Source organism: Pezoporus flaviventris, unplaced genomic scaffold (assembly GCF_033815535.1).
Source record: "Pezoporus flaviventris isolate CSIRO_AGI_PZ_B2104156 unplaced genomic scaffold, CSIRO_AGI_Pfla_v1 ptg000121l, whole genome shotgun sequence".
Taxonomy (NCBI): Eukaryota; Metazoa; Chordata; class Aves; order Psittaciformes; family Psittacidae; genus Pezoporus; species Pezoporus flaviventris.
Window position 1 is genome coordinate 1,230,883 of NW_026892669.1, and position 72,089 is coordinate 1,302,971.

The following is a 72,089-nucleotide window of genomic DNA, read 5'->3' on the forward strand; positions in this document are numbered from 1 at the left end:
TGGGGAATTTTCTGCAATGGGCATCTTTGCATATCCCGTGTTTACTACACAGCAGGGGGCTAAAGAGTGGGAAGCTCTTGATCTCAAAATAGTTAAGGAGGCCTGACAAACAGTGACCACGTATGCGTTAAAATCCTCTTATACTCAAGCTGTATATATTATGATTTTTTTCTTGCAATTGACAGGGGGAGCCCATACAGTTTCTCTGTATGTCCATGTTTCTATCAACCCTTGGAGACCTCTGTAGATACTGCTGGCCACTTCTTCCAGCACAGGCTGGCCACCTGTGTCGGAATGAGTGTGCATTTTGGTCAGTATAAAAGCCCAAGCCTCATACGATGTGGGGGGAGGCAGAGTCTCTGTAGGGACGCCCGCTAAGGTTGAGCCTGCCACCTCGCACTGCAATGATGCTTCTCGGAGCTGGTTTGCTGTTAGTCTCCACAGGGTCCTTGTGCCACGTTCTGCACGTGGGACTGTAGTGGGAGTAATGATGGCTTTTGCAGGGACTAAAAAAAAAAAACGGGGGGGAGAGAGAGAGTAATGATGTTACATTTAACTTTAAACTGTCTAACCTGTCTACTCAAGAACTGAAGAACTGATAACCTGGGGGAGGGGGTATATTTGTGTCCTCCTGCCTACAGGTCCATGGTGACTGCAAAGTTTGTCAAGCCTTCCCATGAGCTGGACAGACGAATGGATAAACCTGATGCCTCAGCTACAGGAGCTGACCATGAATACCCCAAGCAGAATGAGATGGAGGAAGAGAAAGAACAAATAACTGCAAAACATCACTTGGGGGCAACTGAAAAGTAACATCCTGAATATGTGTGCTTGTGAAGTAGCTATTGTTAGAGGTTGTGATTTTGTGTATAAAACCACCTGTATTTACTAGCTAGTTGCTAATAAGAAACTGCACCTTGTATTGTATAGATTTGTCACTTGTAAAAGAGATGTTAGAGTATGGAAATTTGCAGTAGCTGCTAGAAAATGCTAAGGCAAAAGCTAGAAAAATTTTAATACAATGGTAGTGTTATAAAGCAGGTGATGGAACAAATTAAGAGGGGGGGGAGAATTCCACTGGTAAGAAATTTCTTTGGCTAGTCCTTCACTGCCATCAGCATCTTCAACATGCTGCTGCACCCTGTAATAGTTACTCCGCTGATGTAAATGTGTGTGTGCCTTGCTGTAGTAGCAACTTTTTACTGGATAAAACAAAAGGGGGGAGATGTGGAGACAGTGTTCTCACAGGAGAATGCATAATTGGTACATAAACTTTGAATAGTCCTGAAAGATACAGCAAGGCCATGAGAGGCCTGAAGAAGCTTAAGCAAGCAAGATAAGAGGCTGGAATTCACCAAGTTAATGAGAACTGTGGACTGTTGGCAAGCTTTCAAGGTTGAGTTCTCACACCTGTGTTTAACCAATTGTATTTTAGTCACTAAGGGTCTTCAAAACATGTATCCAATCATAATATGCCAGATCACTGTAAGTGCTTCAGCCAGGGCCTTGGCTCAACTAAGCAGACTGTGTTGCTGAGTTGCTAAGCAGACAATTCTACATCGAAGGCAATTCCCGATTTGTTTTAATGTTGACTCTGTAAGACATGCTAACACTGCAGAACCTTTTGTTGTTGGAACAGGGACATGGATGTGAAGAGTTTGATGGAATGTGTTGTATGAGTCTCTCTGATTATGCTAATTCGATGCACGCACAGCTGAGAACCCTGGCTCAGCTTACCCAGCAATAGTAAATGAGCAATATCCTAAGAATAACTAGATGGTTGTCTTCACAGGGCATTACAGGTTGAGTCAAACACTGTTGTTTGAAATATTGCACTTATGTATCATTGTTAGGTTAATCATCGTAGCTATTAGACTTGCTTATAGTTGTGTGATAAAACAGGTGAACAGATTAACCCATAATGCCTTGCATGCACAAAGAAAAAGGGGGGAATTGTTGCAGAATGACTCTAAGAGCAGAACCATAGAGTTCTGGAGGACTGTGCAAGCAAGGCAGGGGGTGACCCCCACAGGTGGCCGGAGACTGGACATGGGAGGAGAATGTGGAGGAAGCTGTGTGGGGCTAACCAATACTGTTGTGCCAAGAAGGAGTGGCTGAATACCACTCCTATATATGTGTGAACTGCGTCACAAATAAGGTAGAAGTTGCTTATCACCCATATTGGGTTGGCCTGTCTGCTTCTCCTCGCTGCTTACACTTCAGGAGTGAAAAATCTCCCAAACCCAGGTAATAAAACCGATGGCCAAGTTTAGTGCAGCGTTAATACATTCTGCATGTCAAATGATTAGCAGGTTCCTAACATGGACTAAGGTCAAGCTGCCACAAGTTTATCTTCCTAATTAAAATGTTATTCAGGTCAAACACTACATTTAACTTTGCATTTTGTCTGTTTCAATAGTGTTTCACTGTATGCAAGGACAGCTGGAAATTCATCTACTGCTCTGAGATTAACACAAAGGTCAGGAGGTCTCTCCTCCTGAAAGATATTTTCATTAAATATATCCAAAAAGGATTTCGCTTTTGGTGACCTACAACTGCCTCTTGCCATCCCCTCCTCTGGGATGCCAGGCAACACACAGGGAAAATAGATCTGGGAAACATTTGCTTGGGTTGAGTTTTTTCCAAGTTGAGGACACAAAATGGAAGCGCAGATCTAATTTGGACTCTGACGAGTGCTATTTCTCTGTCTGCCAGAAATGGCTACCTGGAGCCTGCTAAAAGCACTTTGCCAGCATGAGAGAAATACAACTTCTATCCAGGCTCTGGATACAGCCAAGGTGTTTGCTATTAAGTTTGGTGTGAAGCTCCATACCTGCCTGGACAGTCAATTAACCCCATTTATTAATGCAGCCCAGAAGTTGGCCACTGGAAGGTGGACAATAATCATAATGCAAAAAAAGCCCACAAACAACCAAACCCTCTCCCTCAAAAAATAAAAGGGACAGCAGTCACTTCCTGCCAGCTTCTCTCAGTGGATCCCCATCAGCTGCCACCTATGCAAGACTGGTAGCACCGGATCTCACCGACATCGACCCAGTACATTCCCTTTCGGGAGATGGTTGAAGACTCCTGTACTGCTCTGCTAGAGTGCATGGGGAGGAAGCTATGGTACACAAGGAAAGAAAACAAAGCTAAAAATTAAGACTTGTGATGGCAAACAACTTCCCAGACTGCCTTGGGGTGGGAGAGTGGGATGCAGAATTGAGCTGGGAGTCACTTTGGTGCAACTGACTCTGATGCTCATCACTAGTGCATGGGGGGGGAGGGGGAGGAGATGATAGATGCTTTGAGAAAGAGGAGTGAAAGGAGGATGTGTGCAATAAAGCATGGCTTGCAGTTCTAGAACTAGCCACTAGACATGAAAACCAAAGTTTACCCATGACAACTAGCTATCCTTCTACTGTTGCTGCTGCTTTCTCCCCTTCCCGGTATGATTATTCTTCAGTTTGGGAAGCTGTGGCTGTTTGACATGACTGTCAGTTCTGACTCTCCCATCCAAGTCCCTACAGCACACATGGTGACTCACCTAAAGGATGTACAATGAGGTCTGGAAGTCACATGTTAGGCACAGACTAGCTCTGCATTCAAGTGGTGCCTGCTCATCATGACCTTTTGGTGGCCTTTTCTTTTCCTGGTGCCTACTGTGCTGGTTTTCAGTAACACACCTGAGACAATCACATTTTAATGAGGCTTCTTTTGTACCTTCCATTCCCTGATGCAATCTTACCACCTGTATCGCCAATTGTTACTATGGAATGGCTCCACAGGCTACACACAACCAGCAAGATGGGCTCCTTCCAGGAGCAAATTCATCTTTTGCTGGAGCAGCTTTTTACAGAAAGAGAAAGGCTTGGAGCCACCACCAGTTTCTGCTGTCATCTGGGTCTCAGAAACAACAGGAAGAGTTACTTTCTGCAGGCACCAGGGAAAGATGCAGCCTGTCCTGCTGCTGTCCATGCCAATCTGTGATGTGGCTTGCTGCACGGTTGTGTGGGCCATGGTGCTCTGTTCCATGTAATCTCAACTAGTCCTCAGCCTTTGCCTTCTCAGCAAGCTGTCAGAGGAGTGCTCAGCCAGGCAGCATTTAACTGCTGTGATCCTAGAATTGCAACCAGTGTCAAGGGGGTTAAAGGAAGGATGTAGCTGTAGTTTTTTTGGAAGCAATGCAGCAGCTCAGCTGCAAAATACAGGGACCTAAAATACAGATGTCAGCCTCTGTGAGAAACCTGCACCTGGTTAGTTCAGCATTAATCTTCTGTAGGTAATCCCAGGTCACAAAACCCTATGCTAAGTTGCTGGCCCTTCTGCTTCAGGATTTGTGTGGCTCTGTAACAGAGGGGCTTGTCTGATGAGATGTGGCTTGGAGTAATCCCTCACACAGGAAAACCATGAAAGGAAGTGACAAGGGTGCCATGTTCTCCTACGAGATGAAAAGCACCTTAAAATGAACATTTTTCCATGCCTTCCCCTTAGGCTCAACGTTGTCCAGCTTGACCTGATGCGCGGATAGACTCCACAACTCGTTAAAGTTGTAAAGTAGGTATGCTTTATTCAGCGCTGAGGCACAAGGGGGATAGCTCCTCCAAAGGCATGCTCACCTCAGCCTCGTTTCCCCTTTGCATTTATCCACTAAAGTTATACATATGCATGAGGTTGCACAACACGCCTATACATATTCATGTCCTATCCCCACACTAGTGCCTCCTAGTGGTCGTGGGTGAGGGTCTCAAGATGAAGTAAACGAGTCTTCCTCGAGCCTGAACTTTTCACCTCTAGTTGTTACGTATGCTCCCTGGAGGCTTGGTCATTGTCCAAAGCGCAGAGCCAATTTCAGCCAGCTTAGGCGTCCAAAGGACGGGAATCAAGTCACAGTCCCTACCTCTTAACAATAGCCGCGTCCTTATATCTTGTTCTAGCATATATGGTGAGTACGATAAGCATGAACGAGTAGTAACATTGTTAAGCAAGTGGCTTGATCTACCCCCTTGTACATTGTAAGTATGATAAGCATAAGCAAGCAGTAACACTTAAGCAAGCAGCTTGACCTACCCCCCATACATTGGTTAACCCTTCGCATGAGTCCTGTGGCACTGTACATGTATGCAGATGTTTCTTTTGAGACATGAGAAGTAGAAATAGGAGAGTGATGTGAAGAGTCAGCTCTGAAGGGTGATAGAGGTCAAAGCCAGGGTATATTTACAGTGGCATATGCAGCCTGGTGACAAAGCCTGATTCATTCTAGGTAAGAGTGGCCATACTTTGTGTGAGTTTTAAGGGAGAATGGTAAAGGAAGAGCCTAGGCAAAAGTGCCAGTTTATACCCTCAGATCTTTACATGGATGCTAAAAGTAAGAGCACGAAACTGCCATGGGAATATCCCAGAGGAGCCTTTCAATGCTCTCTTCCCTCCCATTAGCACTCGCTATCCCAGTTGCACTCTTAGGTTCCTTAACTCCACTAGCAGGGGATGGTGCTGTTGGGCCACTAAACCTTCTTACACATTCTCTGTGGCAGCATGAAGATTGAGAAGCTAGTTATGCAAGAGCCAGCTGCCAAATAACTGGGAAAGACAACCTTGACAAACATCTGCCCCAAGGCTGTTTAATCTCTACTAACCTCCACCCTGAAGCCTTCTGGCACATGCAAACAACATCAGAAGATGGAAAACAGAGGGAAAGAAGAATTGTGATGCTGTTCTTTGTATACTTTGAAAATACACATAAAACTTCTATAGCATGCTTCTTGCATCTTCCTTGCAGAGCTATCCTATCAATGGTGTCCACCACACACTTGGCAACATCCATGCAGGGTGGTGGTAGCATCTTGGGAAGACAGCTTTCTCCCCTGTGCTGCAGAAGGGAATGGACATCAAGAGGGGATGTGACTTGTCTGAGGTTACAGCAAACACGTAGTATGTGCCAACAGCAGAAAGGGACTCTAGATCTCATTTCTGTGCTCTAACAGTCCAGCAGACTCTCTGCAGTAGTATTTGGCTGCAGTGCCAGCTCAGGGACACAGTGTTTTTGGTGTGTGCATCTGAAAGTGAGCTTTGCTCCTTGCTGGTATTAGCACTGGACTGACATAGATTAACTTGGACAACTGGGATCTGCCCTAGGCTAAGACAGCACTTGACAACCATTCTAGTTACTGATTGTTTTCCTTTTTCTGTCATTCCATGTGGTGCCCAGCTGGGTGCTTCCTTTCTTCAAAAGTATCTCCATGTTTCTGTTGAGTCACATACAGGGTGCTGTACTTTTCAAGCCTCCTGTATGCCATTGTACAGCTTCCAGGCCAGCCCGAGGACAGACTCTGGATGGAGAGGAAAGGATTCTGCTCAGGATAGCAGACCAACGTGGCAGCCACCACACAGCTGAGCAGAGCAGGTTCCTCCTTTTGAGAAAGGAGACAGAGCCAAACCAAAAGTAGCTGAGTCCATCCTGTCCATCGGGGAGCACAGTGTCCTGAAGTCCTTTTCAAAGTCTGTGCAGCAGGCTTGGCCGCCTGCTTTTGGAGTTGCAAGGTATCTGCAGGCAAGACAGCCAGAACAGGATAGCAGACACAGTGGCCAAGTGTACGTGTTGGGGATAAACATGCAGCAATGTCAGATATGAGAGGGGAGGCTGCAGTGCAAAGCTCGGGGTGTAGAGACTGCCTGCACTGGTCTTGTGAGGGAATGGTGCACAATGGGCAGGGCTGCACTCGGTGCTTCCTGGGGGAGGTCCTCCTGCAGCAGGGGCTGAGCTGCGGGATGCTGTTAATAGACTGCGAGATGTCAGGGAAGCTGAGAGCTTGCTCCAGGCCCAAACTGTTCAGGGGCCTCAATCTTCACCTCTACCTCATGAAGGAAAGAAGGAGGCCGTTAACCTGGGAAGCTGGGAATTAGTGACAAAAAAAAAAAAAAAAATCAAAAAAAAGAAGGAAAAGGACAGCCAAGCAAGGGGTTTCCTTCTAAATCTGTTGTCCCTATGCAGAACCACTTTGCTGTCCTGTGGGGGGCTAATAAGGAAACGCACTCGAGCCAGAAACAGCCGGCTGATGCACTGCTAAAGAATATCTCTACTGGTGCTGCTAGGAAAAAGGGTTGGAACTTGATGTTCTTAAGGTCCTTTCCAACCCTAATTATTCTATGATTCTATATGATCTAGTGACCCTTCCAAGGGTTGGTTTCAAGATATGTCTGCTAAGACATCAAATGAGCCTCTGGGATGGTTGCCTGGACATCAGGCTTCTTTCAGCTAAACATTATTATACAACAACCAGAAAAAAGGACTAGATCATCCTATCTAGAGACCTTTCTCAACAATAGGAGGATGCTCCCTCTCACACAGACATGTGGAATTAGTGAGTTTGCAGACTGACTGCAGAGATAGTTGAGTGCTCAGACCCTGGAGTCCAAAATCAGCTCACATTAAAGGGCAAAATTAACAACTGATAAAAGGAAAGGATTTGCTTAAACTCAGGCAATTTAGTGGTGAAAATTGTATAAAATCCTAACAAAAAGCCAGTTTGGCTTTAGGAAGCATCAAATGCAAATTCCTCTGTGGAGGCATCAATATAAGGAAACTATACTATTTGCATGGTGATTTAGATGGACAGCAGTGCAGCCTTTCATACTCCATGGCACTCCTCCCCCTGTATGACTTTCAACTGAAAATAGGGGTTAAGAAGATCATCTGTTTGGTGCAAAGACTGTAACAAGGAACAATTTGCTTTATTGAAAGCAATCTGCAGTTAGGAGAGTCCCCAGCAGCTCTGCAGATTTTAGGGCTTTGTAATGCTGTAACAGAGCGTCAGGGTCTCTGTTCTTTGCTTTTGCCTTCTCTGGGCCATGGCAGCAGAGACAGGATTAAGGAGAGCAGTGCCAGAACAGCCATGCATTTATACACCTTTCTGGCAAGTCACCACAGCATAACGTTCAATGAGGACATGAGGAAAACCTTCTGGCTGAAGCAAAGGTCTGAAAACAAGACCAGGTAGGAAGACCCAGCACAATCTGCAGTTGATGCATACTGCCAGACCATCCATGATATTCCATAACAAGCCAACAAACATGCCCCATGGTTATAACCCGCTTAAGGGACTATGATTCAGAAGGGTTAATGTTCAATTTTCTGATAGCCACATGTGCATTGTCTTAATCATAGAATAGAATCATAGAATAGTTAGGGTTGGAAAGGACCTTAAGATCATCTAGTTCCACCCCCCCTGCCAAGGGCAGAGACACCACACACTAAACCATCTCACCCACGGCTCTATCCAACCTGGCCTTCAACACTGCCAGGGATGGAGCATTTACAACTTCCTTGGCCAACCCATTCCAGTGCCTCACCACCCTCACAGTAAAGAACTTCCTCCTTATATCCAATCTAAACTTCCCCTGTTTAAGTTTGAGCCTGTTACCCCTTGTCCTGTCACTACAGTCCCTAATGAAGAGCCCCTCCCCAGCATCCCTGTAGGCCCCCTTCAGATACTGGAAGGCTGCTATGAGGTCTCCACACAGCCTTCTCTTCTCCAGGCTGAACAGCCCCAACTTTCTCAGCCTATCTTCATATGGGAGGGGCTCCAGGACTTGCTATATCAGCTCCATGTCCTTATGTTGAGGACACCAGAACCACACACCGTACTCCAAGTGAGGTCTCACAAGATCAGAGTAGAGGGGCAGGATCACCTCCTTCGACCTGCTGGTCACCCTCCTTTTGATGCAGCCCAGGATACAGTTGGCTTTCTGGGCTGCAAGAGCACACTGCCGGCTCACGTTCATTTTCTCATCAACCAACACCCCCAAGTCCTTCTCCGCAGGGCTGCTCTGAATCTCTTCTCCACCCAACTTGAAGCTGTGCCTGGGATTGCTCCGACCCAGGTATAGGACCTTGCACTTGTCATGGTTAAACTTCATAAGGCTGTCATCAGCTCACTTCACAAGCCTGTCAGGTTTCCTCTGGATGGCATTCCTTCCCTCCAGCGCATCAACCGAACCGCACAGTTTGGTGTCATCGGCAAACTTGCTGAGGGCGCACTCAATCCCACTGTCCATGTCACCAAAAAAGATGTTGAACAAGACTGGTCCCAACACTGATCTCTGAGGGACACCACTTGTTACTGGTCTCCAAACGGACATTGAACCATTGACCACAAATAATTGCGTGCAGCCATCCAGCCAGTTCTTTATCCACCGAGTGGTCCATCCATCAAATTGATGTCTCTCCAATTTTGAGACAAGGACGTCATGCCAGACAGTGTCAAATGCTTTGCATAGGTCCGTGAAGATGATGTCAACTGCTCTACCCTTGTCCATCTGTTCTGTAGCCCCATCATAGAACGCCACCAAATTGGTCAGGCAGGATTTCCCCTTAGTGAAGCCATGCTGGCTGTCACCAAGCCCCTTGTTGTTTTTCATGTGCCTTAGCATGTCTTCCAGGAGAATCTGCTCCAAGATTTTGCCAGGCACAGAGGTGAGACTGACTGGTCTGTAGTTCCCTGGGTCATCCATTTTCCCCGTCTTGAAAATGGGGGTTATATTTCCCTTTTTCCAGTCATCAGGAACTTCACCTTATGGCCAGGATTTTTCAATTATGATAGATGATATGAAGCTTATCAGCTTCATTTGTCAGCTCATCAGCTTCATTTGCCAGCTCCTTCAGGACCCGCGGATGGATCTCATCAGGACCCCATGGACTTGTGCACATTCAGATTTTTAAGATGGCCTCGAACCAGTTCCTCTCCTGCAGTGGGTGCAAGGACTTCATTCTCACAGTCCCTGTATCTGCCTTCCAAGACTTGGGTGGTGTGCTCAGAGCCTTTGCCATTGAAGACTGAGGCAAAGTCATTAAGACCCTCAGCCTTCTTCAAATCGAGGATAGCCTTTTCTCCCATTTCCTTCTAGAGAGAGCCCACATAAACCCTAGTCTGTCTTTTTTTTTTTTTGCTACATACCTATAGAAGCCCTTCCTGTTATCTTGCACATCACTTGACATACTCAATTCTGACTGGGTCATAGCTTTCCTGACCTGGTCCCTAGCTTCACAAACACTGTCCCTGTATTCTTTTCAGGCTGCCTGTCCTCGTTTCCGCCTTATATAAGCTTCTTTTTTCCCTCTCAAGTTTTCTTTTTTCTTTTTTTGCAGCTCCTCATCCATCCATGGAGGTCTCCTGGCCCTCAGGCTGCACTTCCTTCTAGTCAGGGTACAACACTCCTGAGCTTGTAGCAGGTGATCCTTGAATATCAACCAACAGCCTTGGGCCCCCCTGCCCTCTAGGGCTTTATCACGTAGAACCTTACTAAGCAGGTTCCTGAAGAGGCCAAAGTCTGCTCTCTTGTAGTCCAGGGCAGTGAGCTTGCTGCACACTCTTCTCACTGTCCTGAGGATCTCATGATCACTGCATCCAAGGCTGCCCTGGAGCGTCACATTTCCAACGAGCCCTTCCCTGTTGGTGAGCACGAGGTCAATCATGGCACCTCTCCTTGTCGGCTCCTCTATTAGTTGCAGAAGGAAGTTGCCTTCCACACAATCAAGGACCCTCCTGGATTGCTTGTGCCGGGCCGTACCCTCCTTCCAACAGATGTCAGGGTGGTTGAAGTCCCCCATGAGAACAAGGGCCTGTGAACCTGAAGCTGTTCCTATCTGTCTGTAGAGTGCTTCATCCGCAGATTCTTCTTGATCTGGCAGTCTGTAACAGATCCCCACAGTAATGTCTCCCATCACTGTTTGCCCTTTAACCCTGTTATTTGAGATTTATTTGCTCTTTTAGTTGTTGCGCTTGGTCTCAGAGTTTCATCATGTCATACCTTACTTGCAGCCAGTATTTGCTGGTTTAGTGTTTATCCCTGTAATCTTCCCAGGCTGCCCATCCTTGCAAACTGTCCTTCTCAAACTCAACCATGTCATGGTCACTACAGCTAAGGCTGCCTTGGAGCTTCACGTTTCCAACCAGCCCCTCCCTGTTGGTGAGCACGAGGTCAAGCATGGCACCTCTCCTTGTCAGCTTCTCTATTACTTGCAAACAGAAGTTGTCTTCCACACAATCGAGGAACCTCCTGGATTACTTGTGCCAGGCTTTACCCTTCCATGTGTCTTCCTTTTATAAAACTGGGGGTTATATTTCCCCTTTTCCAGTCAGGAGAAACCTCACCAGACTGCCATTACTTCTCAATTATGATGGATAATGGCTTGGCACAGGACTTAATTTTTTCTGCAACAGACAGAAATTATGACAATGTCTTTGACCCTGATCTAAACCATTCCTTTGCATCCTGATTCGCCTCACTTTTGCTTCCCCCTTTTCCTGGTTTTGTCTGGGATAGAGGTACTTTTCTTCCCAGTAGCTGGTACAGTGCTGTGTTTTGGCTGTAGTCTGAGAACAATGCTGATAACACATTGATGTTTTAGTAACGCTTACCCTGATCAAGGACTTTTCAGTCTCTTATGCTCTTTCAGTGAGGAGGATAACAGGAAGCCGGGAGGAAGCAGAGACAGGACACCTGACCCAATATAGCCAAATATGTTTTCTATACCACAGCATGTCATTCCCAGTATATAAACGGGGGGGGAGCTACCTAGCAGGGCAGATCACTGCTTGGGTTGGGCTGGCTATTGGTCAGTGGTGGTGAGCAATTGGATTGTGCATCACTTGTGTTTTCTGAATTTTCATTTCTCCCTTTTTTGTTGTTCCCTATTATTATAAGTATTGCTATTGTTGGTATTGTTTGTACTTTATTTTAGTTATTAAACTGTTCTTATCTCAACCTGCAGGTTTTACATTCTTTCTATTCTCCTCCCCATCCTACTGGGAGCAGGGGGGATGAAGGTGGGGAGTGAGCGAGTGGATGCATGGTGTTGAGTTTAAACCATGACAGTCCTTCTTGGCACTCAATGTGGGGCACAAAGGGTTGAGATAATGACAGATTTGACCAGAGAGTGTCAAAAAAAATTTGTTATAAGCATTCATTGTTTTGGTTTAATAGTCATGAGTCACGATGTTGATTCATTTTCTCTCAGAGTTGCTGTGCTTGGTTTCAGAGTGGCATTATGTTACATCTTGATTGCAGCCAGCATTCCCTATTTTGGTATTTATTGCCTTTGGGGCCTGGGCTGATGTTCTCATTTTGTTGTACTTTATAATAGTTGCTTGTGATACAATAGAATTACTGGTCACGAAACTGATTTGGTATGTTTTCTCAGCATTGCCATTACCCCTATATTTTGGGAGCCATCTAATGGGAACTGCTAATATTCATACCTTCTGCCTTTTCTCCTCAGAGAGCCAACCAATGTAGAGCCATCCCCTGTTGTGGTTTAAGCCCAGCCAGCAACTCAGAACCGTGCAGCTGCTCGCTCACTCACCCTCTTCTTCCCTTACCCCCCCTCCCGGAGGGATGAGGAGAAGAATCAAAAGAACATAAATCACACGGGTTGAGATAAGAATAGTCCAATAACTAAGGTATAATACAAAACTACTACCACCATAACAAATAATAATAATGATAAGGGAAATAACAATGGGAAAGAATATGAAATTAAAAGGGGAAAAGGAAAAGAAAACAAACACAAGTGATGCACAATATAATTGCTCACCGCCCGCTGACAGATACCCAGACCAACACGAGCACCAATCTGGGCCTTCTGGGTAACTCCCTCCAGTTCTATACTGGCCATGACATGCTGTGACATGGAATACCCGTTTGGCTAGTTTAGGTCACGTGTCCTGTCTCTGCTTCTTCCTGGCTTGCTGTGCCCCTCCTCACTGGCAGAGAATGAGAATGAAAAGTCCTTTATTGGGGTAAGCATTACTTAGCAACAACTAAAACAATCGTTGTGTTATCAATCAGCATTGTCCCCAGGTTGAAAGCCAAAAACACAGCACTGCACCAGCTACTAAGAAGGAGAAAAAGAACTGTTACAGCTGAACCAAGGATATACCCCCACATCTCCCCCACCAGAATATTTACAGCAGCATTTCAGAATTTTAAAAATTTTGAATAGTCTTGGGATGCTGAAACCAGCCTGGCCCTATTTATTTATTGTTATCTATTGTTATTTATTGTTATTCTTTATTTATTTAAACTATTGGAACTTTTGATTGGATATAAGGAGGAAGTTCTTTACTGTAAGGGTGGTGAGGCACTGGAATGGGTTGCCCAGGGAAGTTGTGAATGCTCCATCCCTGGCAGTGTTTAAGGCCAGATTGGACGAAGCCTTGGGTGAGATGGTTTAGTGTGAGGTGTCCCTGTCCATGGCAGAGGGGGTTGGAACTAGATGATCTTAAGGTCCTTTCCAACCCCAACTATTCTATCTATTCTATTGCTGTGAATCAGTATGTTGTTAAATATGGTTCATATCTTGCTTAGGCTTAAACAGCTACATGTGGCTACTCCAACCCGAATAAGAAGCACTGTGGCTTGAAGGAGAAAAAGAGAGACTCAGACTCCAGTGACAAGGATTGCGGATACTTCAACCCCTGTGACACGCACTATAGTTACTGAAACACCAGTGGCAAGAACTATGGCTAATCAAACCCTTGGCAACAAGCATAAGAGCCACCTCAATCTCCACAACAAGCACTGTAGCTACTCCAACTCTGATGACCAGTACCATGCCTACTCTTCCGCTCCATCTTTCAGCTATGGAAAAACTGACCAGGGAATTCCAGAAATTAAGAAATGATAAATCCTGCTCCACATTTGTACAGACCTACAACTCAGCTATGAACAGGAAGTGCTTTGTTGATCAAGAGGGAAGATATAATAGGTACATGTCAAGGGACACCCTATGATTTTACCTGCGGGATCACGGAGAAGACATGACAAAGTGGGATGGAAAACCTAGTTCAGCTATGGAGGAAAGGGTGAGTGAATTGAAGAGGGGAGCAAGGGACAAGACTGATCATCCCATGAGAGCTATGGCTTCAGTCTCTGGTGAGCAGTTTCCCAGATGGAATGGAAGAGCTGATTTTACTCCAGCTCCTGTGATAACGAAGAATAATCCCTTTCAACACGACTTAAGTGTCCAACGTTGTGATGACTATTAGAGGGGCCCTGCCTCCAGCCAGGTGGAGGTAGGGGACAATCGGATTTACTGGACTGTGTGGATCAGATGGCCAAGCACATCAGTCCCAAAGAAGTATAAAGCTCTAGTAGATACTGGTGCACAGTGTAGCATGATGCCATCAAGCTGTCAAGGGGTGGAACCCATCTATATTTCTGGAGTGACAGGAGGACCCCAAGAGTTGACTGTACTGGAGCCTGAAATCAGCCTGACTGGGAGGAAGTGACAAAAGCACCCCTTTGTGACTGGTCCAGAGGCTCCATGCATCCTTGGCATAGACTACCTCAGGAGAGAGCACTTCAAGGATCCAAAAGGGTACCGATGAGTGTTTGGTATTGCTGCTTTGGAGACTGAGGAAATTGAGCAGCTGTCCACCTTGCCTGGTCGCTCAGAGGATCCTAAGATCTAACAGCAGACTATCATGGCCTGAATGAAGTCACACCATCCTTGAGTGCTGCCATACCGGACATGCTAGAACTTCAATATGAACTGAAGTCAAAGACAGCCAAGTGGGATGCCACCGCTGATATTGCCAATGCCGGGAACACTATCCTGGGCCTTGAGAAACAAATCTTGTGGCAACACGGCACCCCAGAGAGAACTGAGTCAGACAATGGGACTCATTTCTGAACAGCTTTATAGACACTTGGGGCAAAGAGCATGGCACTGAATGGGTATATCACATCCCCTACCATGCACCAGCCTCTGGGAAAATCAGACGGTACAATGGGCTGTTGAAAACTACACTGAGAGCAATGGGTGGCGGGACTTTCAAACATTGGTATACACATTTATCGAAAGCCACCTGGTTGGTCAACCCCAGAGGATCTACCAACAGGGCTAGCCCATCCCAGTCAGAACTTTCCCATGCTGTAGAAGGGGATAAAGTACCTGTGGTCCACATAAAGAATTTGCTGGGGAAGTCAGCCTCTGTTATTCCTGCTTCAGGTAAAGGCAAACCCACTTGTGGGATTGCTTTGGCTCAGGGGCCGGGATATACTTGGTGGGTAATGTGGGAAGATGGGGAAGTCCAATGTGTACCTCAAGGGGATTTGATTTTCAGGGAAAACAGCCAATGAACTCTATTGTAGGCTGTTGCCTGCTATGTAGCGCTTTTATAGCCCACCAACTAGATGTCTTCAGGTCACCAGCGACTGGCCCTGACTTCCCTCAGACCATCATGCCAACTAAGAATGAACTTTGATGAAACCAGGTGAGTTCTCCTGTATCATCAGCAGGCAACGATCCAACACTGCACACAGCCTCTCCTGCTCTGAAAGACTGTTACAGGAAATGGAGCCCGACATCATGGACCAGATGAACTCAGCAGCTTTATAGGGATTGCTCCATGCACTAAAGAATGATATCTCTCTCTCTTTGTGTGTGTGTGTATGTATATTTATATATATGAGACAAGAGTGATGGTATATTGAAAAAATGTGGGATCTGAGCATGACGTGAATGGTATGGAATAATGGGTGGATACTGTCCTGTGTTCAGCAGTACCAGTCATTTTTCTCCTTAGTAGCTGGTGCAGTGCTGTGTTTTTGACTTTCAGCCTTGGAACAACGCTGATAACACAGAGGTTTTCAGTTGTTGCTAAGTAATGTTCACTCTGACCAAGGACTTTCAGAGTCTCATGCTCTGCCAGGGAGTGTTCTATGGATTCAGTTAGCATGAGTTAGGCTTCTCAGTTAGCATAAGTAGAGCTTCATTTAGCATAAGTAGAGCTTCAGTTAGCATAAGTAGAGCTTCTCTATAAATGGAAAAATACTAGGCCAGAGGGGAGGTTAGCCAGAGATAGCAGCGTTAGCGATGGAATTGCAACGTTAGCGATGTTAAGAACAGATGTTAAGAAAAAAAACAGGATGTAAAACTGCAGTGTATGGATGTTGAGGTGTCGTGGTTTAAACCCAGTCAGGTAACTCGTTCACTCACTCCCCCCCTTCTTTCCCTCCCCCTACTCCCGGAGGGACGAAGAGGAGAATCGAAAAGAATGCAACTCCCACGGGTTGAGATAAGAACAGTTTAGTAACTAAGGTATAACACAAATCACTACTGCTACCACCAATAATAATAATGATAAAGGAAATAACAAGGGAAGAGAATATGACATCTCACCACCAGCCAACAGATAACTCGCCCGACCAAGCTCTGACCGGTACCTCCTCCAACCCCGCAGTCTACCAGCCCTTCCAGCTAACTCCCAGTTACATCCTGGGCATGACGTGCTGTGGTATGGAATACCTCTTTGGCTAGCTTGGGTCAGGTGTCCTGTCTCTGCTTCCTCCCGGCTTCCCCTCCTCCCTGGCAGAGCATGAGGCTCACAAAGTCCTTGGCCAAACCAAAACATCATTGTTATCAGCTCTGTTCCCAGGCCGAAAGTCAAAACACTGCACTGCACCAGCTACCAAGGAGAAAAATGACTGCTACTGCTGAACCCAGGACATGAGGTTAGTGCTAAACATAGGTAACTGTTGTAACTTGTATTAAGCAACTTTGTGTAAAACCCAATCAGAAGCTTGTTGGCAAGGCATGTTAACCAATCAGCATGTAATCAATGTGTGGATTTGTGTATAAAAGATCATGTCTGATGCTCAATAAATGGGAATCGCTTGATCACATTGATCGTCTCTGAGTTGTCCATGACTCCCACGTCGACAAGTGGCGCCTGAACAGGAACCCTCCGATCGGTACCTTGCCGAGCCGAGGTGGAAGGACCAAGGGGACAAGGGGGGGCGGTGAGCCAGCCGAGAGCAGTGCTGCCCCGGCGCTGGAAGTCAGTCATCTGCAGAACTTCGGGAGTCTCGCCCTGATCAGGTGAGCAGCCGGGGAGGAGATGAGGCACTCGCTATCCAAAGAGGAACAGGCGGTGGTGAAGCTCCTCCAACACATTCTCTCTAAGAGAGGCTTGCAATATGATAGTGCCGCCCTCCAGAGGCTGTTAAAATGGTCCCGCGATCGTGGTTTTCTGCCCTCACTACAAGATGCGTTTGAGGTTCCAGAATGGGACCGGATTGGTCAAACGCTGTGGAACGAAATCATTAAAGGGTCCAAAGAGGCTCAGAAGCACTCCGCATTGTGGAGGTTAGTCATAGACACTCTAAGAGATGTAAAATCAGAAAGGACTGCAGTTGCATCTGTGCTGATGGCTACGGTCCCAGAGGGTGCCTCTGCAATGGCCTTTGCACCTCCTGTCGTACCGCAGAGTGTCCCGAAAAGGACTGTGACTTACTTTTCTAAAAAGGGCAAACGAGCCCGAAAACCACAAAAAACTGATACGAGCATGCAGAATGCCAAAGATACGCAGAACGTTGCTGGTGCAGGAAGCGAGGACAACCCGGAGTCTGAACTGGAACCAGATCCAGACTCACCTGAGGCAGAGCCAGACCTGTATCCTCCTCTTCCCGACTCCAATGACGGCTCAGAGGATGAATACATTTGTTCACTCCATCAACAGGTGTCTGCGGGCCTGAGAGACGCCCAGTTGCAGCAGCTTTTGAGAAAACTCAAAGCTCTTGAGATCCAGGAGGCTGCTGCACCACCTGTGCCACCTTCTTCTTTGGACAGGGGGGGTGTTAATCCAGCCCAGAAGTGGCGAGGGGTGATTGAGAATGCGGTGATAACTGGGGAGTTTTCTGAAGGTCCTTCTCTTTTCCCTGTTTTTGCTAACGTGCAGGGGGGAAAGGACTGGGAAGCCTTTGATTTAAAAATTGTAAAGGAGGCCCGTCACGCAGTAGCAACCTACGGGTTAAAAGCGCCATATACTCAATTGATTATTGCTCATTTTTTCTCTGCATATATCTTAACCCCATATGATGTCAAAATGATTGCTCAAACATTGCTTCCCCCTAACTTGCAACTTTTGTTTTTGAATAAATGGGAGTTGGCTTGTATGGAAGAAGCGAGTCAGCCCCGCCAACAAGGAGACCCACTGTTTGGGACGCCAGTAGATGCGTATTTGGGTCGAGGCCAATTTACCAATCCACAAAATCAAGCGAGGCTTCCTGCTCAGGTCTTGACTCGCTCCCAAGAATTGGATCTGAGAGCCTGGCTTTCGCTTCCAAATGACAAGACAACTCCTGGTTTTTGGTCTCTAAAACAGGGACCTGGAGAATCTTATCCACAGTTTATTGATCGGTTATTTGGTGCGTTGCAAGGCAACCCGGATATGAGTGATGATATGAAGACAAAATTACTGGATATGCTTGCATTTGATGGGTCTAATGATCAGGTGAAACAACTTTTGAATACATTGCCTAGAGGTACTTTGGTAGCTCAGATGCTGGAAGCTGTTGAGTGAATGGGTCATAAACAAAAGGCAGCCTATATGGCGGAGGCTGTAGGGGCTGCAGTTCGTCTGATTGTACAAGGAAAAGGAAAAGGAAAGAGAGAACGAAAATGCTATAACTGTGGGAAATCAGGGCATCTTTGTTTTCAATGTAAGGCACAAAATAGGAATCAATCCGGAAACGGTCTAGATCAACAGCCAGTTAATCAGTGTAGTACTAAATGGTGTGTGCGCTGTAATAAACCAACTCACAACACACAGGAGTGTAAAAGGACGGAAAACGGCAAGGCGAGCGCTTACCCTCGCGCTCCGACACAAAATGAAGGGTGCCTGGACTGCATTGCCTCAGCAACCATCAGCAGTGCAGGAGTGTGTTGCAGAATGACTCTAAGAGCAGGACCATAGAGCCCTGGAGGACTGTGCGAGCAAGGCAGGGGGTGGCCCCCACAGGTAACCGGAAACCGGACATGGGAGGAGAATGTGGAGGAAGCTGTGTGGGGCTAACCAATACTGTTGTGCCAAGGAGGAGTGGCTGAATACCACTCCTATATATATGTGAACTGCGTCACAAATAAAGGAGAAGTTGCTTATCACCCATATTGGGTTGGCTTGTCTGCTTCTCCTTGCCGCTTACAGGAGTGGACGTGGCAACCGCAGTAACTGTTACGTTGAGTGACTATCAAGTGCATATGACAGTGTCACAATTATGGGGACCGTTGGGCCATGGACTTAGTGCCTTATTGATTGGGCAATCCTCTGTCTCCCGTCAGGGTATCTTTGTAGTCCCAGGATTAATTGATGCGGATTTCCAAGGTAATATTAAAATAATGGTTTATACATTAACACCACCAATTTCAATACCAGCAGGGGAGAAAATAGCTCAGCTAATTCCATTTGAAGCAAAGATACCCAGGAGGGGGACACAGGACAGAGGCCATGGAGGCTTTGGATCAACAGGGCAACCGAACATTTTATTTGCTATGGATATTACCAGAGGGAAGCCAACTGAGGTTGTAATACTAGCACACAAAAATGGGCAGACTATTAAAATACCGGAGCAGATGTCACTGTTGTTCCCATGCATCTTTGGCCTCCCTCTTGGCCATTGATACAGGCTCCTACTGGAGTCATGGGAGTGGGAGGCTGTCAACAGACTTTTATGAGTCAAGAAATAGTCAATTATTCTTTTGCAGATGGAGCCCTTGCCACTGTCAAACCTTATGTGCTGCACCTTCCTGTAGCACTGATAGGAAGGGATGTCTTGAGTCAGTTCCATGCAAAATTGATTACTTCACCTTTTTAGGGGCAGTCACTGAAGAGCAGCCACCTATACTGAAACTAACTTGGCTGACCGAAAAACCAGTTTAGGTAGATCAGTGGCAGCTTAAACTAGAAAGGTTGCAAGTAATAGAAGAATTAATACAGGAACAGCTTCAGGCAGGACATATTGTGCCGTCTACAAGCCCATGGAACACTCCAATTTTCACTATCCCAAAAAAGTCAGGAAAATGGAGATTATTGCACGATCTCCGAGCCATAAATGCTGTCATGCAGGAAATGGGGGCGTTGCAGCCAGGGCTACCATCACCTGCAATGCTCCCTGAGAATTGGGAATTATTAATTATCGACTTGAAAGATTGTTTTTCACCATCTGTCTGCATCCAGAGGATTGTGAAAAATTTGCATTTACAGTACCTAGCGTGAACAAGCAGGCTCCTGCAAAACTCTATCATTGGACAGTGTTACCCCAAGGGATGAAAAATTCCCCTACCATTTGTCAGGCATATGTTGCATGGACATTGGAACCGGTCAGACAAAGATATCGAGAGTTGATCATTTATCATTATATGGATTATATCTTAATAGCAGGAAAGAGTATTCCTGGTGACTTACTGGATGACCTGCAAACCACCTTATCTGTCAAAGGGTTATGTATTGCCCCAGAAAAGATCCAGCAAGTTACCCCACGGGACTATTTGGGTTGGGTCATTTCTGGCAGCTGTATTCAACCCCAAAAGGTAACAATCTCTGCAAAAATTAACACACTCACTGATGTACAGAAACTCATGGGAGATATTCAGTGGGTTCGACATGTCTGTGGTATCACAAATGATAATCTTACACCATTGATGCCTCTATTAGGCCAAGAACACAAGGCAGAAACCAAGCGACATCTAACCAGTGAGCAAAGTCAGGCATTGGGTTGCATATCCCAAAAAATTGCTGCTGGTTATGCCTCTAGGTGTTTAGCAGATCAGCAAGTCACCTTGATGATCATAAATTCTGGAGGGGACAGACAGCACCCTTTGGCTTTAATAGTTATATTTCAAGCTGAATCATTGCGAATCCTTGAGTGGATCTTTTTGTCACATCAGCCTCACAAGACAGTAACTACCAGACCAGAGTTATTTGCCCGATTAATCATGAAAGGGAGAAATAGAGCGATCAATATCTCAGGTCATGACCCCTGTGAAATAATTTTACCTGTTGTCTCTAATTATTTGGAGTGGCTTGAACATTTTTCCACAGAATATCAAATTGCTATGACAGATTTTGCAGGAAAGGTGACCAATGTCTTCCCTAAAGCAAAAATCTTGCCGCTATTATCAGGACAACACTGGGAGGAATGTCCTAAAAGGTCTGAGCGACCTGTACAAGGTTGCGCTGTTTTTACTGATGCAGGCAAGAAGTCTAAAACTGCTGTTGCAACCTGACATACTAACAATGGCTGGAAAAAACAATTCATTGAAGGAGAGCCTAGCGATTCCCTTCAGACTTTGGAACTGAAGGCTGTGTCCTGGGTCTTTTTAAACTGGCAAACAGAACCTCTTAATGTTGTATCAGATTCTCTTTATGTTGTGGGAGTTGTTCAACACCTTGAACGGTCAATGATTAAGACACTGAACAATTCTATTTTACAAAAAATCTTGCTACAATTGTTACAGGTCATTAATCAGTGAACCGAGTCGTATTTCATCACACACATCCGTAGTCACCAGAATTGTGGTGGTCTCAGCATAGGAAATAACCATGCCGACAACCTTGTCACTGCTCCTGTATGGACAGGGCCCACACCTAATTTATTTGAACAAGCATGTTTTTCCCATGATTTTTTTCATCAATATCTGCAAAAATGCTTGTTCAACAATTTGGCATTTCTGTAACAGATGCACAGGGCATAGTCCAGTCTTGTCCAACTTGTCAGCGTAGTGGTCTCAGAGTAGGCCTAGGGGTAAACCCTCGAGGTCTTATGGCCCTTCAGTTATGGCAAATGGATGTTACACATGTCCCTGAATTTGGTAGACTCAAATATGTCCATGTCTCTATTGATACCTTTTCACTAGCGCTTTGGGCTACTGTACAAACTGGTGAAACACCTCGTCACGTCATTTGTCACATGCACTCTGCTGTTGCAGCCTTAGGGGTCCCTCTTCAAATTAAAACAGATAACGGGCCTGCATATGTCTCCCGTAAGTATCAGACTTTTTATAATCAATGGGGTATTTGACATGTCACAGGAATCCCTCACTCTCCAACTGATCAGGCTATCGTGGAGCGTGCTCATGCAACTCTTAAGGAGCTTTTGCAAAAACAAAAAGGGGGAGCACCTCTCCCACCAGCTGAACAAATTGCAAAAGCTGTCTATGTTTTAAATTTTTTGCAGTTGACAGGGGATAGGACAGAGCCACCTATCGTGGTACATAGCAATGCCTTAGCCGCAGGATGCATTAAGGTGAATGGTGCTAGAGTGGTTTATAGAGATCTGCAGACAGGGGAATGGAAGGGCCCAGTTGAAGTCATAATGACTGGAAGGGGCTATGTTTGTGTTTCCACAGATTCCGGACCACTATGGGTACCCAGCCGATGGCTCAAGCCAGATCGGCGAGGCTGCTCACTTTAACTGCTTGGATGAGTGCTGTAGCAGCAGGTCTGGAAGACCCACTCTTAGGCATGGCATTGCCTCAAGACAACATATGGGTAACATGGGCGAACAGAACCAACACTTCTAGTTTTTGTGTGTCTTTAGCAGCCGTGTCTGATCCATTTAGCACCTGTCTAATTGGAATACCCTTTTTGGAGCCCAAAAGATTTGTAGGATATATAAGTAACAGTTCATTAGCTAACCGAACCATATTGCAACAGGAAGGAGACAAGGCTAGTGCGTCTGATAGCTGGTGTCACGGAAATCAGACGGCCTGCCAGGCCGACAAACAGATTTGGTGTGGAGGTTGTATCCCTGGTAATATTGCAAACCGGACACTAGCTTGGATGTCCATTATTTTGATTCAGCATTTGAATAAAACTTTACCGTGGGATCCACAGGAAGTGCGGCTGGCAGGATCCATAAATGGAACTAAAGATGGCTTGTGCTTTGGCTTTAGCGCTAATATAATTGATACCCCAACTAAAACAAGGTGTGTAAGCTCTCGTATCAGCATATTGTGTTATCCACTTGATGTGTGGACAAATATATCTGGATCAGATATTTATGGGATACGGGATGCTTCTGAGGCCCGAACCTGGTGTGGGGGAGCTGTAGGTCTAGAGGAGTTTGGCCGGTATGAACTTTTTCCAAGCATGTCGTTAGCTTTGCCTAAGGGAGTTTTTTTGATTTGTGGGGATCGCACCTGGCAAGGTATCCCAAAGCATCCCCTTGGTGGGCCATGTTACTTGGGACGTGTTAGTCTTGTAGCTCCATCGATATCTCTGTTAAACAAAACTACTTTTGTTCGATCTCGTAGATTTCTTACTAAGCTGGAGAGCACCTGTCAGGATTCTGTAAAGCTTTTGGGCAGAGTCAAAAATCTCTTAACAAGTATTATTTTTTGTCCCGGGTGTGCAGCAACTATTGCTAATGCTAATATGCAAAAGCCTGCTTGTTGGGTTGTGAAACAAGCCAATCTAACATCCACAGTTTTAACAGACCTTATGAATGATATAGACAGTAGTCGTAAGGCTATATTGCAGAATCACGCAGTATTGATGTCTTATTATTAGCTCATGGGCATGGATGTAATGATTTAGAAGGCATGTATTATTTTAATCTAACTGATCATTCATGATCTATTCAGAAGCGGTTGCAACAAATGCAAGAACATGTAACAACGATTAAAGTGGAACAAGGTTTAGACGATTGACTAGCTCAATTGGGATTTAGCAGCTGGCTGCCACCTTTACTGTATAGCCTAGCACAACTGTTAATCACGTTGTTGGTATTATTGCTTATTGGCTGTGGAATTTTTGCATGTGGGAAAGCGTTGTGTGTGAGATTCATTCCGAAGGCTTGGTTTGTTCAACAATCACACATTGAATTGGGCCTCGGCACCAAATATGAAGAGATCACTGCGCTATATAAAGATATTGAATAACGCGCCCGCCTCAAAACAAACAGGGAGAATTGTTGTATGGATTCAGTTAGCACAAGTCGGGCTTCTCAGCATAAGTAGAGCTTCAGTTAGCATAAGTAGAGCTTCTCTATAAGTGGAAAAATACTAGGCCAGAGGGGAGGTTAGCCAGAGATAGCAGTGGAGGAAATGAAATTGCAACGTTAGCGATGGAATTGCAACGTTAGCGATGTTAAGAACAGATGTTAAGACAAAAAACAGGATGTAAAACTGCAGTATATGGATGTTGAGGTTAGTGCTAAACATAGGTAACTGTTGTAACTTGTATTAAGCAACTTTGTGTAAAACCCAACCAGAAGCTTGTTGGCAAGGCATGTTAACCAAACAGCATGTAATCAATGTGTGGATTTGTGTATAAAAGATCATGTCTGATGCTCAATAAATGGCAATCGCTTGATCACATTGATCGTCTCTGCATTGTCCACGACTCCCGCGTCGACAAGGGAGGAGGGGAAGCCAGGAGGTAGCAGAGAGAGGACACCTGACCCAAAGTAGGCAAAGAGGTGTTCCATACCACAGCACATCACTCCCGGTATATAAACTGGGGGCAATTACCCAGAAGGGCTAGATCACTGCTTGGGTTGGCTTGGGTATCATTTGGCGGGTGATGAGGGGTTGTATTCTCTCCCCTTGTTATTTCCCTTATCATTATTATTATTGGTGCTAGCAGTAGTGGTTTTGTGTTATACTTTATTTACTGGACTGTTCTATCTCAACCCATGGGAGTTACATTCTTTCGATTCTCCTCCCCATCCGTCCAGGAGCAGGGGGAGGAAGGTGGGGGGAGTGAGCGAGGGGCTGTGTGGTTTTGGGTTGCTGGCTGGGCTTAAACCTTGACAGCGGGGGCACAAGAATCTGTGAGGAAGTGGAGACAGGACACCTGACCCAAAGTAGCCAAAGGGGTATTCCATACCACAGCACATCATGCTCAGTATATCAACTGGGGCGAGTTACCCACAAGGCCCTGATTGGTGCTCGTGTCAGGATGGGTATTTATCAGCGGGTGGTGATCAATTGTATTGTGCATCACTTGTGTCTTTTGTTTTTCCCCTTCCCTTTACAGTTTTATATTCTTTTCCCTTGTTATTTCCCATATCATTATTATTATTAGTGGCAGTAGTAGTAGTTTTGTATGGTACCTTAGTACCATACAAACAATACAATGGACTGTTAAACACTACACTAAGAGCAATAGGTTGTGGGACTTTCAAATATTGGGATACACATTTAGCAAAAGCCACCTGGTTGGTCAACACTAGGGGATCTGCCAACTGGGCTGGCCCAGTCCAATCAGAACTTTTACGTACCACAGAGGGGGATAAAATTCCTGAGGTGCACATAAAAATATCTGCTGGGGAAAACAGTCTGGATTATTCCTGCTTTAGGTAAAGGCAAACCCACTTGTGGGATTGCTTTCTCTCAAGGACAGTGGTGGACTTGGTGAGTAATGCTGTGTGTTACTTAGTTACTGGCTGGGTTTAAACCGCACCACTCTCCTTGTAACAAAGCTGGATTAAAGTCATAGCTGCTTTCATCAGCATGTGCCCCAATATAAGCTTCTTGTCTTAGCGTGTTTGCTCGCTTAACATGAAATATATTATGACAAAATCTGAGTTTAGGTTATCCTCAGAGTGGGCTATGATATCTGGCTAAGTATTGTGGATAGTTGTGTATGCTCTGCTTGTTCTCATAGTGAGTATGCCAGCATCACTCCAAACCTGTTCACAATTTATTTGCTCTTAGGGAGACTGAGAGTTTTATGGATTCAGATCCTTTCGCTTCTAAGACTGGCTGTGCCCCTGCCTCAGGAGAAGACTAAATAGTGAAGGCAACCTGGTACTAGAGACTGGATGTCAGAAATTCATACAGGTAATACAGAACAGAAGCCTTGGGGAAGGAGTGGAGCAGAGACTAGGAGAGGCAGTGTGATTTGCCTGAACAAAGGAAAACATATTTGGTGAGGAGAAGAGCAGAACTGTTAAAAAAGTGGAATTGGCTTTAGCTCATTCTCCTCCTGCAGAGAGGAGAGGAAGACAACAGTTCAGACTTAAAGAACTACTATAACCTGGATGTTTTACAGTGCATTCCACTGGAGTATCTCCCAATGTACTGCAGCTATTATCTTGTGAAAAGAAGCTGCTTGAACAAACTTGTGGCATTTCTGAATTCCTGGAGTTGCCCTGTCTGTTGCAAGACAGACCAAACCGTTCTGAGGTATTACTAGTGCTGTGCTTGTGGTGCTGCTTGGCTCCCAGAAAGCCAAGGGAGCTGGGAGATGAAGATACATGAACCATCAAGACCCTATGCCAAACACTTCCCAGACATATGGGAACAATAGTGCTTGGCCACATCTGCTAATAAAGCAATGGTTGCAAACTGTTTTTCAGATCCCAAGGGATGTTTCTAAAAGCTGTGTGAAAAGTAACTAAGAAAAGCAAGTCTACTGCCAGCAGGCTTCACTTGGCTGTGGAGGTGCCCACATGTTCTCTGAACAGTGCTCAGGTGTCCACAAATGGAATAAAACTGAACTAGTTGTTTGAAAGGTTTTGTCAGTGGGTGTCACTGCTCTGCCCTTTCCCACCCAAATCACTTTTTCCATCAGCAGCTTGGTAGCAGCAACCTCTCCAAGGACAAGTCACTAATTTTACAGGTAGGCACCTGTACTTATCCCATTTTCTCTCCCTTAACATGTTCCTCCACTAATTTCAGTGTTTCTAAATTTCTCAAGCAGTAAATCTGTTACCATTCCTTTTGGGAAGCTAGCGTGCAGCCTATCGCCAAAACAAGCCAAGTATTTCCAGCTTGTATTTAGAAGACAAGAAACATGGAAAAGCCATCTGAGAGCATCTTGTTGAATTTCTTTTGGCCACTAAGGGCCTGTCTCCTTTGTATGGTCCTAACAACCAAACACAGAGCAGTGAGCAATGAAGTGTATTCCAACAACATTACAGGGGCTTACAAACAAAACTTGACAAAATCCTGGAATGATTTATGACTACTGTTGTGGGCTTGGGGAATTAATGTAAACAAGGAACCTCATCTGTTGGATGTGTTGCATACAAAGAAGCTCTGACTTGCAGCTCCTGTTCTACTTAAAGTAATCCATGCAACTTTCTCATTCATCAATAAGCACCCAGCATTCATTCAGATTCTGCTTTCATTCTAAGTGAGATCCTCTACTAAAAACTGCCACCTTTCTAGTAGCATGCAAAGCATGCAATCCTGTAGACTCAGGGGGGTTCCTTTCTCTTGAATGTAGGTAAGTGATACATTGGTATATTGAGGCATGCATGTAAAAAATAGAAAAAAAAAATCTAAAAAGAAAGTATTCAGACAAGAATTTTATTTTTTTTACAGCAGTTTGTAGTACTGTCTGATACTATCATACAAAGATGTGCTAAAGCAGCTCTGGCAAAGTATGACCATGCTGTCCAAAGTGCAGAGGAGGTATATAGCAAAGCACAGAGAAGTGGATTATTTGCAAGTGTTTAAGTCAATCAGTATGGGGAAGGGGTCATCATATACGAGGCCCTCGTACTTGAGGAACAAGAAAATGAGGAAGATGATGAAGTAGATAAGGGATCATCCAGGTTGGAAGAGTCACCACAGGTGAGTCATACAATGCCTTGTATCATAACCAACTCTACTAGGAAAAAGAGTGGTTGCGGTTGGTGACTTCACCCTGAGAGGAACAGAAGGCCCAATATGTTGACTGGACCCAACTCAGAGGGAAGTCTGCTGTGTCCCTGGGGCCGGGGTAGGGACATCATAAAACTCTCTCATCTGGCATGGCCTAATAATCACTACTTTTTACTAGTCTTTCAGGTGGGTAATGAAGAAGTCTTATCAAGAAGGAGCCTCAGGGGACTCAAGAAGGACTTCATGGCTTGGAGTGACTGCTTCAGGATGTGGGAGCCCAAGTAGTTTTCTCATCTTTCCTGCCAGTCACAAGCAATGACAATGGAAGCATCAGGAAAAGCATGCAAATTAATTCCTGACTCCGGGAGTGGTGTTAACATCAGAATTTTGGTGTTTTTTTACCATGTGTTGGTTTACACGGCACCAGGCCTGCTGAAGGCTTATAGAAACATAGAATCATAGAATAGAATCATAGAATAGTTAGGGTTGGAAAGGACCTTAAGATCATCTAGTTCCAACCCCCCTGCCACGGGCAGACACACCTCACACTAAACCATCTCACCCAAGGCTTCATCCAACCTGGCCTTGAACACTGCCAGGGAAGCCACATTCACAACCTCCCTGGGCAACCCATTCCAGGGACTCACCACCCTAACAGGAAAGAATTTCCTCCTTATATCCAATCTAAACTTCTCCTGTTTAAGTTTTATCCTGTTACCCCTTGACCTGTCACTACAGTCTCTAATGAGGAGACCCTCCCCAGCATCCCTATAGCTCCCCTTCAGATACTGGAAGGCTGCTATGAGGTCTCCACACAGCCTTCTCTTCTCCAGGCTGAACAGCCCCAACTTTCTCAGCCTGTCTTCATATGGGAGGTGCTCCAGTTCCCTGATCATCCTCGTGGCCCTTCTCTGGACTTGTTCCAACAGCTCCATGGACTTTTTATGTTGAGGACACCAGAACTGCACACAATACTCCAGGTGAGGTCTCACAAGAGCAGAGTAGAGGGGCAGGATCACCTCCTTCAACCTGCTGGTCACACCCCTTTTGATGCAGCCCAGGATACAGTTGGCTTTCTGGGCTGCAAGCGCACACTGCAAGCTCATGTTCATTTTCTCATCAACCAGCACCCCCAAGTCCTTCTCTGCAGGGCTGCTCTGAATCTCTTCTCTGCCCAACCTGTAGCTGTGCCTGGGATTGCTCTGACCCTGGTGTAGGACCCTGCACTTGTCATGGTTAAACTTCATAAGGTTGGTATCAGCCCACCTCACAAGCGTGTCGAGGTCTCTCTGGATGGCATTCCTTCCCTGCAGGGTATCAACTGAACCACACATCTTGGTGTCATCCACAAACTTGCTGAGGGAGCACTCAATCCCACTGTCCATGTCAGCGATGAAGATGTTAAACAAGACCCGTCCCAACACTGATCCCTGAGGGACACCACTCGTTACTGTTCTCCAGCTGTATACAGAGCCATTGACCACAACTCTTTGAGTGCGGCCATCCAGCCAGTTCTTTATCCACCGAGTGGTCCATCCATCAAATTGATGTCTCTCCAATTTAGAGACAAGGATGTAATGTGGGACAGTGTCGAACGCTTTGCACAAGTCCAGGTAGATGACCTCAACTGCTCTACCCTTGTCCATGAGCTCCATAGCCCCATCATAGAAGGCCACCAAATTGGTCAGGCAGGATTTCCCCTTAGTGAAGCCATGCTGGCTGTCACCCAGCACCTTGTTGTTTTTCATGTGCCTTAGCATGCCTTTCAGGAGAATCTGCTCCAAGATTTTGCCAGGCACGGAGGTGAGACTGACTGGTCTGTAATTCCCCGGCTCATCCATTTTCCCCTTCTTGAAAATGGGGGTTATATTTCCCTTTTTCCAGTCATCGGGAACTTCATCTTACTGCCATGATTTTTCAAATATGATGACCAGTGGCTTAGCAGCTTCATTCGCCAGCTCCTTTAGGACCCGCGGATGGATTTCATCAGGTCCCATGGATTTGTGCACGTTCAGGTTCTTAAGATGATCTTGAACCAGATCCTCTCCTACAGTGGGCACAAGGTCTTCATTCTCACAGACCCTGCGTCTACCTTCCAAGACTTGGGTGGTGTGGTCAGAGCCTTTGCCAGTGAAGACCGAGGGAAAGAAGTCATTCAGAACGTCAGCCTTCTCCAAATCCTGTGTAGCTAGTTCTTCCGATGATAGCTTCTGGAGGGGGCTTACGTTGTCCCTAGTCTGTTTTTTATTTGAAATGTACCCATAGAATCCCTTCTTGTTATCCTTAACATCCCTAGCCAAGCCTGTATCAAAGGGGGAAAAGGATCTTAGCCCATGAGCTAGCAGGGCTCAAAAAGAGGGCTTTAAACTAGGCTTGAAGGGGATAAAACCAGGATCACTAAAAATGAGCCAGAGCGTGGTGTGCCACTGTTGGAGGTCAGACCCACAAAGCAACTTAAATACACCTATGCCAATGCCCACAGCATGGGCAACAAACAGGAGAAGCTGAAAGCCATTGTGCAGCAGGGAAACCATAACATAGTCACCATCACAGAAATGTGGTGGAATGATTCGCATGAATAGAGAGCACTCCAGCAGTGGATGGCTACAGGCTCTTAGAAGTGGGGTTGCATTGTATGTCAGGGGCTGCATTGAATGCCTCAAACTCAGTGTTGTGAGTAAGAAAGCTGAAGCTTGTGGGTGAAGATCAGGGGGAAGACAAACTGAGACAAGGGGGCACAAAATCACAAAATGGAATATAGAAACCTTTAGAATTAGTTTTAAGTAATGTTAAGTTTGATGGCGTTGTAACAGTAGCAATGGAAAATTACTGAGGTGCATGATACAGAAGAAAAAGTAGAGTACAGCTAGAGAACATACTGAGAATTCTCACAAGATAAATCGTTATAGTTGTGACACTGTCCTGGGTTCAGCAGTAGCAGTCATGTTTGTTTTTTTTTTCCTTTGTGCTAGCTGGTGCAGTGCTGTGTTTTGACTTCCAACCTGAGAACAGTGTTGGTGAAGTCAATGTTTTCAGTTGTTGCTAAGTGATGCTTACCCTGACCAAGGACTTTGTGAGGCTCATGCTCTGCCAGGGAGGAGGGGAAGCCGGGAGGAAGCAGAGATGGGGCGCCTGACTCGGGCTAGCCAGGGAGGTATTCCATACCACAGCACGTCATGGCCGGGGTGAGGGGTGACTGGGAGTTACCCGGAAGGACACGGGGCTTCCGGGTGGAACTCGTCTTCTTGGCCGGTGGTATCGTATTCTCTTCCCTTGTTATTTTCCCTTATCATTGTTGTAGTTGATAGTTGCGGTGGTGATTTGTGTACATTGGTTGCTGGACTGTTCTTGTCTCAACCCGTGGGAGTTGCACTCTTTCGATCCTCCTCCCCGTTCCTCCGGGAGTGGGGGAGAACCCCGGTGGAGGGGGGGTACACGGACCTCGATTGTTGTCAGCTCGGCACCACTCACTGGGAGTGAGTGAACAAGTTACCTGACTGGGTTTAAACCAGGACAGTTCTTTTTGGCGCCCAACGTGGGGCACGAGGGGTTGAGATAAGAACAGATCTGACTGGATTGGTAGTCACTCGTCACAATGCTGATTTATTGGCTCTCAAGGTTGTTCCTTTTGATCTCACAGTTTCAGTATATCGTATCTTACGTCCATCCGGTATTTGCTGTATTAGTGTTTTTCAAGTTTGGGGCTTGGGCTAAGGTTTTTGTCCCATTGTACTTTATGGTAATGACTTGTAATACAATAGAATCATTGATCATGAAACTGATCTGGCTTATGTTCCCAGTGTGGTCACCACCTTTATACTTTGGGAGGTATATGATGGAGGTGCTTAGCAATTACACATCTTTTTTCTCCTTCTCAGGTGCTCAACCTGTGAAGGAGACATTCTTTTACCCTCCCAGTCGTCCCCCCAGACCATTTACATTTGAGAGTTTTGAATTTTTTGAATGGCATTTTAATGCTGTTGAGACTTGTTTGCTGATGGTGATGGGAATCACCATGCTAACACGCATACAGAGTGTGTTTTGCCCACTACTGATTTCAAGAGTTAAGCAGAGTCAGGTTTGGGTCTTGTCTGGGGTCAAACGACAATGTAGGAGGACCGAGAGGTTTTCCCAGAGGCTGGACAGCCATGAGTGGCAGGGTGTGTAGGATAGTATGGGCAAGTATCTAGGTCAGTGGGCCCCTCCAGTACTTTGGAATTTCACTACCGAACAACTTCAAAATCCAGAAGAATTAGTAAAACACTTAAATGAGGTGTGTGGTCATTCTGGCCATACCAGAGATGGACAAATCATGGCACCCCAGATAGAATTGAGTCAGTCAATGGGACTCATTTCCGAAATAACCTTATAGATATTTGAGCCAAAGAGCATGGCATTGAGTGGGTATATCACATCCCCTACCATGCACCAGCCTCTGGGAAAATCGAACGGTACAATGGGCTGTTAAAAACTACACTGAGAGCAATGGGTGGGGGAACTTTCAAGCATTGGGATACACACTTACCAAAGGCCACCTGGTTGGTCAACACCAGAGGATCTGCCAACAGGGCTGGCCCAGCCCAGTCAGAACTTTTACATATTGTAGAGGGGGACAAAGTTCCCGTGGTGCATATGAAGAATTTGCTGGGGAAGACAGTCTGGGTAATTCCTGCTTCAGGTAAAGGCAAACCCACTCGTGGGATTGCTTTTGCTCAGGGACCTGGATATACTTGGTGGGTAATGCAGGAAGATGGGGAAGTCCGATGTATACCTCAAGGGGATTTGATTTTAGGGGAAAACAGCCAGTGAACTCAATTGTATGCCGTTGCCTGCTGTATAATGCTTTTATAGCCCATTAACTAGATGTCTCCAGGTCACCAGCGACTGGCCCTGACTTCCCCCCAGCCATCATCCCAACAGAGAATGAACTTTGAACATCATGGACCGAATGGACTCGGCAGCATTTTAGGGATTGGTCCATGCACTAAGAAAATGATCTTTTCCTCTTGGTCTGTATGTATATGGATGTATATATGTGGGAGAGCGATGGTGTACTGAAAATGTGGGATCTGAGCACGACGTGAATGGTATGGAATAAGGGGTGGATAATGTCCTGGGTTCAGCAGTAGCAGTCATGTTTGTTTTTTTTTTCCTTTGTGCTAGCTGGTGCAGTGCTGTGTTTTGACTTCCAACTGAGAACAGTGTTGGTGAAGTCAATGTTTTCAGTTGTTGCTAAGTGATGTTTACCCTGACCAAGGACTTTGTGAGGCTCATGCTCTGCCAGGGAGGAGGGGAAGCCGGGAGGAAGCAGAGATGGGGCGCCTGACTCGGGCTAGCCAGGGAGGTATTCCATACCACAGCACGTCATGGCCGGGGTGGGGGGTGACTGGGAGTTACCCGGAAGGACACGGGGCTTCCGGGTGGAACTCGTATTCTTGGCCGGTGGTATCGTATTCTCTTCCCTTGTTATTTTCCCTTATCATTGTTGTAGTTGATAGTTGCGGTGGTGATTTGTGTACATTGGTTGCTGGACTGTTCTTGTCTCAACCTGTGGGAGTTGCACTCTTTCGATCCTCCTCCCCGTTCCTCCGGGAGTGGGGGAGAACCCCGGTGGGGGGGGGGGGACACGGACCTCGATTGTTGTCAGCTCGGCACCACTCACTGGGAGTGAGTGAACAAGTTACCTGACTGGGTTTAAACCACGACACAGAGTTTTAAGAAAAACAGTCTAGAAGAACAGGACACAGGGATAAGGAGTATCTGGGAACTGCAGGTGTCCAGGATGGGCTACAGTTAAACTAACTGATAAGTAGGAGGATAGGAGGATTATTATGTGTCTGGTGCTAACGAACCAATTAAACTGGTATGAGCATCTACTGGGTGTGCTTCAAAGGCTGCCAGAAGTGATGAAGACTGTTGGAAGAAATAAACGACCCTCAGAGACCACCACCACAATTCTGTACGCATGTGGGGAACTTTCTGGAGAATGATGTAATCCATACGTAGCCTCATGAATATGTATGTATGCCCAGTGGCTACAAAAGGACAGCTTGTGTGGCAATTGGGAGACTCACATTAGGAGGAGTTATCCCCTGTGTCTCCCAGCGCCGCAATAAAGAATACCTGCTTGTTAGCTTGAAAACTTTGTTGGCAAGTTTGTTCCTGGAGTTTTCTTCGAATCACAGCCAATCAGATATCCTGGTAGGAGTCTGTTATAGACCACCCAGCCAGGATGAAGCTACAGATGAAGTGTTCTTCAGACAACTGGGAGAAGTTTCATGATCGCTTGCCCTTGTTCTTGTGGGGGATTTCAACCTACCAGATGGATGCTGGAAGTACAATACAACAGAGAGATGCTTAGCAGGTGTGGAAGATAACTTCCTGACCCAGCTGGTGAGTGAGCCAACTAGGGGAGATTTGTGTTCACAAACAGAGAAGCACTGGTGGGTGATGTGATGGTTGGAGGCTGCCTTGGGCAAAGCGATCATGAAATGATAGAATTTTCAATCCTTAGAGAAGTCAGGAAGAAGGTCAGCAAAACCTCCACCTTAGACTTCTAGAGGGCTGACTTTGGCCTGTTTAGGATGCTGGTTGGGAGAATCCCTTGGGATAGATTATTGAAGGACAACGGCGTCCAGGAAGGCTGGACACTCTTCAAGAATGAAATCTTCAAGGTGCAGGAGCAGGCAGACCCCATGTACCAAAAATCAAACTGGTGGGGAAGAGACCAGACTGGCTGAACAGGGAAATATTGCTGGAACTCAGGAAAAAAAAGAGAATCTGTCACCTGTGGAAGAAGGGACTGTCACCCCATGAGGAGTACAAGGATGTTGTTAGGTTATGCAGTGAGAAAATTTGAAAGGCAAAGGCACAGCTGGAACTTAATCTGGCTGCTGATATAAAAGATAATAAAAAATATTTTTACAAATATATCATCAATAAAAGGAGAGGCAAGGAGAACCTCCATCCTTTATTGGATCCTGGGGGAAGCCTAGTGACAGAGGATGAGGAACAGGTTGAGGTACTTAATGCCACCTTTGCCTCAGTCTTTAATAGTCACACCAGCTATTCTCAGGGTCCCCAGTCAGTCCCCTGAGTTGGATGGCAGAGAAGAAATGGTTAGTGACCTCCTGCTCCTCTTAGACATATACAAGTCTATGGGACCAGATGGGTTCCACGCAAGAGTGCTGAAGGAGCTGGCAGAGGAGCTTGCCAAGCCACTATCCATCATTTATCAGCAGTCCTGGTCTAGTGGGCAGGTCCCAAAGGACTGGAGGTTGGCCAACATGACGCCTCAACATGACCCCAGAAACTACAGGCTTGTCAGCCTGACCTCAGTGCCAGGGAAGGTCATGGAGCAGATCATCCTGAGTGCTATCACATACCATGTGCAGGAAAACTGAGTGATCAGTCCCAGTCAGCATGGGTTCATGAAGAGCAGGTCCTGCTTGACGAACCTGATGTCCTTCTATGACAAGGTGACCTGCCTGGTTGATGAGAGAAAGTCTGTTGATGTTGTCTATTTGGACAATCCATCTGTCTTGAACTGATGGAGGATAGGAAGGCTCTGCAGAGGGATCTGGACAGGCTCGATCGATGGGCTGTGACCAGTGTTATGAGGTTCAACAAGGCTAAGTGATGGGTCCTGCACTTGGGCCACAACAACCCCATGCAATGCTATAGGCTTGTGGAAGAGTGGTTGGAAAGCTGCACAGCTGAAAAGGACCTGGGGTTGCTGAGTGACAGCTGGTGAACCTGAGCCAGCTTGTACCCCAGCAGCCAAGAAGGCCAACGGCATTCTGGCCTGTATCAGCATTAGTGTGGCCAGCAGAGCCAGGGAAGTGATTGTCCCCCTGTACACTGATGAGGCTGCACCTCAAATCCTGTGTTCAGTTCTGGGCCCTTCACTACACAGAGATACTGAGTTGCTGGTGTGGATCCAGAAAAGGGCAACGAAGCTGGTGAAGGGCCTTGGCACAAGTCTTATGAGGAACAGCTGAGGGAACTGGGGTTGTTTAGTCTGGAGAAGGCTCAGGGGTACCTTATCACTCTCTACAATTACCTGAATGGAGGTTGTAGTGAGGTGGAGGTCGGTCTCTTCTCCCAAGTAACAAATGATAGGATAAGAGAAGATGACCTTGAGCCAGGGGAGGTTTACACTGGATATTAAGAAACATTTCTTCACCAAAAGGGTGATCAGGTTTTGGAACAGGTTTCCCAGGGGAGTATTGGAACACTGTCCCTGGAAGTGTTCAAAAACCATGTAGGTGAGGCCCTTAGTGACATGGTTTAGTGGTGGACTTAGCAGTCCTGGGGTAAAGATTGGACTTGATCTTAAAGGTCTTTTCCAACTTAGTTGATTCTATGATTCTGTGATCAAAAAGGAACAGAGGAACTACTGAGATAAAAGTAGTCAAGTCAGAACTAAGCTCTAAACCACTTTGTGTTACATGAAGCAGCATTGTACATTCTCCTGCTGGCAGGATTATGTGTTACGTGAGACTATCCAGAACATGCAAGACAGTCATATCAAACCTCTAATTTTAACCAAGCTGGGCTACCTCTGCCTCCTTCATGCTGCACTGTCACCAGTCCTGAGCCCAGCTGTTCCTGCATCTCCCCAGAGGATGGGATGCACCACAGCATAGAACGGCCAGGACGGCCAGCTCCAGGAAGAACCATCACTGCTCTTGCAGCATGTTTGGCAGTAGGCAAATAGCCATGAACATCATCCTTGTCCATCCTAAGGTCATTAGGGATTGAAGCTTAGAGCATAATTTAGTGTTTTTCCAGTCCTTTACCTTGTTCGTGCCATCATGTTGTTCTTCTTGGGCTGCTGATTAACTGGGCTTCCCATGTTGCCATTCTTCAGGGACCCTTTCTGAGCCAGCTCCCTCTGCTTCTCTATGTATGGGATACAAAGGCGAAAAGCAAAATTAGGGCAACAGCCTGGCTGGCCACCATACAGCTGCAGAAACCCAGATTTGATAGCAGTAAAAGGCATAGCAGAATTAATAGCAAAGGACATGAGTTCTCAATCTCCCAAACAGGGATACTGCAAAGGCCAGATTGAGCTGTGTCCCATTGCCTCCAAGGTCACCTGGGGCTAAAGCTAACATACCCTGACTCTCAGCAGCTAGTTGACAACACCACACTAAGATGGTCATGGAGCTTCTGGATGAGAACTAGCTGGGGCAGAAAAAGGGCAGAGACCTTGCCTCTATCTTCACTCCCCACACCTGGTTGCTGCATGGACTATGTAAGACTGTGCTTTGTGCCAGGCAAGGGAATTTATCCTTTTACTTTTTCTCTTCCTACTGGGACTGTCACTGAGGGGCCCAGTGGGGATAGAAAAGTGTCTCCAGCAAAGCAGCACCACCATTTAATGTTAGTCCAGCCTAGCTTGACATCATGCCTGAGTTATTACCATTTCCCTGGATGGCATGTCAACAGACTAACACACCCCACAGCAGAAAATATCGCTGCCTCCATGCTTCTCTTCCTGGCAACCTGTGATATTCCCCATGTTTCTTTCTCTTTTATTGCAAACTGATTCTTGGGAGCTTGCTTTCTTTATTAAAAAAAAAAAAAAGAAACATTTTGCAGCTGTATTTTTAAATAGCACATTGTTTGCTTAAAATTTCAGAACTTGTTCTACTCACTGCTGAAACGTGCCTTAAAACTTGGAGAGTACATCAAACTGCTGTGTATTCAGTGCAAGACAGGATTTAAATTAGCTTTTCATTTAGGAGAATAACTTCTTACCGCAGAATCACAAATAGGATTCAGGACCAAAACCTAAGCCTTTTGCAGGTATTCAGTGTTTGCACTGTATTAATACTGCCTCCAGTAGGGATAGGAGCCCATGTATGATGGGTGTCCTGGTCTCAGCTGTAACAGTTACTTCTTCTCCTTCCTAGTAGCTGGTGCAGTGCTGTGTCTTGGCTTTAGTCTGAGAATGATGCTGATAACACACCCATGTTTTAGTCATTGCTAAGTAGTGATTACCCTGATCAAGGACTTTTCAGTCTCTCATGCTCTGCCAGTGAGGAGGGGCACAAGAAGCAGGGAGGAAGCAGAGACAGGTACATCTGACCCAAACTAGCCAAAGGGATATTCTATACCACAGCATGTCATGCCCAGTATATAAACTGGGGGGAGTTACCCAGAAGGGCAGATGGCTTCTTGGGTCAGGCTGGGTATCGGTCGGTGGGTGCTGAACAATTGTATTGTGCATCACTTGTGTTTTTTGAATTTTCATTTCTCCCTTTTTTGTTGTTCCCTATTATTATTATCAATACTGTTATTGTTGGTATTCTTTCTATTATCACTATATTTTACTTTATTTTAGTTATTAAACTGTTTATATCTCAACCCATGGGTTTTATATTCTTTCATTTCTCCTCCCCATCCAAACTGGGAAGGGGAAAGGGGGGTGAGTGAACAGCTGCATGGTACTGAGTTACCGGCTGGGTTTAAACCATGACAATATGATAACCTATCATCAAAAGGGCTGCATCAAAAGGAGGGTGACCAGCAGGTTGAAGGAGGTGATCCTGCCCCTCTACTCTGCTCTTGTGAGACCTCACCTGGAGTATTGTGTGCAGTTCTGGTGTCCTCAACATAAAAAGGACATGGAACTGTTGGAACAAGTCCAGAGAAGGGCCATGAGGATGATCAGGGGACTGGAGCACCTCCTGTATGAAGACAGGCTGAGAAAGTTGGAGCTGTTCAGCCTGGAGAAGAGAAGGCTGTGTGGAGACCTCATAGCAGCCTTCCAGTATCTGAAGGGGGCCTATAGGGATGCTGGAGAGGGACTCTTCATTAGAGACTGTAGTGATAGGACAAGGGGTAATGGGTTAAAACTTAAACAGGGGAAGTTTAGGTTGGATATGAGAAGGAAATTCTTTCCTGTTAGGGTGGTGAGGCACTGGAATAAGTTGCTCAGGGAGGTTGTGAATGCGGCTTCCCTGGCAGTGTTCAAGGACAGGTTGGACAAGGCCTTGGGCGATATGATTTAGTGTAAGGTGTCCCTGCCCATGGCAGGGGGGTTGGAACTAGATGATCTTAAGGTCCTTTCCAACCCTAACGATTCTATGATTCTATGATTCTATGAACATGGACAGTGGGATTGAGTGCACCCTCAGCAAGTTTGTCAATGACACCAAACTATGTGGTGCAGTCGACATGCTAGAGGGAAGGGATGGGATCCAGAGGGACCCAAGCACAAATACAGGCAGCCCTGAGGAGAAGGACTTGGGGGTAATGGTTGATGAAAAGCTCAACATGAGCTAGCAGTGTACACTCACAGCCCAGAAAGCCAACCATGTCCTAGGCTGCATCCCCAGCAATGTGACCAGCAGGTCAAGGGAGAGGATTCTCCCCCTCTATTCCACTCTTATGAGACCCCACCTGAAGTATTGCATTCACCTCTGGTACCCCCAACACAACAAGGATGTGGACCTGTTAGAGTGAGTCCAGAGGAGGGCCATGATGATGCTCCAAGGTCTGGAGTACCTCTCCTATGGAGACAGGCTGAGAGAGTTGGAGTTGTTCAGCTTGGAGAAGAAAAGGCTCAGGGGTATCCTTATAAGAGTCTTCCAATACTTAAAGGGAGCCTACAAGAAATCTGGAGAGGGACCTCTTACAAGGGCATGTAGTGATAGGACAAGTGGAAATGGCTTTAAACTGAGAGGGGAGATTTAGATTAGATATTAGGGAAAAATTCTTCCCTGTGAGGGTGGTGAGGCACTGGCACAGGTTGCCCAGAGTTGTGGATGCCCCATCCCTATAAATGTTTAAGTCCAGTTTGGACGGGGCTTTGAGCAACCTGGTCTAGTGGAGGGGGTTGGAAGCAGATGATCTTTAGGGTCCCTTCCAACACAAACCATTCTGTGATTCTATGATGATTCTATGAGGAAGAGTGATTGAGCATTGGAATAGGTTGCCCAGAGATGTTTTGGAGTCTCCTTCCCTGGAGATATTTCAAGAGCCATCTGGACACAGTCCTGAGCAATGATGTGTAGGTGACCCTTCTTGAGGAGGGAGGTTGGAGTAAATGACCCCTGGTGGTCTCTCCCAACCTCAGCTGTTCTGTTTTTCTGTGGATCTCAAATAACCCTGGGGGACAGGAAGTAAGTGTAACAGGATTATCTGTCCTGGAGACAACTTCAGTGTGAAGCAACATCAGAAACTCTCTCTGAATGCATGGGATGGAGTGTCTGCAGGAGATGGGGAGCAGGAATGAGGTACCAGCTCCCCCAAGGCAAGAAGTTTAAGCAAGTGCAGGGAGGATGAAGGAACCACAGTATGTACACACACACAGTCAGTAACACCCTCAAACCTGGAATCTCTTTCTCACGGACAGTATACTGGAAAGAGCCTGGCTTTTGCCAAGACCAAAACAGAAACAGCTTTAACACTCATATTTCCTGACAGTCTCTCCACCCCAGTGATGCTGGCACACACAGTGCTCAAAGAGGACCAGTAAAAGCTCTGAGCAGAGCAATAGGGTGTTAGAAAATACTCTCTGCTTTCAACAAGCCTAGGTGGCTGCTAACAGCTGCACTTGTGAGGTCAACGGGAGGGCAAGACAAAACTTTGGGTAATAAAAATACTACAGGTCAGCACTAGTAGAGTGCTAGAGATAGGGAAGAAGCCCAGGGACTGATGGCCTTGTCCTTTTCAGGGATGGCAGTTAAGCCAAAAATTGGGGGCACTGGGATCTGATGAGCTGTCTTCAGGAGTCTCCCCTCAGGCAGCATATTCACTTGGGAACGACAGGAGGAATCATCATTTCCTGATCACCCAATACACAAACCAGCAAAGCCAGCTGAGCGAGGAGACGTGCCCTGACTTGAAGCCCACAGAGATATAAAATGAGGCAAGGCAAGCCAGAAACACAACTCAAGCTGGCATTTTTCTATCCCCTGCATTTGTTACCTGGGCGCCTTAAGTCACATTGTTTCATCACAGTAACAGGATCAAGGGTTCCTCCTACCAGCTCTTCAGGGGCCAGTAACATGAGATAGAGCAAGTTGCATCTCCTTTCCCGATCATGGTGTAATGAAGCTATAAGAGCAGCTCTGACAGCATCACCTCTGCAGCAATGTCCGGTGGGAAAGGCACATCACTCTTCCACACGCCTCTGGAGAGGATGGTATCAGAAACCAAGGACAGAAAGTAGTTCCCTCTGTAAATTGCATCGATTTGATGCTTAAAGTCATCAAAGCAGGTCGAAGGAGGTGATCCTGCCCCTCTACTCTGCTCTTGTGAGACCTCACTTGGAGTACGGTGTGTGGTTCTAGTGTCCTCAACATAAAAAGAACATGCAACTGTTGGAACAAGTCTAGAGGAGGGCCACAAGGACAATCGAGGGCTGAAGCACCTCCTGTCTGAGGACAGGCAGAGAAAGTTGGGGCTGTTCAGCCTGGAGAAGAGAAGGCTGTGTGGAGACCTCATAGCAGCCTTCCAGTATCTGAAGGGGGCCTATAGGGATGCTAGGGAGGGACTCTTCATTAGGGACTGTAGCGACAGGACAAGGGGTAACGGGTTAAAACTGAAACAGGGGAAGTTTAGATTGGATATAAGGAAGAAATTCTTTCCTGTTAGGGTGGTGAGGCACTGGAATGGGTTGCTCAGGGAGGTTGTGACTGCTCCATCCCTAGCAGTGTTTAAGGCCAGGTTGGACGAAGCCTTGGGTGAGATGGTTTAGTGTGAAGTGTCCCTGTCCATGGCAGAGGGGGTTGGAACTAGATGATCTTAAGGTCCTTTCCAACCCTAACTCTTCTATGCTTCTATGAAAATGGAATAAACGTGAACCCCAACAAGGTGCCTCTGCTCTTTCTGAGCTGGTGAGGGTGCTTTGCAACAGCAAATTCCATTAACACAGAGGGGTAAATTTGGGGGTTAAACCTACTACACTTTGCTCACTGGAAAGGCCTCAGTGCCAGGGACAGTGATCATATATGTTTTTCTTACTTTATTTACAGTGTTACATGCACTCTGCTTATTTTGCTTGACCTTCTAAAAAAGCATACTTAGGATTCACCGCTAGCTCCATAACCTGGTATAACTTTGCAGTTATGCAAAGACCTCAGGAACTTCATGATCTTAAGGTCCTTTCCAACCCTAACCATTCTATGATTCTACATGAGCATCTATGTGGCATACCTTCACCACCAGGTTCTGCACCCAGGCAGCGATATCTTGCCACAGTGCAGCAGCCCAGATGGGTTTACCTCGGTGTTGCCAGTTGCTCTGCTTCCATTGCTGCAAACACCCCCACAGGGCAGTTGCCACCATCCATGATTCAGTATAGGGATAAAGCACTGGCCACTTTTCTCGTTCAGCAATGTCCAAGCCCAGCTGGATGGCTTTCACCTCAGCAATTTGTGGAGACAGTGTTCTCACAGGAGAATGCATAATTGGTACATAAACTCTGAATAATCCTGAAAGATACAGCAAGGCCATGAGAGGCCTGAAGAAGCTTAAGCAAGCAAGATAAGAAGAAGCTGGAATTCACTGAGCTAATGAGAACTGTGGACTGTTGGCAAGCTTTTGAGGTCAAGTTCTCACACCTGTGCTTAACCAATTATAAGTTAGTCACTAAGGGTCTTCAAGACATGTATCCAATCATAATATGCCAAATCACTGTAACTGCAGATAAGAAATAGTATATAAGGAGTTAAGGCTTTGTAATAAATGGCTTTTGTCTGATCATATTGATCTCTGACTAAGTCCATATATTTTCTGTGGCAGCAATTTGACTCGATTCACCCTCTCCTTCGTCAGTTGTTTTTCATGTGCCTTAGCATGCCTTCCAGGAGAATCTGTCCAAGATTTTGTCAAGCACATAGGTGCGACTGACCGGTCTGTAGTTCCCTAGGTGATCCATTTTCCCCTCCTTAAAAATAGAGGGTTATATTACCCTTTTTCCAGTTGTTGGGAACTTCACCTGACTGCCATGATTTTTCAAAAAAAATGGACGCTGGCTTAGCAACTTCATTTGCCAGCTCCTTCAGGATGGATTTCATCAGCTCCCATGGACTTGTGCACGTTCAGGTGCTTAAGATAATCTTGAACCATATCCTCTCCTACAGTGGGCCCAAGGTCTTCATTCTCACAGTCCCTGCATCGGCCTTCTACGACTTGGGTGGTGTGGTTAGAGCATTTGCCAGTGAAGACCAAGGCAAAGAAGTCATTAAGAACCTCAGCCTTCTTCAAATTCAGGGTAGCCAGTTCTCCCATTTCCTTCCAGAGAGAGCCCACAGAAACCCTAGTCTGTCTTTTTTTTGCTACATACCTATAGAAGCCCTTCCTGTTATCTTTCACATCCCTAACCAAGTTTAATTCTAACTGGGCCTTAGCTTTCCTAACGTGGTCCCTAGCTTCCTGGACAACATCCCTGTACTCTTCCGAGACCTGCTGTCCTTGATTCCATCTTTTATAAGCCTCTTTTTTCCACTGTAAGCTTCCTCAGCAGCACCTTATCCATCCAAGGAGGTCTCCTGGCCCTCCTGCTGCACTTCCTTCTAGTTGGGATGCAACACTCCTGAGCTTGTAGCAGGTGATCCTTGAATATCAACCAACAGTCTTGGGGCCCCCTGCCCTCTAGGGCTATATCCCATGGAACCTTACTAAGCAGGTTCCTGAAGAGGCCAAAGTCTGCTCTTTTGAAGTGCAGGGCAGTAAGCTTGCTGCATGCTCTCCTCACTGTCCTGAGGATCTCGAACTCGACCGTCTCATGATTGCTGCAACCAAGGCTGCCCTGGAGCATTACATTTCCAACCAGCCCTTCCCTGTTGGTGAGCACAAGGTCAAGCATGGCACCTCTCCTTGTCGGCTCCTCTATTACTTGCAGAAGGAAGTTGTCTTCCACACAATCGAGGAACCTCCTGGATTGCTTGTGCTGGGCTGTACCATCCCTCCAACAGATGTTGGGATGGTTGAAGTTCCCCATGAGGACAAGGGCCTGCAAGCGTGAGGCTGTTCCTATCTGTCTATAGAGCGATTCATCCCCAGAGTCTCCTTGATCAGGCGGTCTGTAACAGATCCCCACAGTAACGTCTCCCATTGCTGTTCTTCCTTTAATCCTGACCCACAAACTCTGTTAACTTCTCACCTGTCCCCAGACAGAGTTCCATACTCTCCAGCCTATCACTGACATAAACAGCAAGTCCTCCCTCCCCATTTGCTGGGCCTGTCTTTTCTAAAGATCCTGTAACCTTCCATTCCAGCACTCCAGTCATAGGAGCCATCCCACCATGTTTCTGTGATGACTATTATATCATATCCCCATAGACGTGCACACATCTCAAATTCCTCTTGTTTATTCTCCATACTACGAGCGTTTGTATAGAGGCATCTGGGCCGAGCTCCAAATGAAGCCGGCTCATTGGCTGGAGTAGATGAAATATATCTGCATTGTTCTGAGCATTTATTATAGGTGCTGGCAACTGACTGGGTGTGTTGGGATGGAATGATGCCCTCCTCCCCCAACACATCTAGTTTAAAGCTTTCTTGATCAGCCTGGCAAGCCTCCTATCAAAACAGCAGACCAGCTCCACCAGCCTCCAGTAGACCTGGCCTCCCAAATTGAGGCCCATGTTCTAAATACCCAAACCCCTGACTATGGCACCACTGTTCTAACCAGTTATTAACCTTCCAAATCCACCTAGCCTTTTTAAGGTCCTCCCCTTTATCCCAGAGAATTGATAAAAAAAATATCTGATCTCCAGAGCCCCTAACCACCTCTCCCAGCGCTCTGTAGTCCTGAATGTTCTCTGGGCTACTGCTAGCTATATCGCTAGCATCCACATGGATGACTAGAAGTGGGTAATAGCCAGTGGGACTTACTAGACCAGGCAGCCTCTCTGCAACATCACTGACCTGAGCCACTGGTGGGTAACACACCTCCCTTGAGACTGGGTCAGGCAGACAGGTGCCTCTGCACCTTTCAAAGTAGAGTCCCTAATACTATGACCTACTGATTTTCTTCTGGTGGAACCAGTAGCGGTCCTCTTTACTGGTGCATCAGCAGGTTGTTCATGTGGCAAGGTGCGTGTTTCCTCATTAGCCCCCTGCAGAACTGCAAAGTGGTTCTGGGTGGAGACATCAGATTTACAAGGAAGCCCCTTGCTTTTAATTGTCCTCTTCCTGCTTATTTCTTTTTGGTTTTGATTTTGTTTTGGTTTGGTTTCTTTTTCTTTTTGTTGCTAGTTCCCAGCTTCCTGGGTTAATGCCCTCCTTCTTGCCTGTATGAGCTATAATGGACGCTTGAGGCCCCTGCACAGCTTGGGCCTGGGGCAAGCAGTCCAGCTTCCTCTCAGCTTCCCTGACATCTTTTAGATTACTGACAGCCTCCTGCAGCTCAGCCACCGGCTGCAGGAGGACCTCCACCACTGCGCACCGAGTCCAGCCATGCCCATTTTGTACCCTTGCCTGAAGAGACCAGTCGAGGCACTTTCTACACTCCGAGGTCTGCGCAGCAGCCTCACCTCTCATCTGCTCTATCTGGATGCCTACGCTGGCCACAGCCAGGGCAGCCAGAGCAGAGTTCCCAGACTGGGCCCTGGTCATGAGTCGAGTGCTCACCATACGGCTTGCTGCCCACTCGCCCTGCTTGCGCAAACTTCACTACATCTTTACTGACGGGCCACACTGTCCTAGGTTCAGCAGTAGCAGTCATGTTTTGTTTTTTTTTTTTTTTTCCTTTGTGCTAGCTGGTGCAGTGCTGTGTTTTGACTTCCAGCCTGAGAACAGTGTTGGTGAAGTCGATGCTTTCAGTTGTTGCTAAGTGATGTTTACCCTGACCAAGGACTTTGTGAGGCTCATGCTCTGCCAGGGAGGAGGGGAAGCCGGGAGGAAGCAGAGATGGGGCGCCTGACTCGGGCTAGCCAGGGAGGTATTCCATACCACAGCATGTCATGGCCGGGGTGGGGGGTGACTGGGAGTTACCCGGAAGGACACGGGCTTCCGGGTGGAACTTGTATTCTTGGCCGGTGGTATCGTATTCTCTTCCCTTGTTATTTTCCCTTATCATTGTTGTAGTTGATAGTAGCGGTGGTGATTTGTGTGCATTGGTTGCTGGACTGTTCTTGTCTCAACCCGTGGGAGTTGCACTTTTTTTCGATCCTCCTCCCCGTTCCTCCGGGAGTGGGGGAGAACCCCGGTGGGGGGGGGACACGGACCTCGATTGTTGTCAGCTCGGCACCACTCACTGGGAGTGAGTGAACAAGTTACCTGACTGGGTTTAAACCACGACAGTTCTTTTTGGCGCCCAACGTGGGGCACGAGGGGTTGAGATAAGAACAGATCTGACTGGATTGATAGTCACTCACCACAATGCTGATTTATTGGCTCTCAAGGTTGTTCCTTTTGATCTCACAGTTTCAGTATATCGTATCTCAAGTCCATCCAGTATTTGCTGTATTAGTGTTTTCAAGTGTGGGGCTTGGGCTAAGGTTTTTGTCCCATTGTACTTTATGGTAATGACTTGTAATACAATAGAATCATTGATCATGAAACTGATCTGGCTTATGTTCCCAGTGTGGTCACCACCTTTATACTTTGGGAGGTATATGATGGAGGTGCTTAGCAATTACACATCTTTTTTCTCCTTCTCAGGTGCTCAACCTGTGAAGGAGACATTCTTTTACCCTCCCAGTCGTCCCCCCAGACCATTTACATTTGAGAGTTTTGAATTTTTTGAATGGCATTTTAATGCTGTTGAGACTTGTTTGCTGATGGTGATGGGAATCACCATGCTAACACGCATACAGAGTGTGTTTTGCCCACTACTGATTTCAAGAGTTAAGCAGAGTCAGGTTTGGGTCTTGTCTGGGGTCAAACGACAATGTAGGAGGACCGAGAGATTTTCCCAGAGGCTGGACAGCCATGAGTGGCAGGGTGTGTGGGATAGTATGGGCAAGTATCTAGGTCAGTGGGCCCCTCCAGTACTTTGGAATTTCACTACCGAACAACTGCAAAATCCAGAAGAATTAGTAAAACACTTAAATGAGGTGTGTGGTCATTCTGGCCATACCAGAGATGGACAAATCACGGCAACGTGCTGGGGCTTGGCCTATGCTTACAGGGCCTTGTTCAACACTATCCAGCACCTTCAAAAGGAAAAGAATGTCGGCGGATCTGAGGGCAAAGCAACAGTCGCTACTCAAACTTTGGCTGCAATGAACTGCGCAGCTACCCCAGCAGCAAGTACAGCAGCTGCTCAAACTTCAACTGCAACAGACAGCGCGGTTACCCCAGCTCCAAGCACAGCAGCTGCACCACCCCCAGCAACAAGTACAGTCGCTACTCAAACTTTGGCCTCAATGAACAGAGCAGCTACCCCAGTGGCAAGTACAGCAGCTGCTCAAACTTCAACTGCAACAGACAGGACAGTTACCCCAGCTCCAAGTACAGCAGCTACACCACCCCCAGCAACAAGTACAGTTGCTACTCAAACCACAGTGATAATCACTGCAGCCAAACCAGAGGACCAATTCGTACCAATATCGGTTGCCCCTGTACGCAAGAGAACAAGCAAAAAGGAGGCAAAAAGGGTGAAGCGAGATGAAGAACCAATGAATTCACCACCCGGTCCAGAATCTGATCAGGAGTCATCATCACATGACGAAGAAGAAGAAGAAGAGGTAACTTCTCGACCTCGGACCTCAACCGACCTGCGGAATATGCGAAAAGATTTTACCTGTCAACCAGGGGAGCCCATCATCACCTGGTTACTCCGATGCTGGGACAATGGGGCCGATGGTCACGAACTAGAAGGTACAGAAGCCAAGCAGCTGGGATCACTTGCCAGAGAAGGGGGAATTGACAAAGCAATCGCAAGAGAGAAAACGTCCCTCAGCCTTTGGAGCCGGCTCTTGGCAGCTGTGAAAGAAAGGTTTCCGTACAAGGACGATGTTACGAGTCGTTCGGCCAAGTGGACTACTATAGACAAAGGCATCCAGTCTCTGAGGGAATCGGCCATCGTAGAGATGCTCTATCACATCAAGCCGAATAATGGGGATACACCTATAGATCCAGATGAAGTTGAATGTACACGACCCATGTGTCGAAAACTTACACGGAATGCACCGTCATCATATGCCCATTCATTGGCAACAGTGACCTGGAATGACATAGTACCACTAACAGTGGATGAAATGGTTCATAAACTCCGAGAGTCGAAGGCAACCTCACCCCTTCCATCATCTCAGCTGTGGAAACACTGTCCCAGGACCTCAAACAATTGAGGGACGATCTATCTGATTTATCCAGCTCCTCACGTGTACCAACACACGTCTCAGCTATTAACAAAAGGCGTCCTATTGTTCAAGAGAGGAGATACAGGAGGTATACGCCACGGATTACCCTATGGTTTTACCTGCTGGATCACGGAGAAGACATGACAAAGTGGGATGAAAAACCTACTTCAGCTTTGGAGGAACGGGTGAGTGAACTGAAGAGGGGAGCAAGGGCCAAGACTGATCGTCCCATGAGAGCTACGGCTTCAGTCTCTGGTGAGCAGTTTCCCAGATGGAATGGAAGAGCTGATGTTACTCCAGCTCCTGTGATAACGAAGAATAATCCCTTTCACCACGACTTAAGTGTCCAAAGCTGTGACGACCATTAGTGGGGCCCTGCCTCCAGCCAGGTGGAGGTAGGGGACAATCGGATTTACTGGACTGTGTGGATCAGATGGCCTGGCACATCAGTCCCACAGAAGTATAAGGATCCAGTAGATACCGGTGCACAGTGTACCCTGATGCCATCAAGCTGTCAAGGGGTGGAACCCATCTATACTTCTGGAGTAACAGGAGGATCCCAAGAGTTGACTGTGCTGGAGGCTGAAATCAGCACGACTGGGAGGGAATGGCAAAAGCACCCTATTGTGACTGGTCCAGAGGCTCCATGCATCCTCGGCATAGACTACCTCAAGAGAGGGTACTTCAAAGACCCAAAAGGGTACCGGTGGGCTTTTGGTATTGCTGCTTTGGAGACTGAGGAAATTGAGCAGCTGTCCACCTTGCCTGGTCTCTCAGAAGATCCCTCTGCTGTGGGGTTGCTGAAAGTTGAAGAACAACAAGTGCCAATTGCGACCACAACAGTGCACCGGCGGCAATATCGCACCAACCGAGACTCCCTGATTCCCATCCATCAGCTGATCCGTAGACTGGAGAGTCAGGGGGTGATCAGCAGGACTCGCTCACCCTTTAATAGCCCCATATGGCCAGTGCGAAAGTCTAATGGAGAATGGAGACTAACAGTAGACTATTGTGGCCTGAATGAAGTCACACCACCATTGAGTGCTGCCGTACCGGACATGCTAGAACTTCAGTATGAACTAGAGTCAAAGGCAGCCAAGTGGTATGCCACGATTGATATTGCCAATGCATTTTTCTCCATTCCTTTGGCAGCAGAGTGCAGGCCACAGTTTGCTTTTACTTGGAGAGGTGTCCAGTTCACTTGGAACCGACTGCCCCAGGGGTGGAAACACAGCCCTGCCATTTGCCACGGACTGATCCAGACTGCACTGGAACAGGGACAAGCTCCAGAACACCTGCAATACATTGATGACATTATTGTGTGGGGCGATACTGCGGAAGAAGTCTTTGAGAAAGGGAGGAAAATAATCCAAATCCTGCTGAAAGACGGTTTTGCCATAAAACGGAGTAAGGTCAAGGGACCTGCACAGGAGATTCAATTTTTGGGAATAAAATGGCAAGATGGACGTAGACAGATCCCCACAGATGTGATCAACAAGATAACAGCAATGTCTCCACCAACTAATAAGAAAGAAACGCAAGCCTTCTTGGGTGCAGTGGGGTTCTGGAGAATGCACATCCCAAATTACAGTTTGATTGTAAGGCCTCTCTATCATGTGACCCGGAAGAAGAATGATTTTAAATGGGGCCCTGAGCAGCAACAAGCCTTTGAGCAAATTAAACGTGAGATAGTTCACGCCGTAGCCCTTGGACCAGTCCGGACCGGGCCAGATGTAAAAAATGTACTGTACACTGCAGCTGGGGAGAACGGTCCTACCTGGAGCCTCTGGCAGAAAGCTCCAGGGGAGACTCGAGGTCGACCCCTCGGCTTTGGAGTCGGGGATATAAAGGATCTGAGGCCAGCTATACCCCAACTGAGAAAGAGATACTGGCAGCCTATGAAGGGGTTCGAGCTGCTTCGGAAGTGATTGGCACTGAAGCACAGCTCCTTCTGGCACCCCGGTTGCCCGTGCTGGGCTGGATGTTCAAAGGCAGGGTCTCCTCTACACATCATGCAACTGATGCTACATGGAGTAAATGGGCTGCACTAATGACACAACGAACTCGAATAGGAAATCTCAGTCGTCCAGGCATTCTAGAAGTCATGATGGACTGGCCAGAGGGCAAAGATTTTGGAATGTCACCAGAGGAGGAGGTGGTGCACGCTGAAGAGGCCCCACCATATAATAAACTGTCAGAAAGTGAAAAGCAGTATGCCTTGTTTACTGATGGCTCTTGCCGTGTTGTGGGAAAGCATCGGAGATGGAAGGCAGCTGTATGGAGTCCTGGACGACAAGTTGCAGAAACTGCTGAAGGAGAGGGTGAATCGAGTCAGTTTGCAAAGGTGAAAGCCATCCAGCTGGCCCTGGACATTGCTGAACGAGAAAAGTGGCCAGTACTTTATCTCTATACTGACTCATGGATGGAGGCAAATGCCCTGTGGGGGTGGTTGAAGCAATGGAAGCAGAGCAACTGGCAACGCAGAAGTAAACCCATCTGGGCTGCTGCACTGTGGAAAGATATTGCTGCCAGGGTGCAGAACCTGGTGGTGAAGGTACGTCATGTAAATGCCCATGTACCCAAGAGTCGGGCCCCTGAGGAACACCAGAACAACCAACAAGTGGATAAAGCGGCTAAGATTGAAGTGGCTCAGATGGACTTAGATTGGCAACATAAAGGTGAATTATTTTTGGCCCGGTGGGCCCATGACACTTCAGGCCATCAGGGCAGAGATGCAACATACAGGTGGACCCGTGATCGAGGGGTGGACTTAACAATGGACACTATTGCCCAGGTTATTCATGAGTGTGAAACATGTGCTGCAATTAAACAAGCCAAGCGGTTAAAGCCTCTTTGGTATGGAGGATGATGGTTGAAGTATAAATATGGGGAGGCCTGGCAGATTGACTATATCACACTGCCACCAACCCGCCAAGGCAAGCGCCATGTGCTTACCATGGTGGAAGCAACCACCGGGTGGCTGGAAACATACGCTGTGCCCCATGCCACTGCCCGGAACACTATCCTGGGCCTTGAGAAACAGATTTTGTGGCGACACAGCACCCCAGAGAGAATTGAGTCAGACAATGGGACTCATTTCCGAAATAACCTTATAGATATTTGGGCCAAAGAGCATGGCATTGAGTGGGTATATCACATCCCCTACCATGCACCAGCCTCTGGGAAAATCGAACGGTACAATGGGCTGTTAAAAACTACACTGAGAGCAATGGGTGGGGGAACTTTCAAGCATTGGGATACACACTTACCAAAGGCCACCTGGTTGGTCAACACCAGAGGATCTGCCAACAGGGCTGGCCCAGCCCAGTCAGAACTTTTACATATTGTAGAGGGGGATAAAGTTCCCGTGGTGCATATGAAGAATTAGCTGGGGAAGACAGTCTGGGTAATTCCTGCTTCAGGTAAAGGCAAACCCACTCGTGGGATTGCTTTTGCTCAGGGACCTGGATATACTTGGTGGGTAATGCAGGAAGATGGGGAAGTCCGATGTATACCTCAAGGGGATTTGATTTTAGGGGAAAACAGTCAGTGAACTCAATTGTATGCTGTTGCCTGCTGTGTAATGCTTTTATAGCCCATCAACTAGATGTCTCCAGGTCACCAGCGACTGGCCCTGACTTCCCCCCAGCCATCATCCCAACAGAGAATGAACTTTGAACATCATGGACCGAATGGACTCGGCAGCATTATAGGGATTGGTCCATGCACTAAGAAAATGATCTTTTCCTCTTGGTCTGTGTGTATATGGATGTATATATATGGGAGAGCGATGGTGTATTGAAAATGTGGGATCTGAGCACGACGTGAATGGTATGGAATAAGGGGTGGATAATGTCCTGGGTTCAGCAGTAGCAGTCATGTTTTGTTTTTTTTTTTTTCCTTTGTGCTAGCTGGTGCAGTGCTGTGTTTTGACTTCCAGCCTGAGAACTGTGTTGGTGAAGTTGATGTTTTCAGTTGTTGTTAAGTGATGTTTACCCTGACCAAGGACTTTGTGAGGCTCATGCTCTGCCAGGGAGGAGGGGAAGACGGGAGGAAGCAGAGATGGGGCGCCTGACTCGGGCTAGCCAGGGAGGTATTCCATACCACAGCACGTCATGGCAGGGGTGGGGGGTGACTGGGAATTACCCGGAAGGGCACGGGCTTCCGGGTGGAACTCGTCTTCTTGGCCGGTGGTATCGTATTCTCTTCCCTTGTTATTTTCCCTTATCATTGTTGTAGTTGATAGTAGCGGTGGAGATTTGTGTACATTGGTTGCTGGACTGTTCTTGTCTCAACCCGTGGGAGTTGCACTCTTTCGATCCTCCTCCCCGTTCCTCCGGGAGTGGGGGAGAACCCCGGTGGGGGGGGGAGGGACACGGACCTTGATTGTTGTCAGCTCGGCACCACTCACTGGGAGTGAGTGAACAAGTTACCTGACTGGGTTTAAACCTCGTCACCCACCCTGGTCATCCACCCTCCTGGTCCTTCGTTCTCCCTGGGGGTCTGGTTTACTCAGTCAGGGCTGGCGCTGCCACCTGTGAGTCAGCTGCTTGCGTCTGTTGAGCTGCTGGCTCCTGGGAAAGTCCTTTCGAGGACTTGAGGCTTCCTCGGTGGCTCTTGCTGCTCTGAATTGAGGCTCCTGGACGCTGAGCTTCCCCCCGCTCCATTGTTGAAGGCATTCTCTCTCGAGCTACTCACCTCAGCAACTGACCGGCAATGGTCAAGGATACCCGGAAAGAAGATGCCTGGAAAGAATACAGGGATGTTGTCTGGGAAGCTAGGGACTAGGATAGGAAAGCTAAGGCCCAGTTAGAATTAAACTTGGCTAGGGATGTTAAGGATAACAGGAAGGGATTCTATAGGTATGTAGCGAATAAAAGACAAAGGACAACATAGGCCCCATCTGGAAGCTATCGGGAGAGCTGGCTACGCAGGACTTGAAGAAGGCTGAGGTTCTGAATGACTTCTTTGCCTCGGTCTTCACTGGCAAAGGCTCTGACCCCACTACCCAAGTCTTGGAAGGCAGATGCAGGGACTGTGAGAATGAAGACCTTGGGCCCACTGTAGGAGAGGATATGGTTTGAGACCATCTTAAAAACCTGAACGTGCACAAGTCCATGGGACCTGATGAAATCCATCTGCAGGTCCTGAAGGAGCTGGTGAATGAAGTTGCTAAGTCACTGGTCATCATATTTGAAAAATCATGGCAGTCAGGTGAAGTTTTGGTTATATATAAGGAAGAAGTTCTTTCCTGTTAGGGTGGTGAGGCACTGGAATGGGTTGGCCAAGGAAGTTGTGAATGCTCCATCCCTGGCAGTGTTCAAGACCAGGTTGGATGGAGTCTTGGATGAGATGGTTTAGTGTGAGGTGTCCCTGCAAGCGGGTTGGAACTAGATGATCCTAAGGTCCTTTCCAACCCTAACCATTCTATGATTCTATGATTTTAAGAGCTGGATTCTTCCTAGTGCTACTGAACACAACCATGTCCTTGGAGCTCCAACCCGCTGGCTGCAGGAAGGCATCGAGTAGACATGTTATATATAGTAAAGGACATGGTGTGATGGCCAGATACTGCCTCCTGAGCTGGTGCATTCCAGCACCTGAACACATGAGCTTCCATATGGAAGGAACCCAGAGCCTGCAGTTCACATAGCAGGGAAAGGCTGCCTGGACTGGCTCAGGTTTAAACTGTTAAATTTATACTTAAACTCTTCAAATCAAAACCAGCTACTTGGAAGCTGATGCGCTGACAGTAGCTTCTCCTTGTGGGTAACCTGCCAGTGACGTTAGACATCCATTTGCATGAACAGTGGGAGGGGAGAAATGTTCTGAGTTGCCTTTGAGGATCTGGACTCTTGTCTGGATAGAGCAATGTCAAAGCTGGGCTCTAAACCAAATAGAAAAGACTTCCTAGATCACCAGAGAAGACAAAGATGATTTTCAAAGAGCAATTCATCCCCTCCATAGACACTCATCTTAAAAGGAGATGAGTCCATCCCTGGAGATGTGTCTTCCTTTCCCCCTACTGAATACAGAGGCCTGGCAACTGGTGGAGACTGCACCCCTGCCCCTGACACTGGAGGTGGGGATGCTGAAGTCCATAACAACCAGCAGAGTCCATAACAACACCAGTCCACACTAGCAGAGTCCATAACACCAGTCCACACCAGCAATTCATCTCCAAGGTTTGGAATGATGCTTTTATGCCTCAATAGCACTGCACCTCTACAGCAGAGCCACAGGGGAACACATTACCGCTACACAACAGGCTCACAACTGGTGCAGAGGGATCGCAAAGCACCAGCAGAGTCTGGGCAATCACCACTGCATGCATGAGCTGGGACCGCTCCCCTCCAAAGAGTAAAATGGAACCAAAAGGAAACAGCTGGTCCAGAGACAGCATCCCCAGTGCTAGCATTTATCAGTCCATGTCCCAGGAGCATCAAGGCACTGTTATATTTCCCATCCATCACTTCATATATGTTCTGCAGAAATTCACAGGACTCCATAGTAACAAACCCCAGCTGTACGAAGACATCATTCCCACAGCAGCTTGGCTGGAGCTGCCTCTGCATTGAACACACTTTACTTCTGTGCATACTGAATGGATACATTTCTCTCTATAGCTCATCCACTCAGAAAAAACATTTATTTGACTAATTAGCCTTTTGCTTGTGAATGCCTAGGAGCACACCGACATTCACTATGGGCTTTCACTACTGGAATTCACTTGGCAATTTTATCCTTTTTTACAAGCTTCCCTAGACCAATGCATTCAGCTCTGACCCCGACATCAAAATCTCAGCTATGCGGTGTAACCTGTGTCAAGCCAGATGATGTGAACAGAACAGAATAGTTCAGTTGGAAGGGACCTACAATGATCTAGTCCAACTGCCTGACCAAAAGTTAAAGCATGTTATTAAGGCCATTGCCCAAATGCCTCTTAAACACTGAAAGGCTTGGGGCATCCACCACCTCTCTAGGAAGCCTGTTCCAGGGGTTGACCACCCTCTCAGCAAAGAAATGTTTCCTAATGTAAAGTCTGAAAATCCCCTGGCACAGCTTTGAACCATTCCTACACATCCTGTCACTGGATACCAGGGAGAAGAACTCAGCACCTCCCTTTCCACTTCTCATGAAGCTGTAGAGAACAAAGAGGTTGCCCCTCAGCCTCCTTCTAGACAAGCCCTAAGTCCTCAGTCACTCCTCATAGGACATGCCTTCCAGCCCCTTAATCAGCTTTGTCACCCTCCTCTGGATGGACTCTAGTCCCTTAACATCCTTCTTAAACTGTGGGGGCCAGAACTGCACAGAGTGCTCAAGGTGAGGCTGCATCAATGTTGAATACAGTGGGATAATCACCTCTTTTGACCGTCTGGTTGTACTGTGATGCACCCAAGGATGCAGTTTGCCCTCACGGCTGCCAGGGCATGCTGCTGATTCTTATTGAGGCTGCTGTTGACCAACACCCCCAGACCCCTTTCTGCAGGGCTGCTCTCCAGCCATTCCTCTGCCAATTTATACTTGTGCCCAGCATTATTCCATCCCAGGAATGGAACCTGCAAAACTCACAGAAGACTCTCATGTTCTCCTCCACATCCCTCAGACTACATCTTAAACATTCAGTTTTGGAGCCCATTATTTCAAGGAAGATGTAATCCCCACAGCAGTCTGTCTTGGGTTCAGCAGTAGCAGTCATTTTTTCTCCTTCTTGGTAGCTGGTGCAGCATTGTGTTTTTGACTTTCGGCCTGGGAACAGTGCTGATAACTCTGATGTTTTTAGTTACTGCTCAAATGTTTGGCCTGGCCAAGGACTTTCTGAGCCTCATGCTCTGCCAGGGAGGAGGAGAAGCCAGGAGGAAGCAGAGACAGGACACCTGACCCAAACTGACCAAAGAAGTATTCCATGCCACAGCACGTCATGCCCAGGATGTAACTGGGAGTTAGCCAGAAGGACTAGAGCACTGAGGGGTTGGACTAGGTATTGGTCGGTGCTTGGTCGGTTGGGGGGGTGAGTTATCAGTTGGCTGGTGGTGAGGTGTTGTATTCTCTTCCCTTGTTATTTCCTTTATCATTGTTATTATTGGTGGTAGCAGTAGTGATTTGTGTTATACCTTAGTTACTAAACTGTTCTTATCTCAACCCGTGGGAGTTGCATTCTTTTCGATTCTCCTCTCCATCCCTCTGGGAGTAGGGGGAGGGAAAGAAGGGGGGGGAGTGAGAGATTGTGTGATTTACGGCTAATTGGCTTTAAACCATGACACAGTCCTATAAATAAAAGGTAGAAGCTTCAATCATCCAGGAACAGGGGAAATTTAAATTAAATTACTTAAATTATTTAAATTACTTTAAATTGCAGCAGGATTGCAAGGAAAATTATAGAGGTAAGGCTAAGCAGCTGTGCATTTGCCTGATGAAGTTATGGAATTGCTGTTACTGGAGGATTTTAAGCCTGGTTTACAGACTGATTTGTCATGCAGAAAGTCAACAGAGATGATTTTGATTTGGTGTAAGCTGATAACATCCCTGATCTTTTCAGGTGCCTCTCCTCATCCATCTTAATAAGAAAGAAGCCTGCTTTTAAGCCAGGGAAGAAAGTCCCCTTTCTTTAGATTATGATGTATGACTAATCCTGGGTCCTGGGAGTAAGAGAGGAAGCACCAACTCAGTAAGCAGACCAAATACTTTGGGAAAGCAACTGAGGGACACGGAAGAAAAATGGGAGTAATTACATGATTTCTGTTAAGATTTCCCTCTGAGAAACCAGCAGCAAAGGAAGTCCCTGGTCCTTTCTTTCCTTTCAATCATGATAGAGTATATTTAACATCTTATTTCCCTCCAGGCTCTTCTCATGCATAAGCACCAGCGATAATCACATGCACTTATAGGTTTGGTATCTTGTGCTAACTTTACATGACTTAAACTGGATCATTAACATTACAAATTAAAGAAATGCCATACTGCACTCCCCACTGCTTGCAACACTCACAAAATGGCTGGCATGCAATAACTATTTAAAACCAGCTATTAACTGAGGTATGCTTTCAAGATGCTCCAGTACCAAAACATTTCCTTCCTTGTAAAGGATATATACATGAAGGCATTACACCTTTCCTTTTGTACATACAGCTCTGAGGTGCGATGACACATATAAGAATTTAAATCTAGAAAGCATCATAAATTCCTTGGAAGCTGTTGTAAGTCAGTTTAGGAACTGGCATCTGGCCAAACCAGGATCTCAACACACACACACACCCCTCCCCCCAAAACAATTTTACAACTACTCTTTAAACCTCAATTCATGAGGGAGGATATCCTCAAAATGATTTAAAAAAATGGAGGATGAAGGCAGGAACAGGAACCTGGGCTTTTTGCCACATGCTGTAGCTGCATCCTATAGAAAATTACAGTGCATCCTATAGAAAATAGGATGCACTAGTTTAGAAAGGAGACATTATCTTTTCTGCACAGGGTACTGTTCTGCTGACAGGCAGGGTACCCCACAAAGTGACCACACACTAGCTGTATAATATGCAGAGTTTATTAAACAAGCACACTAAAGCCAATAAGCACACTAAAACAAGCACACTAATGTGAATTAGGTAAATATCTCTCTATATATAGTGAATAAGTACAATAAGGCAAATCAGAGATACAGGTATATAAGTACCGAAGAAAGTTAGCAATGCATTAAATCATTGCTGCATAGAAAGAACAGAGATTAAGAAGAAATCCATCACCAATTACAAATGAATCATCATTCAGGCCCACACTTCCAGCTGGGAAGCCCCATTGCAGCTGATGCCAGGAGTCTCAGGTAATTGGGAAAATTCCTATGCTGTGCATCCACCCATAGGTGAGGCTTCTCCCATGGCCACAAGAGAGTCCTGCTTTTATACCCTTAGAAAAACATCTGGCTTTATGCCAGATCTCTGTTTTCTCATGGGACCGTGAAGTTTCATGATCTCACCGTTGCCCACACTGAGAGCATTGGCCAGGCACCCCAGTGCAGCCAATTATGAAGGTCACAGAACAGCTGCACACCTATATTTTCCTGCCTCTTTATGACAAACAGTCACCTAATACTCTACCTAATACACTGTGGCAAACAACTACTTTGTTATGTCTCTCAGTCACCATTGAGAATAAACTCTCAGCTATGTTCCCATCCATTACAGGTACTCAGTGGAAGTCTCCACAAATCAAGCACTCCAATGATTGCAACTTTAAGCTATTTATATATTTTGACAAAGGAATCAGTGCCCATTGGTTGAGAGTTACACAATTTATTCATTAATTAATATTCCACCCCTTATTGGTTAAAAGTCCCTCTCGCCTCTCATGCTAATCAGGCACCATGCTCAGTCTTTCTCTTCTTTTGAATTGGGTTTCTCCAGTCAGTGGCTGCACTGCCCCATGCAAAAATTACCTTTTACCCATCTACCGCCCATTTTCTTCTGGGTAGGTATCCAAGGGTCGGGGCCTGATGTTCCTTGTTATCCATACCTTTCAACAGTCCAAAGGCTCCAATCATTGATTCAATGTCACAACTATTACTAGCATACCTCCGGGGCCACTCATTCTTTTTCAGTTAACAGTTAGGACTCTTTTATTTTAAGAAAGGCCACTAATTTTTACATATTCAATTCCTATACATGGGAGATGAATGAGGTCTTGCTTTTTGTTCCCGGAATACCCCTGGCATCTTTCATCCAATCCCTCAGATCCTTTTCTGAGCTGTCTGATTGTTCTTCCTGTTCACTCCTCCATCAATCATTCTTCATCCTGCTTTTCTCCTATACCTAGTAAATCCCCCCTCTGAGAGCAGGGGTGTCCAAGTCTGAAGGCTCTCTGACTGAGATCTCAAGTCAATGCCAAAACCCACACAACCGACAATGCTGCCTGCTGAGTGTCAGCTTGATGTCAGACATTTCTGAAATGAAAATGAAATGTTTGAAGACTGCAGAACTTTGTTCAGGCTCTGGATTCATGTCTAAACTACAGGCTGCCCTCTCCATCACATAACTACTTTGCATTTGCCAGACCTATTAACCTTCAACCCAAGGCACCCTGGGCAGGCTGTTTGCCATCTAGACAAGCTGAATAAACTACTCCAAGTTTACTCAGCCTGCACTCACAAGCAAGGGCTCGGAGGGATCTTGTGAGGGATTTCAGCAGGGAATTACCGCATCTCCCTTCAGCTACTCAGCCAAAACTCCCTCAGAAAAGTTAAAGTAAACAGCATGAAAATCTTAAGTACTCAGTGTCCTGGGTTCAGCAGTAGAAGTCATGTGTTTTTTTTTCCTTTGTGCTAGCTGGTGCAGTGCTGTGTTTTGACTTCCAGCCTGAGAACAGTGTTGGGGAAGTCGATGTTTTCAGTTATTGTTAAGTGATGTTTACCCTGACCAAGGACTTTGTGAGGCTCATGCTCTGCCAGGGAGGAGGGGAAGACGGGAGGAAGCAGAGACGGGGCGCCTGACCCGGGCTAGCCAGGGAGGTTTCCATACCACAGCATGTCATGGCCAGGGTGGGGGGTGACTGGGAGTTACCCGGAAGGACACGGGCTTCCGGGTGGAACTCGTCTTCTTGGCCGGTGGTATCGTATTCTCTTCCCTTGTTATTTTCCCTTATTGTTGTAGTTGATAGTAGCGGTGGTGATTTGTGTACATTGGTTGCTGGACTGTTCTTGTCTCAACCCGTGGGAGTTGCACTCTTTCGATCCTCCTCCCCGTTCCTCCGGGAGTGGGGGAGAACCCCGGTGGGGGGGGGACACGGAACTCGATTGTTGTCAGCTCGGCACCACTCACTGGGAGTGAGTGAACAAGTTACCTGACTGGGTTTAAACCACGACAGTTCTTTTTGGCGCCCAACGTGGGGCACGAGGGGTTGAGATAAGAACAGATCTGACTGGATTGGTAGTCACTCGTCACAATGCTGATTTATTGGCTCTCAAGGTTGTTCCTCTTGATCTCACAGTTTCAGTATATCGTATCTTACGTCCATCCGGTATTTGCTGTATTAGTGTTTTTCAAGTTTGGGGCTTGGGCTAAGGTTTTTGTCCCATTGTACTTTATGGTAATGACTTGTAATACAATAGAATCATTGATCATGAAACTGATCTGGCTTATGTTCCCAGTGTGGTCACCACCTTTATACTTTGGGAGGTATATGATGGAGGTGCTTAGAAATTGCACATCTTTTTTCTCCTTCTCAGGTGCTCAACCTGTGAAGGAGACATTCTTTTACCCTCCCAGTCGTCCCCCCAGACCATTTACATTTGAGAGTTTTGAATTTTTTGAATGGCATTTTAATGTGCGAAAGTCTAATGGAGAATGGAGACTAACAGTAGACTATTGTGGCCTGAATGAAGTCACACCACCATTGAGTGCTGCCGTACCGGACATGCTAGAACTTCAGTATGAACTAGAGTCAAAGGCAGCCAAGTGGTATGCCACGATTGATATTGCCAATGCATTTTTCTCCATTCCTTTGGCAGCAGAGTGCAGGCCACAGTTTGCTTTTACTTGGAGAGGTGTCCAGTTCACTTGGAACCGACTGCCCCAGGGGTGGAAACACAGCCCTGCCATTTGCCACGGACTGATCCAGACTGCACTGGAACAGGGACAAGCTCCAGAACACCTGCAATACATTGATGACATTATTGTGTGGGGCGATACTGCGGAAGAAGTCTTTGAGAAAGGGAGGAAAGTAATCCAAATCCTGCTGAAAGCCGGTTTTGCCATAAAACGGAGTAAGGTCAAGGGACCTGCACAGGAGATTCAATTTTTTGGGAATAAAATGGCAAGATGGACGTAGACAGATCCCCACAGATGTGATCAACAAGATAACAGCAATGTCTCCACCAACCAATAAGAAAGAAACGCAAGCCTTCTTGGGTGCAGTGGGGTTCTGGAGAATGCACATCCCAAATTACAGTTTGATTTTAAGCCCTCTCTATCATGTGACCCGGAAGAAGAATGATTTTAAATGGGGCCCTGAGCAGCAACAAGCCTTTGAGCAAATTAAACGCGAGATAGTTCACGCAGTAGCCCTTGGACCAGTCCGGACCAGACCAGATGTAAAAAATGTACTGTACACTGCAGCTGGGGAGAACGGTCCTACCTGGAGCCTCTGGCAGAAAGCTCCAGGGGAGACTCGAGGTCGACCCCTCGGCTTTTGGAGTCGGGGATACAAAGGATCTGAGGCCAGCTATACCCCAACTGAGGAAGAGATACTGGCAGCCTATGAAGGGGTTCGAGCTGCTTCGGAAGTGATTGGCACTGAAGCACAGCTCCTTCTGGCACCCCGGTTGCCCGTGCTGGGCTGGATGTTCAAAGGCAGGGTCTCCTCTACACATCATGCAACTGATGCTACATGGAGTAAATGGGCTGCACTAATGACACAACGAACTCGAATAGGAAATCTCAGTCGTCCAGGCATTGTAGAAGTCATCATGGACTGGCCAGAGGGCAAAGATTTTGGAATGTCACCAGAGGAGGAGGTGGTGCGCGCTGAAGAGGCCCCACCATATAATAAACTGTCAGAAAGTGAAAAGCAGTATGCCTTGTTTACTGATGGCTCTTGCCGTGTTGTGGGAAAGCATCGGCGATGGAAGGCAGCTGTATGGAGTCCTGGACGACAAGTTGCAGAAACTGCTGAAGGAGAGGGTGAATCGAGTCAGTTTGCCAAGGTGAAAGCCATCCGGCTGGCCCTGGACGTTGCTGAACGAGAAAAGTGGCCAGTACTTTATCTCTATACTGACTCATGGATGGTGGGAAATGCCCTGTGGGGGTGGTTGAAGCAAAGGAAGCAGAGCAACTGGCATCGCAGAGGTAAACCCATCTGGGCTGCTGCACTGTGGAAAGATATTGCTGCCAGGGTGCAGAACCTGGTGGTGAAGGTACGTCATGTAGATGCCCATGTACCCAGGAGTCGGGCCCCTGAGGAACACCAGAACAACCAACAAGTGGATAAAGCGGCTAAGATTGAAGTGGCTCAGATGGACTTAGATTGGCAACATAAAGGTGAATTATTTTTGGCCCGGTGGGCCCATGACACTTCAGGCCATCAGGGCAGAGATGCAACATATAGATGGGCCCGTGATCGAGGGGTGGACTTAACAATGGACACTATTGCCCAGGTTATTCATGAGTGTGAAACATGTGCTGCAATTAAACAAGCCAAGCGGTTAAAGCCTCTTTGGTATGGAGGATGATGGTTGAAGTATAAATATGGGGAGGCCTGGCAGATTGACTATATCACACTGCCACCAACCCGCCAAGGCAAGCGCCATGTGCTTACCATGGTGGAAGCAACCACCGGGTGGCTGGAAACATACGCTGTGCCCCATGCCACTGCCCGGAACACTATCCTGGGCCTTGAGAAACAGATTTTGTGGCGACACGGCACCCCAGAGAGAATTGAGTCAGACAATGGGACTCATTTCCGAAATAACCTTATAGATATTTGGGCCAAAGAGCATGGCATTGAGTGGGTATATCACATCCCCTACCATGCACCAGCCTCTGGGAAAATCGAACGGTACAATGGGCTGTTAAAAACTACACTGAGAGCAATGGGTGGGGGAACTTTCAAGCATTGGGATACACACTTACCAAAGGCCACCTGGTTGGTCAACACCAGAGGATCTGCCAACAGGGCTGGCCCAGCCCAGTCAGAACTTTTACATATTGTAGAGGGGGACAAAGTTCCCGTGGTGCATATGAAGAATTTGCTGGGGAAGACAGTCTGGGTAATTCCTGCTTCAGGTAAAGGCAAACCCACTCGTGGGATTGCTTTTGCTCAGGGACCTGGATATACTTGGTGGGTAATGCAGGAAGATGGGGAAGTCCGATGTATACCTCAAGGGGATTTGATTTTAGGGGAAAACAGCCAGTGAACTCAATTGTATGCTGTTGCCTGCTGTGTAATGCTTTAATCGCCCATCAACTAGATGTCTCCAGGTCACCAGAGACTGGCCCTGACTTCCCTCCAGCCATCATCCCAACAGAGAATGAACTTTGAACATCATGGACCGAATGGACTCGGCAGCATTATAGGGATTGGTCCATGCACTAAGAAAATGATCTTTTCCTCTTGGTCTGTATGTATATGGATGTATATATATGGGAGAGCGATGGTGTATTGAAAATGTGGGATCTGAGCACGACGTGAATGGTATGGAATAAGGGGTGGATAATGTCCTGGGTTCAGCAGTAGCAGTCATGTTTTTTTTTTCCTTTGTGCTAGCTGGTGCAGTGCTGTGTTTTGACTTCCAGCCTGAGAACAGTGTTGGTGAAGTCGATGTTTTCAGTTGTTGTTAAGTGATGTTTACCCTGACCAAGGACTTTGTGAGGCTCATACTCTGCCAGGGAGGAGGGGAAGCCGGGAGGTAGCAGAGACGGGGCGCCTGACCCGGGCTAGCCAGGGAGGTATTCCATACCACAGCACGTCATGGCCGGGGTGGGGGGGTGACTGGGAGTTACCCGGAAGGACACGGGCTTCCGGGTGGAACTCGTATTCTTGGCCGGTGGTATCGTATTCTCTTCCCTTGTTATTTTCCCTTATCATTGTTGTAGTTGATAGTAGCGGTGGTGATTTGTGTGCATTGGTTGCTGGACTGTTCTTGTCTCAACCCGTGGGAGTTGCACTTTTTTTCGATCCTCCTCCCCGTTCCTCCAGGAGTGGGGGAGAACCCCGGTGGGAGGGGGGGGACACGGACCTCGATTGTTGTCAGCTCGGGACCACTCACTGGGAGTGAGTGAACAAGTTACCTGATTGGGTTTAAACCACGACACTCAGCACCCTGGTTTCTAAGGAAGTTGAAGATCTGGGAATGCTGCAAATGCAAACAGTCAAGATGTTAATACCCATGCAGGTATTAAAAAAAAAGTACATAAAGAAATCACAAGTCTCGCAAGCCAGACTGTTCCCCAAACATTTTAAAGGTTGAGTTCAGTATACAGTATATCATCTTCCTTTTTCAGCAAAATGTTTTTCCAGAATTGCCTTGTGAATGGCTTCATGCTCTTTGCTCAGTTAATTTCAGGAAGTTACTCCTTTCTCATTATCATCCAAACTACTGTAATTCAGACAGAGCTCCCCAACATTTTAATTACGTTATACATCCCTGATCAACACAGAGTCACGTCTCTACCAGTCTGTCACATCTGACAATTTCTTCTCCCTATGAGTCTCATTCATATAAGAAGCTCACAATTAAAAGGACAAGAGCAACACATAGCAAGCAAATAAAAGCCGAACTACTTTCCTCCTAAGGTACCTTCTCAGTTGTAAATTTGGAGGCTAGGTCCACACTTGCGTCTGTTTCTTTTGTTGTGCGCACTGTATATGGCAAAACGGAGACTAGAAAAGAGTCAACAAAACAGGAATGGGGTCATCGGCAAGGGTTTCAATTTGGTTTGTAAGTTACTTATAGAATTAATACAAGGGAAAGCATTAAAAAAAACTCTCATTACCACTGACGCCTTTCATAGAATCATAGAAGGGTTAGGGTTGGAAAGGACCTTAAGATCATCTAGTTCCAACCCCCTCTGCCATGGACAGGGACACCCCACACTAAACCATCTCACCCAAGGCTTCGTCCAGCCTGGCCTTGAACACTGCCAAGGATGGAGCAGTCACAACCTCCCTGGGCAACCCATTCCAGTGCCTCACCACCCTAACAGGAAAGAATTTCCTCCTTAGATCCAATCTAAACTTCCCCTGTTTCAGTTTTAACCCGTTACCCCTTGTCGTATCACTACAGTCCCTAATGAAGAGTCCCTTCCTAGCATCCCTATAGGCCCCCTTCAGATACTGGAAGGCTGCTATGAGGTATCCACACAGCCTTCTCTTCTCCAGGCTGAACAGCCCCAACTTTCTCAGCTTAGTGAGGATTTCACAGAATCACAGAATCCTAAGGGTTGGAAAGGACCTCAGAAGATCATCTAGTCCAACCCTCCTGCAAGAGCAGGGTAACCTAGAGTACATGTCCTGGGTTCAGCAGTAGCAGTCATTTTTCTCCTTCTTGGTAGCTGGTGCAGTGCTGTGTTTTGACTTTCGGCCTGGGAACAGAGCTGATAACAATGATGTTTTGGCTTGGCCAAGGACTTTGTGAGCCTCATGCTCTGCCAGGGAGGAGGGGAAGCCAGGAGGAAGCAGAGACAGGACACCTGACCCAAGCTAGCCAAAGAGGTATTCCATACCACAGCACGTCATGCCCAGGATGTAACTGGGATTTAGCCGGAAGGGCTGGGAGACTGCAAGGTTGGAGGAGGTATGGGTCAGTGCTTGGTCAGGCTGGGGGGGCGAGTTATCGGTTGGCTGGTGGTGAGGTGTTGTATTCTCTTCCCTTGTTATTTCCTTTATCATTATTATTATTGGTGGTAGCAGTAGTGATTTGTGTTATACCTTAGTTACTAAACTGTTCTTATCTCAACCCGTGGGAGTTGCATTCTTTTCGATTCTCCTCTTCGTCCCTCCGGGAGTAGGGGGAGGGCAAGAAGGGGGGGAGTGAGTGAACGAGTTACCTGACTGGGTTTAAACCACGACATCACACAGGAACTTGTCCAGGCGGGCCTTGAATATCTCCAACGCAGGAGACTCCACAACCCCCCTGGGCAACCAGTTCCAGTGATCTGTCACTCTCACAGTAAAGAAATTTTTCCTGATGTTCACATGGAACCTCCTATGCTCCAGTTTACACCCATTGCCCCTTGTCCTATCACTGGACATCACTGAAAAAAACCTAGCTCCATCATCCTGACACTCACCCTTTACATATTTGTAAACATTGATGAGGTCACCCCTCAGTCTCCTCTTCTCCAAGCTAAAGAGTCCCAGCTCCCTCAGCCTCTCCTCATAAGAGAGATGTTCCATTCCCTTAATCATCTTTGTAGCTCTGCGCTGGACTCTTTCAAGCAATTCCCTGTCCTTCTTGAACTGTGGGGCCCAGAACTGGACACAATATCCCAGATGCGGCCTCACCAAGGCAGAGTAGAGGGGGAGGAGAACCTCTCTTGACCTACTAACCACATCCTTTCTAATTCACCCTAGGATGCCATTGGCCTTCTTTGCCACAAGGGCATATTGCTGGCTCACAGTCATCCTATCCACCGGGACCCCCAGGTCCCTTTCCCCTTCACTACTGTCCAGCAGGTCAGCCCCCAACCTGTACTGGTACATGGGGTTGTTCTTCCCCAGATGCAAGACTCTACACTTGCCCTTGTTGAATTTCATCAAGTTCCTCTCTGCCCAACTCTCCAACCTGTCCAGGTCTCACTGAATGGCAACACAGCCCTCTGGTGTGTCAGCCAGTTCTCCCAGTTTAGTATCATCAGCAAACTTGCTGAGGGTACATTCAGTTCCCTCATCCAGGTCGTTGATGAAAATATTAAACAGCACTGGTCCCAGCACCGACCCCTGAGGGACTCCACTAGTCACAGACCTCCAGCTAGATTCTGCCCCATTGACCACAACTCTCTGCCTTCTTCCTTCCAACCAGTTCTTGATCCACCTCACTACCTGATCATCAAGCCCACACTTCCTTAGCTTATCTATGAGGATGCTGTGGGAGACAGTATCAAATGCCTTACTGAAATCAAGAAAAAACGCATCTACCGCTCTACCATCATCCATCCACCTAGTTACTTGCTCATAGAAGGCTATAAGGTTGGTCAAACATGACTTCCCCTTGGCAAAGCCATGTTGGCTGCTCTTAATGACCCCCTCATCCTTGATATGTCTAGAGATGGTGTCAAGAATAAGTTGTTCCATCACCTTTCCAGGGATGGAGGTAAGGCTGACCGGTCTATAATTACCCGGGTCCTCTTTCTTGCCCTTCTTATAGACCGGCGTGACATTTGCCATCCTCCAATCCTCAGGCACCTCACCTGTTTCCCATGACTTACCAAAGATGATGGAGAGTGGCTCAGCAATGACCTCCGCCAGCTCCCTCAGCACCCGCGGGTGTATTCCGTCTGGACCCATCGATTTATAGATGTCCAGATTACTTAACTGATCCCTAACCCAATCCTCATCTACCAAAGCAAACTCCTCCTTTATCCTGACTCCTTCCAGGGCTATAGGAATCTGGGTCCCCCGGGGAGAGTCTGCAGGAGTAAAGACAGAAGCAAAGAAGGCATTCAACACCTCTGCCTTCTTTATATCCTCTGTCTCCAGGGCACCCACCTCATTCAGCAGTGGGCCTATACTGCTTCTTGTATTAGTTTTATTCGCTATGTATTTGAAGAAGCCCTTTCTATTGTCCTTGACCCGACTTGCCAGATTAAGTTCCAAGGAGGCCTTAGCTGTCCTAATTGCTTCCCTACATCCTGTAACAGCTGTCCTATATTCCTCCCAAGTGGCCAGCCCCTCCTTCCATAATCCATAGATTCTCTTTTTCTGTATGAGTTTGCCCAGCAGTTCCTTGTTTAACCATGCTGGTCTCCTGGCTCCCCTACTTGACTTCCTACTCATTGGGACACTCTGATCCTGAGCTTGGAAGAAGTGGTCCTTAAATGCTGACCAACTATCTTGAGCCCCTTTACCACCTAGTACCCTTTGCCATGATACTGCGTGATAGCAATTGATTGAAGAGGCCAAAGTTTGCCCTTCGGAAATCCAGAAATGTTTCCATTTAATCTCTTCTCTGTCTCTACAGCTGTTGAAGTAAAAATATATATTTTAGCTACATCACCTCCAAAGCAATGTTTCCAACCTAAGTTATGGGACCATATGATCAGTATCCATATCTGGAAATTAAGCATCATCATAAGAGCTTCTGTAAAGTGCCTGCAGAACCATAGTTTTTAGTTGAGGGGTGTGATGTGGGGTGATCCCAAGACAGCACACAGAAGTGGCTCAAGATGAACAGAACATGGTCACAGAAACAGAAATAGGGTCACAGACAGAAAACACCCAAAGCAACTCATGATTCATCTATGCCACAGAGAGCAACAGTTTAATTATAATCTGTTTCACCCAGTTTGCACAGCCACTGTGATATCATATACAAAGAATGACATTAAGATTGCGTTATGTTTAATCACAGGATAGCTCATGTACACCTACCCTGTTTCTGGTTTGTTCTTTTTGGGGGGTGTTGGGTTTGTTTGTTTTTGGTTTGGTTTTTTTTTTTTTTGTTTGGTTTGTTTTTGCTTCTACTTCTGCAGTACTTGCAAACATTAGAATCAGAGCAACGCAGTCAACCCTGAGTATATAACTGTGCTTTTTCTGTACAAGGAAATGTAATTCAGTCAAATTTCCCACTTCGGTAATTTCAATTATCAAGCAACTGTGAACTATTTCCTGTTTGTAGGAGAGCCAACAGACTTTAACATAGCAAAATTACATTCTGCTCTTACACTATATGTAAAATATTTTCAGAATTGCTTTGTGCAGAAATGGATATTAAATCGCACAAGCAGTACAGTTTAGGGCCATTTACTCCAACTGCTCCAAGAGCTTTTCAGATATAACTACTCCCCCAGCTATAATGGGGCATGGCTCAGGGAATTTTCAAATGCTTATGAAATTTCCAAAAACATCTGCATGGCCAAACTCCAATTTGAACTGCTAGTTCTCAGGTCTAGCTTTTACACCAAACAAATTACAGTGGTAGCTGCCTGCTGCTACCATGCCCACAATAATTCTGAGGTGTTGACAGTAACCCATACACAAAGAGATAACGCATGGCATCTTAATTATCCAGGAGCTATGCCAAACATTTTCATTACAAACATGCCCAGAACCTTGAACTCTAACATTTAGAATCATAGAATAGTTAGGGTTGGAAAGGACCTTAAGATCATCTAGTTCCAAGCCTCCTGCCATGGGCAAGGCCACCTCACACTAAACCATGCCACCCAAGGCTCTGTCTAACCTGGCCTTGAACACTGAGAGGGATGGAGCATTCACAACTTCCCTGGGCAACCCATTCCAGTGCCTCACCACCCTAACAGGAAAGAATTTCTTCCTTATATCCAATCTAAACTTCCCCTGTTTAAGTTTTAACCCGTTACCCCTTTTCCTATCACTGCAGTCCCTAGTGAAGAGTCCCTCTCCAGCATCCTTGTAGGCCCCTACAGGGATATTTCTGCTTATGCTGCATAAATATTTCATTAACTGTTCTATATTTCCATCACACCAGTGGGTACCCAACTGCATTAACATGCCATGTTTTAAATCCAGAAATAAAAAGTACACCAACTAGAACAGGAGCTAATATTGTGGCTCATACAGAGTCAAGACATATCTCACAAAAGCATGGCAGTAGAAGAACACTGATGCTGAAGTTGCATTCTCTCCTGTCCTGGATTCAGCAGTAGCAGTCATTTTTCTCCTTTGTGGTAGCTGGTGCAGTGCAGTGTTTTGACTTTTGGCCTGGGAACAGAGCTGATAACAATGATGTTTTGGTTTAGCCAAGGACTTTGTGAGCCTCATACTCTGCCAGGAAGGAGGGGAAGCCAGGAGGAGGCAGAGGCAGGACACCTGACCCAGGCTAGCCAAAGAGGTATTCCATACCACAGCACGTCATGCCCAGGAGGTAACTGGGAGTTAGCAGGGTTGGAGGAGGTATCGGTGGGTGCTTGGTCTGGTGGGGTGGGGCGAGTTATCGGTCAACTGGTGAAGTGATGTATTCTCTTCCCTTGTTATTTCTTTTATCATTATTATTATTATTATTATTATTGGTGGTAGCAGTAGTGATTTGTGTTATACCTTAGTTACTAAACTGTTCTTATCTCAACCCGTGGGAGTTGCATTCTTTTCGATTCTCCTCTCCATCGCTCCGGGAGCAGGGGGAGGGCAAGAACGGGGGGACGTGAGTGAACGAGTTACCTGACTGGGTTTAAACCACGACATCTCCCCACTTCAGTTTAACTCCTCACAGTCTCCACTTCCTGCCACATCCAGCAACAGCTGTATCACATGGTTTCTCCTGAAGATCATAATTTCACAAATGCCTGCAGAAGTAGCCTAGGTCTTATACCATCAATACAGTTTACAGGTGGTAATTATCACAGTGAAAGTGTTTTCTAATGGGAAAAGAATTCGGCTCAATAACAATCAGCTATTAGGGTTTCTTACTGAGCCACTGGAAAGGGGACCTCCTGCTCCTTCCATCATTGTGACTCCTCGAGGCTTTTACCTGCAGATGATTAGTAAAAAGAGTTTGGAAAAATCACTTTCCAGTCACATCCCCATAGAGAGCACAAACTAATAGAAGCAGATGAAAACAAAACGGTTTATGATAATGACTTGAATTGAGACCTCAGCTATTCAGATGCGCCTCTTATTACAAATGCAATATGTTCCTCCTTCAACTGCAACCATCTGCCAGGCTGACAAGTCATTCATCCACAAATTGTGATATTTGCTCACAGTATGTTTTGTATTTCTTCCACCACCTACAACCATGCAGCTCAGCTGATAGCACAGGCTGGCATGCTGCGTTTTCCTGAAAAGAGGAAGGGAATGGCTCTTCCAGCAGCATAAGTGTCGTGGTTTAAACACGGAGAGGGCTTACAATCGAACTGTAATTTGGGATGTGCATTCTCCAGAACCCCACTGCACCCAAGAAAGCTTGCGTTTCTTTCTTATTAGTTGGTGGAGACATTGCTGTTATCTTGTTGATCACATCTGTGGGGATCTGGCGACGTCCATCTTGCCATTTTATTCCCAAAAATTGAATCTCCTGTGCAGGTCCCTTGACCTTACTCCGTTTTATGGCAAAACCGGCTTTCAGCAGGATTTGGATTATTTTCCTCCCTTTCTCAAAGACTTCTTCCGCTGTATCGCCCCACACAATAATGTCATCAATGTATTGCAGGTGTTCTGGAGCTTGCCCCTGTTCCAGTGCAGTCTGGATCAGTCCGTGGCAAATGGTAGGGCTGTGTTTCCACCCCTGGGACAGTCGGTTCCAAGTGAACTGGACACCCCTCCAAGTAAAAGCAAACTGTGGCCTGCACTCTGCTGCCAAAGGAATGGAGAAAAATGCATTGGCAATATCAATCGTGGCATACCACTTAGCTGCCTTTGACTCTAGTTCATACTGAAGTTCTAGCATGTCCGGTACGGCAGCACTCAATGGTGGTGTGACTTCATTCAGGCCACAATAGTCTACTGTTAGTCTCCATTCTCCATTAGACTTTCGCACTGGCCATATGGGGCTATTAAAGGGTGAGCGAGTCCTGCTGATCACCCCCTGACTCTCCAGTCTACGGATCAGCTGATGGATGGGAATCAGGGAGTCTCGGTTGGTGCGATATTGCCGCCGGTGCACTGTTGTGGTCGCAATTGGCACTTGTTGTTCTTCAACTTTCAGCAACCCCACAGCAGAGGGATCTTCTGAGAGACCAGGCAAGGTGGACAGCTGCTCAATTTCCTCAGTCTCCAAAGCAGCAATACCAAAAGCCCACCGGTACCCTTTTGGGTCTTTGAAGTACCCTCTCTTGAGGTAGTCTATGCCGAGGATGCATGGAGCCTCTGGACCAGTCACAATAGGGTGCTTTTGCCATTCCCTCCCAGTCGTGCTGATTTCAGCCTCCAGCACAGTCAACTCTTGGGATCCTCCTGTTACTCCAGAAGTATAGATGGGTTCCACCCCTTGACAGCTTGATGGCATCAGGGTACACTGTGCACCGGTATCTACTAGAGCCTTATACTTCTGTGGGACTGATGTGCCAGGCCATCTGATCCACACAGTCCAGTAAATCCGATTGTCCCCTACCTCCACCTGGCTGGAGGCAGGGCCCCACTAATGGTCATCACAGCTTTGGACACTTAAGTCGTGGTGAAAGGGATTATTCTTCGTTATCACAGGAGCTGGAGTAACATCAGCTCTTCCATTCCATCTGGGAAACTGCTCACCAGAGACTGAAGCCGTAGCTCTCATGGGACGATCAGTCTTGGCCCTTGCTCCCCTCTTCAGTTCACTCACCCGTTCCTCCAAAGCTGAAGTAGGTTTTCCATCCCACTTTGTCATGTCTTCTCCGTGATCCAGCAGGTAAAACCATAGGGTAATCCGTGGCGTATACCTCCTGTATCTCCTCTCTTGAATAGTAGGACGTCTTTTGTTAATAGCTGAGACGTGTGTTGGTACACGTGAGGAGCTGGATAAATCAGATACATCGTCCCTCAATTTGTCGAGGTCCTGGGACATTTTTTTCACAGCTGAGATGATGGAAGGAGTGAGATTGTCTTCGAACTCTCGGAGTTTATGAACCATTTCATCCACTGTTAGTGGTACTATGTCATTCCAGGTCACTGTTGCCAATGAATGGGCATATGATGACGGTGCATTCCGTGTAAGTTTTCGCCACATGGGTCGTGTACATTCAACTTCATCTGGATCTATAGGTGTATCTCCGTTATTCGGCTTGATGTGATAGATCATCTCTACGATGGCCGATTCCCTCAGA

At 46.7% G+C, this 72,089-nt stretch overlaps 2 long non-coding RNA genes across 3 annotated transcripts; both read right to left on the reverse strand.

Annotated features, from left to right (window-relative positions):
• Nucleotides 1–5,106: 5,106 nt before the first annotated feature.
• Nucleotides 5,107–37,858, reverse strand: LOC133282383 (uncharacterized). Of its 2 annotated transcripts, XR_009747636.1 has the most exons (4): nt 37,406–37,858; nt 36,825–36,968; nt 36,199–36,301; nt 5,107–6,544 (listed from the first exon to the last, which is right to left on the reverse strand). It is a non-coding gene; the product is annotated as an uncharacterized LOC133282383 (long non-coding RNA). The 2 variants fall into 2 exon arrangements; XR_009747635.1 differs by lacking the exon at nt 5,107–6,544 and having other exon boundaries at nt 35,359–36,301.
• Nucleotides 37,859–57,190: 19,332 nt separating this feature from the next.
• On the reverse strand, nt 57,191–64,141 carry LOC133282384 (uncharacterized). Its single transcript, XR_009747637.1, has 2 exons — nt 63,950–64,141; nt 57,191–58,600 (listed from the first exon to the last, which is right to left on the reverse strand). It is a non-coding gene; the product is annotated as an uncharacterized LOC133282384 (long non-coding RNA).
• Between the last annotated feature and the right edge of the window lie 7,948 nt (nt 64,142–72,089).